The sequence below is a fragment of the Mus musculus genome, chromosome 7 (genome assembly GCF_000001635.26).
Source record: "Mus musculus strain C57BL/6J chromosome 7, GRCm38.p6 C57BL/6J".
NCBI lineage: Eukaryota > Metazoa > Chordata > Mammalia > Rodentia > Muridae > Mus > Mus musculus.
Window position 1 is genome coordinate 10540283 of NC_000073.6, and position 72089 is coordinate 10612371.

The 72089-nt window shown below is 36.1% G+C and overlaps 1 protein-coding gene and 2 pseudogenes across 1 annotated transcript; all 3 read right to left on the minus strand.

Moving 5' to 3' along the window:
• Positions 9257–10153, minus strand: Vmn1r-ps49 (vomeronasal 1 receptor, pseudogene 49; annotated as a pseudogene).
• On the minus strand, positions 39474–41205 carry Vmn1r69 (vomeronasal 1 receptor 69). The gene has a single exon (NM_145842.3). It carries the CDS (start codon positions 40518–40520, stop codon positions 39561–39563), a length of 960 nt encoding a protein of 319 aa, NP_665841.1. The 5' UTR covers positions 40521–41205; the 3' UTR covers positions 39474–39560.
• On the minus strand, positions 64461–64926 carry Vmn1r-ps50 (vomeronasal 1 receptor, pseudogene 50; annotated as a pseudogene).

The following is a 72089-nucleotide window of genomic DNA, read 5'->3' on the forward strand; positions in this document are numbered from 1 at the left end:
TTCAGGATGATATATTCTATCTCCATTCATTTGCCTGCAAAGTGATGTCTTCCTTTTTAATACCTGAATGCCATTTCATTGTGTAAAGGTAAATTTCTGTATCTGTTCTTTGGTTTATGGATAGCTGGGTTGTTTACAGCTTTTGGCTATTACAAAAAAGTTTACTCACATGTCCTTCTAGTAGTATTGGATATTTTGGGGGTATATGCCCAGGAGTGGTATAGCTGAGTCTTCAGGTAGAACTATTTCCAATTTCCTGAGGAATATACAGCATGATTTTCAGAGTGTTTGTAACAAATTTCAATTCCACCAGGACCATTCCTTTCTCTACATCCTCACCAACATGTACTGTTGGTTGAGATTTTGATCTTAGCCACTGTGATTTGTTTAATGTGAAATCTCAGGATCATTTTGATTTTCATTTCCCTGATGACTAAGGATGTTGAATATTTCTTAAAGTGTTTCCTGGCCATTCTGAATTTCTCTGTTTAGAATTCTCTGTTTAGCTCTTTTAAATTAGGTTAATTGATTTTTTGACGTCTAACTTCTTGAGTTCTTTATATATTTTGAATATTAGCATTCTATCAGATGTAGAGTTAGTGAAGATCTTTCCCAATCTGTAGGTTGCTGTTTTGTCTTATTGATAGCATTCTTTGCTTTATATAATCTTTTCAGGTTCATGATGCTCCATTTGCCAATTGTTGATCTTAGAGCCTGAGCTATTGTTATTATGTTCAAGAAATTTTCCCCTGTACCATTTTTTCGAGGATGTTTCCTACTTTATCTTCTATTTAATTCAGTATATTTGATTTTATATGAAGGTCCTTGAACCCCTTGGACTTGTGCTTTGTACAAGGATATAAAATGGATCAATTTGCATTGTTCCAAACACTGCTAGTTAGATCAGTACCATTTGCTGAAGATGCTTTCTCTTTCCCACTGTATGTATGTTTGTTTGTTTGTTTGTTTTTTTCTTTCTTTCTTTCTTTCTTTCTTTCTTTATTTATTTTTGCTTCTTTGTAGATCAAGTTTCATACTTGTGTGGGTTTATTTCTGGGTCTTCCATTCTATTCCATTCATTGATCTTTTGGTTTTTGTATCAATACCATGTGTTTTTTAAACACTATTGTAGTACAGCTTGAGGTTAGGGACAATAATTCTCTCAGAAGTTCTTTTAATATTGAGAATTGTTTTCAATGCCCTGGCTTTTTTTTCCATATAAAGTTAAGAATTGCTCTTTCGATGTCTTTGAAAAATTATGTTGGAATTTTGATGAGGCTTTGTATGGAATTTCTAGATTTATTTTAGTAAGATGACTAATTTTACTATGTTCATTCTAATGGCCATCTTCTGAGGAATTCTTCAATTTCTTTCTTTAGGGATTTGAAGTTCTTGTCATATAGACCTTTCACTAGCTTGATTAGACTTACACAAAGATATTTGATATTATTTGTGGCTATTGTGATAAGACCCTGCAGTGTATACTAGAAGGAAAACCCCAACAAAAAAGGGTAATTACAGCTAAGACAACACAAGGAATTGATCATTTCACAATGAACTCAATAGCAGAGAATCATGCATAAGTAATACCAGCTTCAACAACAAAAATAACAGGAACTAACAATAATTGGTCATTAATATCTCTCACCATCAGTGGACTCAATTCCCCAATTAAAAAAAGACATATGCTAACTGACTTGGACAGAATCCAGCATTTAGCTTCTTTCAAGAGATATACCTCAGTGACAAAGACAGATACTACTTCAGAGTAGTATGTCTTGTAAAAATTTTTCCAAGCAAATATTCCCTCACAAAAAACAATCTGTGGTAGTCATTGTAATATCCAATAAAATAGATTTTCAATCAAAACTTATCAAAAGAGATGAGAAAAATCTAATAAGATCAATTCTCAATTCTAACCATCTATGCCCCAAATGCAAAGGTATCCACATTCATAAAAATGGTTGCTAAAACTCAAAACACACATTGGACCTTACAAAATAATAGTGGGAGGTTTCAATATGCCACTCCCACCAATGGACTAGTCATTAAATTGGAAATTAAATAGAGACACAGTGAAACTAACAGAAGTTATGAACCAAATACTTTTAACGAATATCTACAGAACATTTCACTCCAAAACAAAAGAATATGCCTTCTTCTCAGCACCACATAGAACTTCTCCAAAACTGACCATATAATCAGACACAAAACAAGCCTCAACAGACACAAGAAGATTGAAATCATCCCATGCATTCTATCAGATCACCATGGACTAAGGCTGGACTTCAATAACTACTGAAACAACAGAAAGCACACATTCTCATGGAAACTGAATAGCTTTCTACACAATGAAAAATTTTCAGTTTATAGAGTATCATTGGTTGATATCTTAGGATATTTCCTGTTTCTGTGTCTTTGAAGTATTGTTTAGAAAGTTATACACTACCTCAATAACTTTAAGAGTATTCCATATAGTCTCATTTCATTGTTTCAGTATTTATTTATTTGTTTACTTTCTTGTTTATTTATTTATGATGGTTTATTACTATGTGGATCAGGAAAGCCTGGAGTTCACAAAGATCCCTGTCCCTACCTCCAATGTAATGGTACTAAATATGAATGCTACCACATCCAGGTTTGTTTCAAATTTTAAATTAGGGTGTTTTGTCCATTTAAACCAAAAGTGTAGCTATAGAAAGTAGAAAAGAAAACCACATAAAATGGTTAAAATAAGGATAAAAAATCTAGCTGTTTTCATTTTTGCATAAAAAATTCTATGTGCAGTACATACAGTCTACTATAACTCCCACATGTAATAAATAGTCAGTGTGTGTGCCTTAAGACACACCCAAACTGTAGTCTCAGTGTAAGAATTTAGAAAACTATTCCCATTTTTGTAGCTCCAAATAAATGAGTACATAAGAATACACAAAGAGAAAAATATCACCACAATGAAGATTTCAAAGCACTAAGAAGTCGGAGAATATTATAGGTGACAATTTTTTTTTATTTTTGTTTTGACGGAATTAATAACATGAATATACTATCAATATTAAACAACATTTCTTGGGCACTCAAAGGCCATTACAGTCAGCAAAGCAGACAGGCTTACTGAAGCTCCTCACTTTCATCTTCTCCAAATCCAATCCTCAAACATATGCTTACCTCTGCAGCCTATCAGCTCAGGTCTCCCTTTCCCCTTTCCTCATTTACAATAGAATGCATCACACTCCAACTCATTGCAGTATAATAGGCCTAACTTTAACTGGCATTTCCTGGAAACCCACAGGCCAGGCCAGCCAAGGAAGAAGGGTGGATAAATGCAGATCTTCAACTCTCACTTCCTTTCTCCAAATCAAATTCCCTAGTCTCATATCCAGCCCTGTAGCAGACCACATGCTGCTGTCTCTCCGCAGTCTCTGCCCTAATTTAGAGGGGATTAAGAAACATTTGTAAAATACCTGCTTTTTTATTTCTCAGAACTTCTTCTCTCTTAGTCCATTCCCATTGCTAAGTTTCAAATCCCAGTACTTTGGTAGATATTTTATCTTGTATCAACATGGCAACACCTAATAATATTCCACAAGAATACTACTACAAGGCAATACACAACTAGCACACTCTCCCAAGAGTTAGAGTAGATATAGAGTCCAAGGAAAAACACATCTACTCAACAAAGATTAGACCAGATATCATCACCTAAATAAATAATTTTCAAAATACAGATAAAAAATGTCAGTGTAAGAATATAACCAATATTATATAATAATATAATATAACCAGTATAAAAATATAACCAGGACAATATGTCACCACTAGTGCTCAGCAACCCTACCATAGTTGCTCCTGAGTGTTCCAACATAGCTAAAGCACAGGATGCACCATAAAATAGCCTTCATAAATATGATAGAGGTCCTTAAAGAAGAAATGAATAAATCTCTTAAAGAAATCTATGAATGTACAAGCATTAGATGGAAATGATCAAAAGAGTTCAAGACCTCTGAATGGAAATGGTGTCAGTAAATAAGTCCAAACTGAGTGAAATCTGGAAATGAAAAATTTAAAAATTCAAACAGAAACCTCAGAAGTCACCTCACAAACAAGATTAAAAAATATGTAGGAGATAATTTCAGGCAATGAAGACACTACACAAAAAATGAATTCATAAGCTAAAGAAAAAGATATATAGTTTTGATAATGTTGGAAGAAAAACATCTAGAAAATCTGGCATACTATGAGAAGATAAAATATAAGAATAATAGGCATAGTAGAAAGAGAAGAAACACAGGTAAAAGGTACAGAGCATATTAAAAAATATATATAATATCCATCAAGGTAAAAGAAGCATAAAGAATACCAGAGAGACTGAACAAGGAAAGAAAGTCCACTGGGTACATAATATTCAAAACAGTAAGCATATAAAACAAAGGAGGAATATTAAAAGCACCAAGTAAAACTTTAAGTAAAGTAAAATGACAAGACTATTATAATGAGACTGAGTTTCTCAGTGGAGTCTCTAAAAGCTGAAAGGGAATGGACAAATGTGCTACAAAAGTAAGAAGTGCTACAAACTCTTAAGAACCATAAATAACTGCCCAGAACACTAAACCTATGAAGAACTTTAATTACTATAGATGGAGAAAATAAGAACTTCTATAATACAACCAAATTTAAGTGATTTCTCCTTATAAATCCTACCCTACAGCAAATGATAGAAGAAAACCTCCAATCATAGAAGGATAATTACACCCAGGAAAAGTAATAAATAATACCATAAAGATAAATCAAAAAGAGAAATAATTCATACCAAAACAAATAACAATGGACACTGATTTATCTCAACATCAACAATGTCAATGCCCCAGTATAAAGACAAGTAATAAAATAAATGCAAAACCAAGAGCCATCCTTCTGACAAATACAAAAAAAATCGTGTTAATTTCAAGGACAGATACCCCTTTAGTATAAATGAATGGAAAATATAAGAAAATGGACATAAAAGGAACCTGGTGTAGCCATTTCAATATCTGACGAAAGAGAATTCGAACTGAAATTAATCATAAGAGGTAGAGATGAACAGTACATAAACATCAAAAAATTCACCAAGATGACACCTCAATTTATATTACCTACGAATCAATATTAAGGGAACCCAAGGTTGTAAAGTCAATGGTACTACAGCATAAATCATGTACTAATCTCCACAGAACTGTAGTGATGCATTTCAGTCCTGTGAGAGATAAGCCATCCAGACAGAATCTAGAGACAGATGAGATAGTGAAAACTGACATAAATCAAATTGACATAACAGATACTGGCAAAACATTTCATTTGAAGACATAATAAATATTCTTCTTGGCATATCATGGAACTTCATGCATAATTGAAGACATAATCAGAAACAAAGAAAATCTCAACAGAAAGCAACTATAACAACAAAACAAATGAACACAGAAACAAACAAAAAAGACCCATACATTTAATAGCATCCTGTAGTTTCTTTGACCACCATAGACCAAACCTTGATATCAACGGCAACAGAAATCTTATGAATTCACAGAAACTGAACAACTTAGTATTGAATGAAGACTGCTTAAAAAAATACTAATAAATAAATTAGAAACATTCATCATTTACTGAAAATCTATATAAACCATATCCAAACTTATGAGGCACAATGATGGTAGTTTTGAGAGGCACGTCTCCAGCACTAAGTGCCAATGTTAAAGAAAAAATAACAAAACAAATGAGACCATCTTGTATTAGTAACTTAATAGGACGCATGGAAGACCTAGAACAATATGGAGAAATCACAGTCAAAATGAGTAGAAAGTAAGAAATATTCACTCTCAGTTCTGATAGTAATAAAAAAGAACAATAAATCAACAATAAAAGATACACCAAATCAATGAGACAAAATATTGGTTCCTTAAGAAAAATTAATAAAATTAACAAACCTTTAACCAATGAAATAAAGGGCAGAGAGAGAAGAGTATCCAAATTTACAGAATTAGAACTAAATGGTACATAACAGCAGAACCATGGTAAATCAGAGAGTCTTAGGGATATACCTTAAGAGATATAAGGGAAACAAGCCTTTCACAGGATTTTCAAATAATACAAAATATCTTAACTCTAACAAAACAGGTAAAAGTCTTCTGTGATAAAAGAAGGAGAAGAAAATATCAGAAGATGTCAAGATCTATGTTTGTGGATCAGTAGGAATAACACAGTATAAATGCTCATCCTACCAAAAGAAATGTAAGAATCAACACAACCCCCACCAAATCTAACACTTTTCTTCACAGATGAGGAAAGGACACTTTTCAGCTCTATATGGAAAAAGGAAAAAAATCTGAATAGTAAAAGAACTGATGAAAGTATAAACATATCCAATTTCAGGCTGTATTACAGAAGAATAGTGACAGAAACAGCAAAGTATTGACACAAAAACAGAGACACTAATCAAAATAATTAAATTGAAAACTCATATATACACATAAATCACCACCCTTCTGAATACTTACTCTTTGAATAAAGAGAAAGAGGGAGGAGGGAGGGAGAGAGAGAGAGAGAGAGAGAGAGAGAGAGAGAGAGAGAGAGAGAGAGAGAGAGAGAGAGAGAGAGAGAAACACCCTGGATGAAAGACAGAATCTTCTATAAATGGTCCTGGTCAAACTATATGGATACATTTAAAGTATGCAAATAGGTTAGAGAAAAAGTTCTTCATTATCTCTTGAGGATGTGATAATAGAGGACACTGAGTCTATAACGTGTTTCCTGCAATAGACAGATGATTCTGAGATAATTCAATCTCTGGAGCAGTAGGTGAGGTGTGGGTCTGTCTTCAACATACTTGATGCTTCAGCTGAATAGCTCTCATCTTTGAAAGGGGTGCCTGCTTGGGTTATGATAAAAGCCACAAGTTTAGGAGGATGTTAGAAGGGGAAGATCCATGATATACAAATAAGATTTGAGCAGGGAGACAGGGAAGACTGCTTCAGGTACTTTGCTACAGGGCTTATGACCAGACTGAGGTGTATCATGGGGAAAAGAGGAAGTAGAGAAGGTTCACTGGTAACAAACCTGGTTTTCTGGTAGGAGTGAACTGTGGGTTAGCAAGGGTTGCCTGCTTCAATTGTGGGTTGGGATAAAGTGATAAATTGGGCATTGAAGTTAGCAGTAGATGTTATAAACTAGATATCCAGACAATATGGAAGAGGAGAGAGGAAGACAGCTGGATCTGGTGTCCTGTTGGAGTATTAAGGTCAGAGTGAGGGACTGGATTTAGAGGGTGAGGAGAGGGAACGGCATGGTGAACATATGCTTAAAAAATAAGCTTTATTTTTTTCTCCTATTTCTGTTTAGTTGTGTTTCCAATGAATATCTGCTGTTGTTGAGGGCTTGGAAATTGGCACACTTTGTGGGAAATAAGATGGAGAAAAAGATCTTTAAGAATTATTGAGAATGGAAATAGAGATGAAAGGGAGATCCCAGCGACTGGGTAGATTAGCTCTCAGGAGCTATAGAAGAGAGTGTTTGAGGTTTACCCCTTCTCCTGGTCTATTTTTCTTCTATTTCTTTGCCTTCTAAACAACTCTGATGTGTTAACTTTTTTTTTTTTTTGATGTGTTAACTTTTAATTTATCTGATTTTATTTTATTATTATCCCTTAGAAACCTGTTTATTTTCAGGAAAGAGACATAAATAATAAAAGTCCAGATTGAAGGAGACAGGAGCCGAATTGTAAGAATATCAGGATGGAAAACAACATTCAAATTACATTATAAGAAAAAAAGAAATCTCCTTTCAATAAAAGGGAAAGTTTTTTTTTCTTTCTCAAAATTATGGTAGAAATTTAATCCATTGCTTATCAAAATTCTGGTGTCATAATTTACAAGTGAATTAAAACACAACTATAATTAATATGAAAAAACACTACAATTAGCTAAGAGAATCCTAAGTATTAAGAACAAACCTGGAAGATCATAACACATGACCTCAAAATCCACTAAAACGCTAATGTTAAAGAGGACTTGGCATTGTTGATAAAAACAAACAGTAAATCCCATGAAAAAATAAACAGAGACCTGGAGAGAAACTGACAAAACTATGGCAACCTAAGTTTTGAGAAAGATTGAAGCAATATTTTTTAAACATTTTATCAACTAAACAGAACTCATGTCCAGATGAATTTCCAGAAAAATTCTACTGGGCATTCTAATAACCAGTATCAATACTACTTAAATCAGTGGGACAGGGGAAGGAGAGAAAAGTAAAGATATCTTTAAATTCTTTCCATGAAATCAGGAGTACCCAGATATTAAAATCAGGAAAATATACAACAAAAAGAGAATATTACAAACCAAACACCTTGCAGAATATAAATGTAGAAGTTCTCCATAAGTACTATCAAGCCAAACTCAATACAATATCAAATCAAGTTTTGATTGCCAATGGTTTTGTACAAAGTACAAAATATAAGTCTGGTTTTTTTGGTTTTGGTTTTTGGTTTTTTGTTTGTTTGTTTGTTTGTTTGTTTGTTGCAAAGGCCTGAGAGGTATTCCAATTGTTATGTGTATTGAGAGAGGATACAAAATTTATCAACATGTAGAAGACCCATAGAATGATAATGGAGCAGCAGCCAATATACTTCCCAGCTTTATTGTTTTTTGTTTTTTGTTTTTCCTGGCAAATGATGGTGGTAACTGCTGCTAAATGTTCGTAACAACCCATAAAGGATTGCATCAACAATAAATAGTTTAGTGTAGAAATTATGGCCAAGAAGTTTTCTGATACTTGTGCAGGGGGAAGCAGTTGTGATTTGACAAGGGTTCCCAGAAGCACAAGTTCATGGGCAGCCACATATACCTGCTTCTTTGCAGTAAGATTTAGGAAATTCAAGGCATCTATGAAATCACCCATTCATATCCAATGCTGTGACAGAATGAAAGCCAAAAGAAGGGTATTTTTATTAACATCTTCTTTGATAGATCCTTTGCACATGACATGGGCAAGAGAAGACTCTAATAGCTATAATTTGAGAGTATAGTACCAAGCAGCATATGTTCAGTTCCTGTAGACTGCTAATTAACCAGCTGACAAATCTCCTCCTCTCATTTATGTTACCCTTAGAAAGACAAGGTGCTATATCTACTTAAAATTCTGAGTTGAACTTTAAGGTAATGAAAGAGTAAAAACCTGGATACCACCCAAAACATGTCATTGAAAAACTTGACATAAGACTACATTTTTATTTCTGATGCAGACTGGACAAAATGGAAGAAGGTTTCATAGGACAAAGGGCACAAAAGATGGAAAACACAGAGAAATGAAGAGATTGATGTTTACCAGTCACCAGTTATAACTTATAAAATGCAATGCAGCCTCATAAGATAGTAGAGAGATTATAAAAAGATGGAAGGGCCAGGATATTCTGGGTGGTTCTGGACTCACAGGAGTTTCTACTAGAACCATAAGAGCTACAGATGTGTGAACACTCTGATTGTGTCAGAGCAGAAGGACAATCATGAACCCTCTGGAATAGGATATCAGGACAGAAAATAAGACTTCAGGGCATACTACCAATGCTGCATAGAGAAACTCACTAATTTCATTGTGCCCTACAATAGAACAGTATCCAAAATCTTGTTCTCTTGTCACATGTTTGCTTTTCCAATTGTTAAGTGTGTTGAGAGAGGATATGAAATTTATCAACATGTAGAAGACCCATAGAATGATAATGGGGCAGCCAATATACTTCCCAGCTTTGTCATTTTGATTCTTCCAACAGGATTCCCTGGGGCTGATTGTCATGGTCTGGAAAACACTCAAAAAGCAGCTGGTGCCAATGGATATACTCCTCCTAAAACCATGAATATACAATAGGAGCTTGCATACAAAAGAATTCAAGAACTGTTTCCTCCCAAAAGCTGACATTGTGTGGGGCACTCCTGAAGAGAGAATAATCACAGCATTGGCTGCATAAGTATGTGCATTATTATGTACATGGGAATCAAATCTGTGGGTTTTATCGTGCATTGTCTGTAGTAAAGGATTAGATAGAAGAAATAAGAGTGACATTTCCCAGAGTTCCAATTGTAGTTTCTGGTAAACAAATGATTCTGATGGCCAGATTCAAAAAGTCCATTGTGTGATTCTATACACATTCCTTGAGAATATGCCCATGGCTATTTTTCTGGTCTAATTTTTTTATGAATAAAAACAAATACTTGTAGCTTGTGAAGAAAGACAGAACCCTTATTTCATGTAGCTATTGAAAAGGTGAATTCAAGCCCTTCTACAGCACATAAAAAGAGCTCTTTGAAAAAAATTTGATAGGACTAGTTAATTTCCATTCATGTTCTGGCTTAATATTTTTGCATAGGAATTTTAATCCAGCAACATGGATATTCGGGTAGGAGATCACATCAAAAAACCATCTGGGTCTGTGTGATCCAGCTGGAATGACACACCTTTAATTCCTCTGACTGGAATACCAACATGCCCTGAAAATATATCTTTAATCTCAAACACTATCGGTCAAGTTAATTTGTATAAGGAAGCAGCCATGTTCTAAAGTGACATCAAGTTCGGAGATAGACAAAGTGTCGAACCAGTGAAAGATTTGACAGAGTGAGTAAGAGATGAGATGCACTGAATGTGCCTGAGAATGGCACAGGAAAGTGAGAATTTTAGGGAGAAGGGCAAACACATGCACAAATGATTTAGAGAGGGAGAGATCTTTCACTAGGACAGTTTCACAGAGACAGGTGTAGGCCAAGACAGAATGTTACAGAGAATAAGAAAGAGTCAGAAGATTAGAAGAGATTGCAAAAGTTAGTATGAGATCAGGCAGAACAACTCAGTGAGAAGGCATGAGGAGTCAGACTGAGTCAGCTTTGAGAGAAGTTGGGACCAGAATAGCTGAGTTGAAGCATTCTGTCAGAGTTCAGAATGAGCTAGATAGGGTCAGTTTATTCAGCTGTAAGTCTATGAGATGACAATTACATCTGACAAATAAAAGTAACATTTATATACCACAGCTTGATACTGAAGAAAAAAAGCCATGAAGTTTCATAGAAAATGCAATATTCTAGAAAATGTAATGTTGGCCTGTGAAAACAGTAACAAAGTGGCATGGCATAGAAACAAAAATAATTCCAGTACATATTTATATTTTCCAGTTATGATGTAAAACAGAACAAATTCAACAATAACAAAAAATCTTAATTTTATAGATTATTAATATATAAATTTTTAAAAATTAAGACATAAGGAATGGGAAAGTTAATATAATACTCAGAATATATCTATGGTCTCATGACAGGGCAAAGCTAATTTATCTTGTGTCAGTCAGAGCCATCTTTGGTTTAACCTGAAGTTGACACTTTCCCACCTCCATCCCTTCTTTTATCTCCCTTCATGAAAAGTTCCATGAAACAGTACCCAAATATGTTCTAGAAACAGAGTCAAATTGAATTCTGTTCAACTTCTTCTTGCCTTACCTTACTTTCCCCTGTATCTGTAAACAGCATGTGGGTCTTCTGGTTTTGTTTTTGTTTTTACACAATATGTTTACTGATTTTTATTTAATCTCACATCATGAAGCCCTACTACACTCACTTCTCAATCCTCCCATTCCTCACAGTGCCACTGTCCTGTGCTGTCTTTCTCTCAGCAGGCAAGCAATAGAGTCAGCCCCATCAGTGCTCCATGGGGGGGACAGCAAGTGTAGTTTAAGATGAGACATATTCAGCATTAACTTATTTTTGTGTGAGCATAAAGCCTGTGCTTGTCTCACTGTTGTCAGTGTAGGCAGCCCCATAACCAATCAGGAAAGACCTTTGTGCTTGAGGCCTATTGACTGAGCAGTGTGAAGGATGTAGATTCATTTTCAGCTGCATTCCTGTGTGCTTGGTGATCTTACATTCCAGTGTCCTGAGTTCAGTTTTGAAATGCATCTACTGATAAGACATATTTTTTCCTAGTTGTTACAGAAATATGGTGGGCTCACCAAGTCCTTTTCTTCTAATGTGCCACCCTTCATGGAACTTTTAGACTACTAGGAGCTCCAAAGTGCTATACTGTCTGCTACCGGCTCTTCTCTTGCTTCTTTGCCTTTAAAGCTCCCCCATGAAATGCTTTCTAGGCAGCTCTGCTCAGTCTGTATATTGCCCTCTGTATGTATATTATTTCATTTGATATTGGATATTAATTTCAAAAATGGACATTATTAGTACCTGAGTAAAGTATTAATGCCTAAATGAAATGTTATGGCCTAGGTAAAATGTTAAGGCCTAAGAGCCTCTTTTCTGGTTACCTTTGCATAATAAGGAAACTTTCTCATATGTTTTTGCTGTTACTAGGAAACTTTCCAATGTCAAGATTGATTACATATTCTGTTATATTCTGTGCCCTTGAGAACCCGTTATAATAGATTTCAGTACAACTATTTTGGGCAGTTATCCACAATATGCTTAGAACCAAACCAAACACCCAACAGCTCTTCCTTCACCTATGTATATGGTTTTATGGTATTTTCCTTTTTAAACGGTTCCTGTGATGGATGCTAACATAAGAGAAACACCAGAACCAATTTATGTAACTATTTTGTTTCTTCCATTTTGGGTAGTGGTCAAATAAAGCATAAGTTCCCCAAACCATCATGGGAACTAATATCCTTCTTGGCAGGAAAAGACACGTAAGTGGGAAACTAACATCCTGGTTGGCAAGTTAAGAGATGAACATTAGACAAGTCCCATCCTGGTAGACAAATTAAGACATGAGTATTAGATTAGGCAAGTCCTCTGGCATAGTTGAATTCCGCAACCAATGGAAACAGGATACATGTACAACCAAGGCATGTTCCATAGGAAATTCCCTATGCCTAAATCCTGATTGGTGCAATAACTTGGTATAGATGTTTGTGGATTTTGTTCTTAAATAGCATGTAAAAAAAAATCTTAGCTCAAATTCATGGTTCAGTTCAAGAACCTGGACCATAGCCCAGGTTGAATAGACCTGAGGTGTATAATCAATAAATTATTCCTGCTGACTGAGATCAGTATTTGTATACTTTGTGAGGTGATTCCTGGACCCCAAGAGATATCATCACTTGATACTGGATAATGAATTGAGGCCTTTTTCCTGAGTAAGACTATATTCCCCTCTGCTCGTCAATCCTTCCTTGCTGCAATTCTAAACCTTCCATTAAAACATCTCTTTGAAAAATAACTTCATTAGAAAAAAGTCACAGCTGATTAAAATTCAGAAATCAAGTGATTACTTTGGGGCCGAGATCCTGATGCCCTCTTTACAATACAACTCATGCACATAAGACTCAAGGAACATTTTGTTAGAGGGGACAAAAAAAATTTTTTTAAAGCCCAAGGAACGGATATTTTCTGTGTGATTCCATCTTCTAGAAATGCCTGGGAAGTTACTCCCTTAAACTTGTAATATGGCTCCCTAAACAAACCTAAAGAAGGATATCCACAGACATGCTAAAATGTAAGGGAGAAATCTCACTGGGACCCTGCAATTACAATTTTAAGAATAATCATAATTATACAAATGACTTTACATTTTGTATCATCTAGTAAGAGCAGTGTTTTACCTGCAAGTCACCTACATGTGCCAATTAGCAGCTTATAATCAATTAATTGCTACACAAAAGATAGATTGTATATATAAATTACAGTCTGGGAAGTTCCTTGATCTCATGGCTCAGGTTTATGCATGGGGGAAACAGGGAGAAGCACATTTCAGAGTTCTGTGGAGTCAATTACTATGGAGAAATGGAGTAATATAACCAAGAGTGACAAAGGAAGCAGTCTCTATTCCAGCCACACGGTTCAGGAGTGGTATGATGCTAAAATTGTCCAAATATTGCAAGAAAAGCTTTTGAAAGTTTGCTGAATAACAAATGATTGAAGATAACCAAGTTTATAAAAGTGCAAAACAGTGAAAAATCATTATTGGGCAAAGAAAAACATGACACTGAATGCAAGCAAAATCAGCTAAGTCAATGTACTCAAAGTCAAGAGACTGATGAGCAAAATATTCTAAGATTGACAGGCCGTCTCAAACACCAGTTCCCACAGTGATGGATCTATAGGTTCTGAATTATAACAACTTTACAAATCAGCACATGCTATTTGTCCCTTCTCTAAATCAGATAGGTTTATGAGGTTTTTCTCATAAAGGTTTCTATAACATGAAGCAAAACAAACAATAAGAATTTAAAAATTAAAATTGTCTCTTGAAAATCTTTCTGTAGGAAATATTAGTGAATGGTACAAAATGCATTCCAAATTGGTTGTTTTCCCTCTAGCATTCTGGAAAGTTACTCACAAGTATTTTCCTAACTATTGAATTTAGATCATTTTTTAAAATGAGATTTCCAAATACCAGTGCTGAGGAAGAAAATAATGCATCCACACAATCATAGTAACTAATTAAAATATCCATATTCATACTAGTCACTGATGTACTTATAAATTTATAAATGCCCTCTGAAATGTGGTCTAACTAACCTCTTCAACAATGTAGCAGGGATCTGTTTTTGTTTACTTAGTTAGAGGGAACTTTTGAGAATATTTTTAGTACTGTTTTTATTCTATTCACTGTTACAAATTGAATTTTACTTGTGAAATTCCTTTGAAGTGTATGGTAATGATTTTTACTTTATTAATTCAAAAAGTACATGTCACCAACAAAAGGAAGGAAAGGAGTGAAGGAAAGAAGGAATGAAGGAAGAAAGGAAATGAGGTTGGTTTTAGGTTTGTTGTTAAACGGCAACTGATGTCTATACATAACCTTCATAGAATCGCAATTTGAGGCCACCATGCCATCAAATATATTCCAATAATCCTGAACTCTGATGCTGAATAAGGTGTGAATTCACTGAAATTCAGTCAGAACAAAAACCAAAAGATGTTCCTAATTTAGGTTTTTGACGCTCTATCAAATGGTCATACATGTAGTAAGTATGCCATTATTGGTAAAGAGGTGTCAAATGAAAAACCAACATCCCTCAAAGCTTTTAATGCTCTACACACCTGGAGTTGTATTTACAGGGAGTCCACATGCACATTCCAGAGTGATGATGCTAGTGGCCGTATCCCAGCAGATCTGTGAATGTGCAAAAAATTGTAATTATTGCCAAGATGCTTCAACCTAAGTGATGCTATGACATTTGATTCTGCTTGTATGACAATGATTAAGAACTATCTGTACCATGTGTTTATGAATTGAGTGTTTGGGTAATCACATACATTCAGTGTAGTAAGGTAAGAAGAAATGATAAAGAAAAGAAACTGACCGACATCTACAAAAGGGCACCATCTTTCCTGTGTTTAGATTTGAGAGGTTATTCTGATCAATTCTGGAAATGGCCATGTCTTCACAGCCACTGATTTCTGCACATGAGGAAGCAGTGTGGTTGAAGTAGTCATATCTATTGAAACCCACTATTTTCCTTGCAAATATTCACTTTATTTTATTTTCTGAAGAGTTAAATATGTATTGGCAAATATAATTTTAAAGGAGATTGGCTTAATTTTATTTTATATTTATAAAACAAACTGTATCATTCAAACTCTACACTACAACCTTTTTATCTAATCAAGTCTCATGTTGTGGTTTAACACAGTACCTAAAGGTCAATTCCAGGGCTGATATCCCACTGATTTTATGCCTTTCTTCACAGGGAACAGGGAACACAAATCTTGTCCCCTTCAGGGAACTAGAGAACAGAAGCTCCCCCTTCTCCTGAGATTAGTTACCTCAACCCGGCCTGATTGTCTTCTTTTATCTTTAAGTCTTCTATATTAATAGAAATATCAGCCAGAAACAAGTTTGTAGTAACTAAAAAGAGGCAGTTAATCAGGGACTTATTATTTGCTATTGATTATTATGTATACCTGTTATCTCATGAGAAAGTCGTAAGTTGCTTCTAATTTCTCTGCTTCCAAAGTTCTCATACAAATTTCAGGAACCTCATGAGTCAGTTTTTGAAAGTCACTTTCATTCCTTGTTCTAAAGACCCCCAAACATAGACAGTTCTTGTACAGAGTATTCCCTAATTTTCATAGACTCCTGTTTGGAGCCATGATTAAGAGCCTATCTCCATACTCAGTCTTAGATATTTCTCTTTCTACATGTTAGAGTTTATGGTTGTTTTAGACTTCTGTATTCTTTCTTCTTGAATCCTGTATCTTATAAGGAATGGCAGATGTAATTATTTTATTTTTATTTTATAAATGGTAATCAGTGATAACCATTACAAATCACTAGTATCCACTCTGACACCTTCTTTGATTTTCAGAATTGTCTGATGTTGAAAGTAAATGTATTTCCAATGTCAAGACAAGAGTTGAAGAACACAAAGGATTAGTGACTGTTTAAACCCAAAAGTTCTTTGTGTTAAAGAACTTTTGCTACTCGAAGGTCTTAAACATATGGCTATTGTGGTTCAAATAGAGTCATGTAAGACCCTCATCACAAAGCCATGAGATACATTTTCAAACCCACTCCAGTCTTAAATGCACTTTGCATCCCCCACTTGACAATCTGTTCACTTTGTATTATGGTATGATTTTGGTTGTAAAAATTTTTATTAGAGGGTTCAGTAGTAAGCAATATAACACTCTCTTTTGTTGGAGAGGATCACGAGGAGGCTCAAAACTGCAGGTCTACCCTTTATTTCTAAAGGCTCTGACATACTCTTCTGTCCTCTACAGGCACAACATTTTCATATGGATCACATAAATACATTCAGGCTTCAGCCAAAACATAAATAGATTAAAATGATAAGTTTTTTAAAAAATAAATTCTCATTTGAAATAAAGGGTTATTTCCTAGGTAAATGCAATTACCAATGAAGCTTCTGAGATTTTACTAAAACGTAGTATTCTAAATATTATATATCACGACAAAAGACTATCCTATCTCCAAGTTTCATTTTTACAAGCACAAGATACACCTGATGTTTATAATACCACAGGAAATATGCAGCATTTTCATTGCCAGGGTAAAGTTTATATTGGTAATTACATTTAAATTAGTGATGCTGTTACTCTGTAAAATATGCAACATGAAATAATAATGTATGCTGAAATAGCATGAGAAGAAAAAAGTTACTTATATATTCACTTAACATTCTGCACATATTTATAGATTTTTATGTTGATGAACATATCATAATAAAATTTATAATACATTCAAATAAATGAGATACATGCAAAAATATATAAAAAGTAATCAGAAAATTGTGAATATTTTGCATTGTACAGATTGAAATAAAGTACTACATGTGATACAAGTGTAGATGAGGTGTAGAGCCCTGCCCTGGCTAGCACAAAGCCCTCTGTTTCATTAGCAACAGGCATAAAAAGCGAGGGGCAGCAAGGCATCAGTTAGAACTTAATAGCAGGCTATGGTTAAACCAGCAGAGATGACTCAAGACATATTTGGTCCTGGTTGTGGCTCTCATCACTGAAACTCATACTGTAATTTTCCTTTTATGTTGCCTTCCCAACTACAATAGGGGAATTTCAGCCCAGTCATTTTACCACTGGTCAATAAGTACATGGTCAGGTATTGCATCCTTTAACTCATAAATGTAGGAATACATAAGAATATTTTTCACTCCAAAAAGAGATTCAAATCCTATATTTTCCAGGGTTGTGTACCTCCTATATTTTCATTCAAATATTTACTATAGATATGGACTATGGTAATTTCCTACTGAAAAGTTAGTCTACATGTTATGTTGCATAACATAAATTATCAAGTTGACTAATTACCGCAGTTCTTCTTCACCTTCACAGATGGACTTTTTCTTCAAGATAAGCCCAATCACCCTCAGTCAAGGACTTAAATTATTGGAAGTACCAGCAGGTACACAAAGGTTAGGTGTACCTGTATTTTTTTTTTTTTTTTTTGCTAACACATTACCCTTGTAATTCTTCTGCCTTCTCTCTCTGTTTCACAGATCTGTTTCTACACCAGCTTCCCATTACTAGATATGAGCACCTAAGAAGATCTCTTCTTCGTGGGCGTTTCAGCTCACACTGAAATACAACCTACTCACCTAGGTTCTTACCAGTTCAGAATGGTCAGGCCATTGGGCAGATCCAGGCTCATTAATAGGCAATGCAGTAAGGGAGTTGGCTCAAGCCTGATATATAGCTTTGTGACTGTGTGACCTCGTCTCCCTCTAGAACTACAATTTTCATTTTAACTGCAGTATAATTGCAGGGCTTGTTTGGGAGACAAAATTATGTATGAGACATTTCACAGTTTCTAATTTTCAAACACACTTACGAGTTACTGGTGAATATCTCTTAAGGGACAATATGTTTTGAAGAGGTGTTAAGTTTTTAATGATCCCTGAAGATAGACCAGGTATCATATGGAAAGTGCTAGAAACTTTGGGGTCAGATTCATGAGAAATTTACAGATCTCTCTCTCTCTCTCTCTCTCCCTCCCTCTCTCTCTCTCTCTCTCTCTCTCTCTCTCTCTCTCTCTCATTGCCTTCAGATTTCTTCAGACAAAATTTAATTTCACTCTTAAAAACATTTAGAATATTTATTACTTAAACGTGCATTATATAAATGTATATATATATTTGCTAAGTCCACTCTGCATTGTTCACTTATCAAGTCCTTTTTTATTCCCCCACAACTATTCTCTCCAATTTTCATATGTTTCTTAAAATAAAAATGCCACAGTTTATTTAGCATGATTTTATGTCAGTACTGCACAGCATCTCCATATATAGTTAGCCTCTGAACTTTTGAATTCTTTTTTTTATTATTATTAATTAGGTATTTTCTTTATTTACATTTCCAATGCTACCCCATAAGTCCCCTCTCCTGGGCATATATCCAGAAGATGTTCCAACCGACAAGAAGGACACATGCTCCACTATGTTCATAGCAGCCTTATGTGTAATAGCCAGAAGCTGGAAAGAACCCAGATGCCCCTCAACAGAGGAATGGATACAGAAAATGTGGTACATTTACACAATGGAGTACTACTCAGCTATTAAAAAGAATAAATTTATGAAACTCCTAGGCAAATGGATGGACTGGAGGGCATCATCCTGAGTGAGGTAACCCAATCACAAAAGAACTCACATGATATATACTCACTGATAAGTGGATATTAGCCCAGAAACTTAGAATACCGAAGATACAAGATACAATTTGAAAACACATGAAACTAAAACAGAACGAAGATGAAAGTGTAGACACTTTGCTTCTTAGAATTGGGAACTTTTGAATTCTTAAAGAAATCTTTTTCTGCCAATCCATGAGCATGGGAGATCTTTCCATCTTCTGAGATCTTCTTTAATTTCTTTCTTCAGAGACTTGAAGTTTTTATCATACAGATCTTTCACTTCCTTAGTTAGAGTCACGCCGAGATATTTTATAATATTTGTGACTATTGAAAAGGGTGTTGTTTCCCTAATTTCTTTCTCAGACTGTTTATTCTTTGTGTAGAGAAAGGCCATTGACTTGTTTGAGTTAATTTTATATCCAGCTACTTCACCGAAGCTGTTTATCAGGTTTAGGAGTTCTCTGTTGGAATTTTTAGGGTCACTTATATATACTATCATATCATCTGCAAAAAGTGATATTTTGACTTCCTCTTTTCCATTTTGTATCCCCTTGATCTCCTTTTGTTGTCGAATTGCTCTGGCTAATACTTCAAGTACTATGTTGAAAAGGTAGGGAGAAAGTGGGCAGCCTTGTCTAGTCCCTGATTTTAGTGGGATTGCTTCCAGCTTCTCTCCATTTACTTTGATGTTGGCTACTGGTTTGCTGTAGATTGCTTTTATCATGTTTAGGTATTGGCCTTGAATTCCTGATCTTTCCAGAACTTTTATCATGAATGGGTGTTGGATCTTGTCAAATGCTTTTTCTGCATCTAACGAGATGATCATGTGGTTTTTGTCTTTGAGTTTGTTTATATAATGGATTACATTGATGGATTTTCGTATATTAAACCATCCCTGCATCCCTGGAATAAAACCTACTTGGTCAGGATGGATGATTGCTTTAATGTGTTCTTGGATTCGGCTAGCGAGAATTTTATTAAGGATTTTTGCATCGATATTCATAAGAGAAATTGGTCTGAAGTTCTCTATCTTTGTTGGATCTTTCTGTGGTTTAGGTATCAGAGTAATAGTGGCTTCATAAAATGAGTTGGGTAGAGTACCTTCTACTTCTATCTTGTGAAATAGTTTGTGCAGAACTGGAATTAGATCTTCTTTGAAGGTCTGATAGAACTCTGCACTAAACCCATCTGGTCCTGGGCTTTTTTTGGCTGGGAGACTATTAATAACTACTTCTATTTCTTTAGGGAATATGGGACTGTTTAGAAGGTCAACTTGATCCTGATTCAACTTTGGTACCTGGTATCTTTCCAGAAATTTGTCCATTTCGTCCAGGTTTTCCAGTTTTGTTGAGTATAGCCTTTTGTAGAAGGATCTGATGGTGTTTTGGATTTCTTCAGGATCTGTTGTTATGTCTCCCTTTTCATTTCTGATTTTGTTGATTAGGATTTTGTCCCTTTGCCCTTTAGTGAGTCTAGTGGCTATCTTGCCAAAAGCAATCTACAGATTCATGCAATCCCCATCAAAATTCCAACACAATTCTTCAACGAATTAGAAGGAGCAATTTGCAAATTCATCTGGAATAACAAAAAACCTAGGATAGCAAAAACTCTTCTCAAGGATAAAAGAACCTCTGGTGGAATCACCATGCCTGACCTAAAGCTTTACTACAGAGCAATTGTGATAAAAACTGCATGGCACTGGTATAGAGACAGACAAGTAGACCAATGGAATAGAATTGAAGACCCAGAAATGAACCCACACACCTATGGTCACTTGATCTTCGACAAGGGAGCTAAAACCATCCAGTGGAAGAAAGACAGCATTTTCAACAATTGGTGCTGGCACAACTGGTTGTTATCGTGTAGAAGAATGCGAATTGATCCATACTTATCTCCTTGTACTAAGGTCAAATCTAAGTGGATCAAGGAACTTCACATAAAACCAGAGACACTGAAACTTATAGAGGAGAAAGTGGGGAAAAGCCTTGAAGATATGGGCACAGGGGAAAAATTCCTGAACAGAACAGCAATGGCTTGTGCTCTAAGATCTAGAATTGACAAATGGGACCTAATGAAACTCCAAAGTTTCTCCAAGGCAAAAGACACAGTCAATAAGACAAAAAGACCACCAACAGATTGGGAAAGAATCTTTACCTATCCTAAATCAGATAGGGGACTAATTTCCAACATATATAAAGAACTCAAGAAGGTGGATTTCAGAAAATCAAATAACCCCATTAAAAAATGGGGCTCAGAACTGAACAAAGAATTCTCACCTGAGGAATACCGAATGGCAGAGGAGCACCTGAAAAAATGTTCAACATCCTTAATCATCAGGGAAATGCAAATCAAAACAACCCTGAGATTCCACCTCACACCAGTCAGAATGGCTAAGATCAAAAATTCAGGTGACAGCAGATGCTGGCATGGATGTAGAGAAAGAGGAACACTCCTCCATTGTTGGTGGGATTGCAGGCTTGTACAACCACTCTGGAAATCAGTCTGGCGGTTCCTCAGAAAACTGGATATAGTACTACCGGAGGATCCAGCAATACCTCTCCTGGGCATATATCGAGAAGATGCCCCAACTGGTAAGAAGGACACATGCTCCACTATGTTCATAGCAGCCTTATTTATAACAGCCAGAAGCTGGAAGGAACCCAGATGCCCCTCAACAGAGGAATGGATACAGAAAATGTGGTACATCTACACAATGGAGTACTACTTAGCTATTAAAAAGAATGAATTTATGAAATTCCTAGCCAAATGGATGGACCTGGAGGGCATCATTCTGAGTGAGGTAACACATTCACAAAGGAACTCACACAATATGTACTCACTGATAAGTGGATATTAGCCCAAAACCTAGGATATCCAAGATATAAGATACAATTTCCTAAACACATGAAACTCAAGAAAAATGAAGACTGAAGTGTGGACACTATGCCCCTCCTTAGAAGTGGGAACAAAACACCCTTGGAAGGAGGTACAGAGACAAAGTTTGGAGCTGAGATAAAAAGATGGACCATGTAGAGACTGCCATATCCGGGGATCCATTCCATATCAGCTTCCAAATGCTGACACCATTGCATACACTAGCAAGATTATGCTGAAAGGACCCTGATATAGCTGTCTCTTGTCAGAGTATGCCTGGGCCTAGCAAACATAGAAGTGGATGATCACAGTCAGCTATTGGATGGATCACATGGCCCCCAATGAAGGAGCTAGAGAAAGTACCCAAGAAGCTAAAGGGATCTGCAACCCTATAGGTGGAACAACATTATGAACTAACCAGTACCCCGGAGCTCTTGACTCTGGCTGCATATGTATCAAAAGATGGCCTAGGCGGCCATCACTGGAAAGAGAGGCCCATTGGACATGCAAACTTTATATGCCCCAGTACAGGGGAACGCCAGGGCCAAAAAAGGGGAGTGGGTGGGTAGGGGAGTGGGGGTGGGTGGCTATGGGGGACTTTTGGTATAGCATTGGAAATGTAAATGAGCTAAATACCTAATAAAAATGGAAAAAAAATAAAAAATAAAAAAAAAGAAATAAAAAAAAATTAAAAAAAAAAACGAAATCTTTTTCTGTAATTGGATATTTACTTTATTTACATTTCACATATTATCCCCTTTCTAGGTCTCCTCCCCCATGGAAATCCCCTAACCCATCCTCACTCCCCTGCTTCTACAGGGATGTTCCCCCATCTAACTTTCACTCCCACTTCTGAACCCTTGTATTCCTCTGCCCTGGGGCATGGAGCCTTCACAGGAACCAGGGCCTTCACTCCCAATGATTCTTGACAAGGCCATCCTCTGCTACATATCTAGTTGGAGCCATGGGTCCTACCGTGTGTACTCTTCGGTTGGTGGTTTATTCCCTGGGAACTATGGGGTGGCCGTCTGGTTGGTTGATATTGTTGTTCTTCCTATGGAGTTATAAAACCCTTCAGCTCCTTTATTTTTTTTTCTCTACTTCCTTTGTTGGGGACACCATTGTGAGCATCCACCTCTGGACTGGTCAGGCTCTGGCAGATCTTACTTTCTCCCATGAGTATTTAAGCATCCACACTTTGGTTTTCCTTCTTCTCTCTCCCTCTCTTTTACTTTTTTATGCAGTTCTTTTTTTTTTTTTTTGTAGAACATGATTTTAATATTTTCAACTGTTAATATTCAATGAACAGAATAATTATTTTAAAATATATTTCATTGTTACTTCTTTCTTTTCATTTCTGATTTTACTAATTTGGATACTGTCTCTGTGCCCTCTGGTTAGTTTGGTTAGTCTGGTTATGTTTGTTTGTTTGTTTTGTTTTTAATTTATTTTTTCATTTCATTTTTTTAACTAGGTAATTTCTTCATTTACATTTCAAATGCTATCCCGAAAGTCCCTTATACCCTCCCCCTGCCCTGCTCCCCAACCCACCTACTCCTGCTTCCTGGCACTGCCATCCCCCTGTAGTAGGGCATATGATCTTCACAAGACCAAGGGCCTCTCCTCCCATTGATGGCCAACTAGCCCATGCTCTGCTACATATTCAACTAAAGACACAGTTAGTGGGGGGGGGGGTACTGGTTAGTTCATATTGTTGATCCTCCTATAGTGTTGCCAACCCCTTTAGCTCCTTGGGTATCTTCTCTAGCTCCTTCTTTCCCATAAACAACCACAAAACCCAGACACTATTGCATATGCCAGCAAGATTTTGCTGATTTTGCTGATAGGACTCTGATATAGCTAGCTCTTGTGAGGCTATGTCAGTGCCTGGCAAATACAGAAGTGGATGCTCACAGTCATCTGTTAGATGGTTTTTCTGGTGTATCTATCTTTTGCTATATCTTTTTTTTTTCCTGAAACAGGGTTTCTCTGTATAGCACTGACTGTCCTGGAACTCACTTTGTAGACCAGGCTGGCCTCGAACTCAGAAATCCACCTGCCTCTGCCTCCCGAGTGCTGGGATTAAAGGTGTGCACCACCATGCCTGGCTTTATTGCTATATCTTATTGGAGCCTCTCCTTTCTGTGATTCTGGTTTTGTCAGAACTCCTCTGAGTTCAGCTGTCTCTCTGATCCTGTGATTCTGTGATCCTGTGATCCAGAGATCCTGGGTATGTCAGAGCTCTTGGGAGTCAAGCTGCCACTGGGACCCTGAGATCCTGGTGTTTTCAAAGAAATCTAAGAGATCTGACCAATGGCTCTTCAGCCAGAAGTGGGCCATCCTGACAGCCTCTAATCTTTTGGAATTAGTTCAGCTTTAACTTTTGCAGATTTTGTGCATATTGCCATAAGGAGAGAATTTACATATATATACAAAAAACAAAAAACAACAACAACAAAAAACAAACAAACAAACAGGTTCCGTGGAATCATCTACCACCTCTGGTTCCTTATACACTTTCTGTCTCCTATTTCATGATGATTTCTGAGTCACTGGAGGAAAAGGTGTGATATAGATGCCCCATTTTAGACGGACCATCCAGCATCTCTTACTCTTAGCATTGTGAACAATAGTGGGTCTTTGTGTTAATCATCATACACTGAAAATGAAGCTTCTTTGAAAACATTTAAGAGATAGTCTAACTCCTTAGTATAAAGATAGGAGCTTGGGGGTAAGTTGTTTGTTTGTTTGTTTGTTTGTTTGTTTTGTTGTTTTCTTTCTGTTTATCTAGTAGAATAATAATAACTTCTTCCCCTAGGTCTTTGTACTGTTCAGCTAAATATTTTTGTTCTTACATTGGTGCCAGGTATGGGTCCCATCTTTTGCATTGGTTCTTCAATTCAATCATAAACTGGTTGTTTACTCCCATGATTTTCATGGCACTATTTCACTTGGCATTTTTATGTTATGACTCCCAGGGTCCACAGCTGGATAAGATTTATGATTGCTTCCACAGCTATGGAAACTATCCAGTAGGGATGAACCGCCATTGTAACCACCATTTTATTTCTTCATGCTCAAGTATATGGTATCTTCAGGGCTAGTGTCTTAGTTTGAGTTTCCATGGCTCTAAAGAGACATTATGACCAAAGCCACTCTTTTAAAGGCAGACATTTAATTGGGGCTAGTTACCAGTTTCAGAGGGTTAGTTGAATATTACCATGGTGGTTTGCATGGCAGCATACTACCAGATATGGTACTATAATTGTCAAGATTTCTATACCCTGATCCAAATGCAGTCATGAGATTGGCTTTCTACAGTGAGAAGAGCTTGATTATAGGAGACCTCAAAGCCCACACCCATCTTTACACACTTCTTTGAACAACACCACACCTACTCTAATAAGGCAATACCTCTTAGTATTGCACTCTCTATATAAAAAGCATTCAAACACATGAATCTGTGAGAGACAAAAATACAGTCTTATACTCTCGAGATTATTGACCCTTAAACATTATCAGCTAATGACTTTGCTTTTACTTTCTCCAAATCATTTCCTTTAAAAATGTTTGGTAATTTCTTTGTGAATTTAACATTATTCTCCCAAATCCCAGTCATTTCCTTATCCCTCCATATCTGAGCTCTCTCTTGCAACACCCCCCAAAAAAGAAAACAGACAAACAAACAAACATTTCTAAGTGAAGGTATGATGTGTCAAGGTCTGTCACAGAGTATACCTTTTTGCACAAACAGCTCTTTTTGCAAATGTTCATTGAAATTAGTCATTGGTGTGGTTAGAGACTTTTTGCTCCACTATCAATACTGGATCTCCCTGGGATTCTTCTTAGATATCCTGTTGTTGCTCTGTGTCAAGGAGATTCTGTAGCTATGATTATTGAGGACCAAACACTTAATGCACTCCAGCATTTCGTAGGTGGGTAGATGTTGACAATTAGGCTGCATCATCAGCTTGATGGGCTTAAGATTCAATAAAATGTAATATCATGTAATGCCATATAAAATAATGTAATATATGTATCAGTTGTTATTTATTAGATTACACAGTATAGGATCTGTCCACCTACCAAGGTTTTCAGGACACTGGACAGAATGAGGAACCAGAAAGTACTCATTGCCTTTGGATGGATACATCAGAAATTCCAGACTGACATGAAAATGCTGAAGGATTTTTGGTGAGGTGCTTGTCTCTAAATGACTCAACTGAAGAACTGTTCTTTAATGAATGTTTTGGTTTATGAAGGTATCAGGACATCTATGAGCGCAGTAAGTAAACAAACAATATAAATACATGCATATAATGTCTGTAAATATATGAAATTTTGAAACAAATACTAGCCAAAAATAAAGCACTGTTCTCTTCAATTCTTGAGCAAATATACTTCAGATCAAAATATCCCTTTACACACCTATATTTCACGGGGGCATTGCCTACATTTTCTTCTAAAAGTCCTAGTGTCTTAGATTTCATGTTTCAGGTTTGTATCTTTGACATATCTGGATTTTGTTTTTGTGCAAAGTGAAATATACATGTCTTATTTCATCCTTCTACATGTAGACTTCAGTTTTCTTGTGTCATTCACTCAAAATTCTTTCTGTGCTCCAGTGAAGATTTTTTGCTCATTTGTCAAATATTAAATGGCCAAAGACACATGTCTTCTTGTTTGGGTCTTTAACTTTGTCCCATTGGGTTACGTGTATGTTTTTTATCAATACCATAATATTTTTGGATTTTCATATACTGAACAAACCTTGCATACCTGGGATAAAGCCTATTTGATCATAGCAAATGGTGGAGTTGATGTATTCTTGGATTTGGTTTGCAAGAATTTTATTGAGTATGTTTGCATCAATATTCAAAAGCAAGATGGGTCAGAAGTTCTCTTTTTGGTTGGTTCCCTTGTGTTATTTAGGTATCAGAGTCATTTCAGCTTCATAGAATTAATTGGGTAGTGTCCCTTCAGTTTCAATTTTATGAAATAGTTTGAGGAATATTGTTATCAGCTCTTCTTTGAAGGTCTCGTAGAATTCTGCACTAAATTCATCTGGCCCTAGGCTTTTTTGGTTGGGAGAATTTTAATGACTTCGTCTATCTCCTTATGGTGTATGGGCCTGTTTAGATAGTTTACCTGCTTTTGATTTAACTTTGGTATGTAGTATCTGTCTAGAAAACCATCCATTTCATCCTGATTTTTCCAGTTTTGCTGAGTATAGGCTTTTGTAGTAGGATCTGATGATTATTTCGAATTCCCACCTTTTCTGTTATATCTTCCTTTTCATTTCTGATTTTGTTAATTTGGATACTGCATCTGGGCTCTTTAGTTAGTATGGCTAGGTGTTTATCTATCTTATTGAATGAATTTATGAAATTCCTAGGCAACTGGATGGACCTGGAGGGCATCATCCTGAGTGAGGTAACCCAATCACAAAAGAAGTCACACAATATGTACTCACTGACAAGTGGATATTAGCCCAGAAACTTAGAAGATATAAGATACAATTTTCTAAACATATTAAACTCAAGAATGAAGAACAAAATATGGACACTTTGCCCCTTCTTAAAATTGGAATTAAAATACTCATGGAATAAGTTACAGAGACACAGTTTGGAGCTGAGACGAAAGGATGGACCATCTAGAGACTGCCATATCTGGGGATCCATCCCATAATCAGCTTCCAAATGCTGACACCATTGCATACACTAGTAAGATTTTGCTGAAAGGACCCAGATATAGCTGTCTCTTCTGAGACTATGCCGGGGCCTAGCAAACAAAGAAGTGGATACTCACAGTCAGCTATTGGATGGATCACAGGGCCCCAATGGAGGAACTAGAGAAAGTAACCAAGGAGTCAAAGGGATCTGCAACCCTATAGGTGGAATAACAATATGAACTACCCAGTACCCGCCAGAGCTCATGTCTCTAGCTGCCTATGTAGCAGAAGATGGCCTAGTCGTCCATCAGTGGAAAGAGAGGCCCATTGGTCATACAAACTTTATATGCCTCAGTACAGGGGAACACCAGGGCCAAGACATGGGAGTGGGTGGGTAGGGGTATGAGGGGGGAGGGTATGGGGGACTTTTGGGATAGCATTGGAAATGTAAATCAAGAAAATAACTAATTAAAATTAAAAAATGAAAATTTCCTTTATGAATATTGATGCAAAAATACTCAATAAAATCTTCACAAACTGAATCCAAGAACACATCAAAACTATCATCCATCATGACCAAGAATGCTTCATTCCAGGGATGCAGGGATGGTTTAATATATGGAAATCCATCAACATAATCCACTATATAAAGAAAGTCAAAAATAAAAACTACCTGATCATCTTGTTAGATGCTAAGAAAGCATTTGACAAATCCAACACCCCTTCATGATAAAAGTCTTGGAAAAAACAGGAATTCAAGGCCCATACCTAAACATAAGAAAAGCAATCTACAGCAAACCAGTAGCCAACATCAAAGTAAATGGAGAGAAGCTGGATGCAATCCCCATAAAATCAGGGACTAGATAAGGCTGCCCAATTTTTCCCTACCTATAAAATATAGTACTCGAATTCCTAGCCAGAGCAATTTGACAACAAAAGGAGATTATGGGGATACAAATTGGAAAGGAAGAAGTCAAAATATCACTATTTGCAGATGATATGATAGTAAATATAAGTGACCCTAAAAATTCTACCAGAAAACTTCTAAACTTAATAAACACCTTCAGTGCAGTAGTAGGATATAAAATTAACTCAAACAATTCAATGGCCTTTCTCTATACAAAGGATAAACGGGCTGAGGAAGAAATTAGGGAAACAACACCCTTCTCAATAGTCACAAATAATATAAAATACCTTGGTGTGACTCTAATTAAGGAAGTGAAAGATCTGTATGATAAGAACTTCAAGTTTCTGAAGAAAGAAATTGAAGAAGATCTGAGAAGATGGATATATCTCCCATGCTCATGGATTGGCAGCATTAATATAGTAAAAGTGGCTATTCTGTCAAAAGCAATCTACATGTTCAATGCAATCCCCATCAAAATTCCAACGCAATTCTTCAACGATTTAGAAAGGGCAGTCTGCAAATTCTCTGGAATAACAAAAAACCTAGGATAGCAAAATTATTCGCAACAATAAAACAAAAAACAAAAAATAAAAAAAACAAAAAAGAACGCAGATGGAATCACCATGCCTGACATTAAGCTGTACTACAGAGCAATTGTGATAAAAACTGCATGGTACTGGTACAGCAACAGACAAGTAGATCAATTCAATAGAACTGAAGACTCAGAAATGAACCCACACATCTATGGTCACTTGATCTTTGACAAGGGAGCTAAAACCATCCAGTGGAAAAAAGGCAGCGTTTTCAATAAATGGTGCTGGCACAACTTGCAGTTATCATGTAGAAGAATGCGAATTGATCCATTCTTATCTCCTTGGATAAAGATCAAGCCTAAGTGGATCAAAGACCTCCACATAAAACCAGAGACACTGAAAATAATAGGGAAGAAAGTGGGGGAAAGCCTCGAAGATATGGGCACAGGGGGAAAATTACTAAACAGAACAGCAATGGCTTGTGCTGTAAGATCAAGAATGGACAAATGGGACCTCATAAAATTGCAAAGCTTCTGTAATGCAAAAGACACTGTCAGTAAGACAAAAAGGCCACCAACAGATTAGTAAAGAATTTTTACCAATCCTAAATCTGATAGGGGACTAATATTCAATATATACAAAGAGCTCAAGAAGCTGGACTACAGAAATTCAAACAACCCCATTAAAAAATGGGGTACAGTGCTAAACAAAGAATTCTCAATTGAGGAATACCAAAGGGCTGAGAAGCATCTGAAAAAATATTCAGCATCCTTAAATATCAGGGAAATGCAAATCAAAATAACCCTGAGATTCTACCTGATACCAGTCAGAATTGATAAGATCAAAAATTCAGGTGACAGCAGATGCTGGCAAGGATGTGGAGAAAGAGGAACACTCCTCCACTGATGGTGGGATTGCAAGCTTGTACAACCACTCTGGAAGTCAGACTGTCGGTTCCTCAGAAAATTGAATATAGTACTACTCGTAGATCCACCAATACCTCTCCTGGGTATATACTCAGAAGATGTTCCAACTGGTAATAAAAACACATGCTCCACTATGTTCATAGCAGCCTTATTTATAATAGCCAGAAGCTGGAAAGAACCCAGATATCCCTTAACAGAAGAATGGATACAGAAAATATGGTACGTTTACACAATGGAGTACTACTTAGCTATTAAAAATAATGGATTTATGAAATTCTTAGGCAAATGGATGTATCTGGAGGATATCATGCTGACTGAGGTAACCCAATCACAAAAGAAGTCATTAGATATGCACTCACTGATAAGTGGATATTAGGCCAGAAACTTAGAATAGCCAAGATATCATTTGTAAAACACAAGAAAATCAGGAAGGAAGAGCAAGGTGTAGATAACTCATTCCTCCTTAGAATGGGGAACAAAATACCAATGAAAGTAGTTACAGAGACAAAGTTTGGAGCTAAGATGAAAGGATGGACTATGCAGAGACTACCCCACCCAGGGATCCATCCCATAATCAACCACCAAACCCACACACTATTACATATGCCAACAAGATTTTACTGAAGGGACTCTGATATAGCTGTCTCGTATGAGGCTGTGCCAATGCCTGGCAAATACAGAAGTGGATGCTCACAGTCATCTATAGCATGGAACTCAGGGCCCCCAACGGAGAAGCTAGAGAAAGCGCCCAAGGAGCTGAAGGAGTCTGCAACCTTATAGGTGGAAAAACAATATGAACTAAACACTACTGCCAGAGCTTGTGTCTCTAGCTGCATATGTAGCAGAAGATGGCCTAGTCAACCAACACTGGGAAGAGAGTACCCTTGGTTTTGAAAACTTTATATGCCCCAGTACATGGGAATGCCAAGGCCAAGAATTGGGAGTGAGTTGTTAGGGGAGCAGGGCAGGGGGAGGATATAGGGAACTTTCTGGATAGCATTTGTAATGTAAATAAAGAAAATATCTAATAAAAAAAAGAAAAAAGAAATGTTTAAAATACCTGTGCTCAGGGCCCTCAATGGAGGAACTAAAGATAGGACCCAGGAAATGAAAGGGTTTGCAGCCCCATAGGAGGAACAAAATTAACCAACCACTACCAACAGAGCTCCCAAGGACTAAACCACTAACCAAAGAGTATACAAGGGACTCAAGGGTTCAGCTACATATGTAGCAGAGGATGGCCCTGTGGGACATCAATGGGAGGAGAGGCTCTTGGTCCTGTGAAGGTTCTATGCCCCAGAAATGCCAGGGTCAGGAAACAGGAGTGGGTGTGTTGGTGAGCGGGGGATGTGGAGTGGGGAAAGCAGGTTTTCAGAGGGGAAACCAGAAAAGGAAATAATACTTGAAATGTAAATAAAAAAATATCTAATAAAAAATAAATTAAATACCTGTGCTCAAGATGCATAAAAAGGCAATGGGTTCTCCACAAATTTAAATTTTAGTCAAAACTGCCTAATGACTCTGAGGACATGCCTTTTATGATAATAAGAGAAAGACTTTCTCAAAAAACTAAAAGTAAAAATTAATAAAATCAATATTTTTAAGAAAAACACTCAAATCAGAGCAAATAGATGTCTTGTTGTCAGAAGTTTCTTTCCACAGGAATTCTGCACCATTTCCTGTGTGCACATATACTTGAATACAATTGAGGGAGTGATACAGCCCCACAAGGACAAAAGAAGGGGTTTGTGCACCCTGATTGGTAGTGACTCACATGTGAGTTCAGTAGATTTACCAATTTAAAACAAAGTGATCTATAAAGATCCTTTTTCAAGTAATGCTCGCTTGGATTTAATTTTATTTGCCCAACATCAAAATAACAATATTACTGCAAATAATCCCAATATAATAAAGAAATTATCATTGATGATTCAAGTTCTTGCCGTTTTTATCATAGGGAGGACTTAATATGCTGAACTAAAAGTTTTTGGTCAGAGTTGTGTATTTATACCTTATTTGTAAATCTGAATTCTGTCAAATAATGTACTCCCTTGTGTAACAAAGGGACTAGGTTAGGTTCAGCTGGGTAGAAATTTTCCATTGGCAGACCTTCATACTACTGGAAATGCAGTTCAAGATGCTGGGGGAAAAGCTCACATCAATGATTGAGTGGAAACTGATCCTGTTTGCTAAAGTATGAGTATACTGTGCATTAGTTTTCTGCTGGTCCAATTCTGTGATAGAGTGTTGTTGCATATAAGCACCCATCAAAGGTGCATCTACACTGAACACTCATATCATTGAAGAGATGAGGAGAAGAGAAGATAGTAGAAGAATGGGGGAAAGAAAAGTGTGAAGTTGACTGGAAGTGAGGAGGTATAGAGGTAGAATGGAAGAAGAGAAGAGGGGAAATTAAAAGGTAGTGAAGGGAAGGGATAAGAGTAGAGAGCAGAAATGAGGTCAATGAAAGAGAAGTGAGGAGAAAAAAATATATATGGAGGTGTGAGAACAGTAGTATAACCTATATGGAGTACTGCATCCATCTTTGAGTTCTAAACTTTGGAACTTCTGCACTTGATTTTCTTATAAAAAGCCAGTAATAGGAACACACTGGTATGACAATTTGGCTCCTGAGTCCACTTTTTTGGTCCTTATTGATCAGCCTTGGGGTGTTTGTTCAATTAACTATTCTTTTTTAACTGGGATCACTGTTTATGGGGTTTGTGTGGTGATTTTTGAACACCAACAGTTCTATTCTTTTAGCATGCCTATAACATAACAGTCCTATAATTCCATCTTTTACCAGTATAATACCTAATAATAAATGGAAACTTTAAAACTATAATCAAGTCGTTATAATGAATTAATTTTCAAATGAGAAATATTAACATTAGTACTGTATTCATCACAGAAACTAAAAGCTTTCATTAGATTACATATCTTAATCCATGCTACATCATATACATATGTATCTGCATATATTTTATATACATGTGTATTTTATCCAGCTGTGATAAAATATTAAACATGCAAAAATAATTGTTGAGTTCCTGGTAAATGGCAGTTATATGTGGATATAAATGTGTGAGTAAATAAAGAATATATGAAGAAAGGTGGAAAGTGGCACATATGTACTGCTCCAATGTTATATATAGAGGAACTATTGCAGTAGTGCAGTAGACTATGATAAATAATATGTAAGGGATGTGCAGATTCATCTTTAGTTAAGAGCACTTGCTGCTTTTGCAGAGGACCAAGGTTTCATTTAGCACATAATGGCTGGCATTCACACATAACTCTTATTCCACCTAATCCAATGCCTTCTTCTAGATTCAGTGGGAATTACATGTACATGACACAGATTGTAAGTACTTACACAACAGGTAAAGTAAATGTAGATTTTTCTGAAACAGTTCTATGTTCATATGAGGGAGATACTCTCAAGATCCATCCATTCAAATAGCTGATAAGCTATTTGCAATTTTTAGCTGCTTGTGGAGGGGGCATCATTTTCTTTGGACTTTGTAGCAACCAGTAGGTTCCACACTATAGAGGATTATCCTACAGTCTTGGCTTTATGGACAGCACTATTGAGACTTAGTGGGTTATCTAAAAGAAAAATGAAAGGATATGAAATAAAGAAGGGAATATGCTAAGGGGAATCCAAGGTAGGAGTTGGAGTGAACAAATTGGACATCCCATATATATGTGCTAATATTTAAGAATATACATAAGTGAAGTATCAAAAGAATTTTACCAAATTAGAAAAATACAAATATGGATAAAGATATAAACAATTTTCATGGTTTAAAAATGATGTGATATTTCTTTTTATTTCTTGTTTGCATTTGTTTTTGTATATATGCGCATTCTCTTGTGTGTGCCTAAGTGAACTGAACCAGCAGAATGCTTCAGTGTCAAGCTCATGAAAGAGAGAGAACAAAGACATGAGACAATAGGGAATTAAAATATGGGATCAGAATGTCTTGTACAAAGTGTTTCTCACAACAAACAAGCATATTAAAATGTATCACATCTTATTTACAATTTTCCTGAAAGGAGAAATGAAGATATTGATGATGATAATAATAAATAGACTCTCATCAAATGAGAAAACGTCATTAGGAGGCTGAATCACACAATGCTGCACAAGAAGAAAACAGGATATCTCAAAGACATCAAAGAGATCATCAGAGATCAAGACCACAGCAGTCTTAAGACTTAATCGTAGGCCCTTAGACTTTGGTTCTCAGTATCAGAAACTTCAGCTCCTCTATGGCCTGTCCTAATCAACTACAGCCTCTGCCAAGCTTACTCCTGACTGTAGAGAAGAAGCTATGTCCCCTCTCTATAAATTAGGTCCTTTGCAGAAAGCCTGGTGAATAGGGATTCCCACACTTGTCCACATAGACACGTGGACATGCATGTAAAACTATCACTGTGATTAAAACCTTAAAGTTTAACAGTTTTGACCATCAACTAAATGGGCTTTATACAAATTGTAATATGGATATTACAGTTGTTATTTATTAGATTGCTTTACCCAATGTGGGCTATACAATCTATTTTTTTCTCATACTATGCAACATGAAAAACTAGTACCTACTTATTCTTTGAGAAATCTCCTGGGAGGAAAATCCTGAAGAATTCTTGATGCAATAATTGTCTGCCAATGGCATTTAATTAAAACCAATAGTTAGTGAAGAACCTTTTAGTGTTTGAAGGTATCAGGTTAGCAGGGAATTTTATATATATATATATATATATATATATATATATATATATATACACACACACAAACACACGTTTGTGTGTTTTTGTGCCAATTCCATACTGTTGCTTTTTAGGCTCTTTTGTGATGCCATATAAATTTTACAGTATTTTCATTGATTTCTTTATGTATTATAGGCATTTTTACTGGGATTTTATTAAATATGGAAATGGCATTTGGCAAAAATTACAGATTTTGGGAAAAGTCTACAGCCTCAGATCATGCAAAGATTCATGGACTGTTGCCTTGAAAAGGAGAACTTAGCATAGCATGGTATCCATCTGATGTTAGGCCTTTATCATTATGAAACATTAACTACACAAAATAATGAGCCTTATGATGTAGGGCCAAGAAAAGGCTCAGACATTATAACACTCATCTCTAAATCTAACATCTAAACATCAAGAAGATCACTAGGCATGTTGATCGTATTATGGTGCATAAAAGTGGGTGGGGTAGGACTTTCAAAGATACTAGTATTTGTGTAATATCCTCCCTAAGGCCTTGAAAAATGCTTTTATTAAAAATATCTAGGGTCAGAAAAGATTTCAGAGACTGCACATATTATAAAAGCATTGTCTATATCCATGATAATTCTATATCTCTGACATTTAGAAGTCCATCATATTTCTGTAATCTCTATTGCATCCATTTCTTACCTCAGTTCAGTCTCCTTAGCAGCAACCTTCCTATCCTTCAGGCCATTGTCAACTATCTGTGTCTTTCATCTTGTGCCTCTTCCCAAATCAATTATCTTTGATAATTCCCTTGTACTCTGTATTCTACACTGAATTCTTCGCTCCTAATGTCTTGGACTCTTTTTTTTTTTCTGGTTTGCTTTGTCCAACTTTGATGTGATTTTTTTTAACCTGTTGTATCTAATTTTGTTTTGTTTGGTGTTATGTCTTTGAAACATGTTCTTCACTGATGACAAAAAGGGAGTGGATCTGCAACAAAACTGAGGAATTGGGAGGAAAAGAAAGAAGGGAAGCTGTAATCAGTACATATTTTATGAGAATAGAATCTCTTTTCAATAAAATTTTACAAAAAGAAAAATATCACATCAAATATGATAATCAATAAATTCCTGTCGGATTCCATCTGTGTGGTTCATTTCATTTACTGATGAGTTTAGGTGGAACCGTCTCTAAATTTTTGGAAATATTATGATCCAACTCTTTTAAACTGAAATAAGTTTCTTTCTTTCTTTCTTTCTTTCTTTCTTTCTTTCTTTCTTTCTTTCTTTCTTCCTTTCTTTCTTTCTTTATTTATTGAGACAGTGCTTCTCTGTATAATCCTGGCTGTCCTGGAACTCACTTTGTAGACCAGGCTGGCCTCGAACTCAGAAATCTGCCTTCCTCTGCCTCCCGAGTGCTGGGATTAATGGTGTGCACCACCACGCCCAGCGTCTGAAATAAGTTTTAACTGGCTGTCTGTACGTAGAAAAATGGAATAGACCCATATTTGTCACCTTGCACAAATCTCAAGTCCAAGTGAATCAAGGACCTCAACATAAAACCTGATACGCTCAATCTAACTGAAGAGGAAGTAGGAAAGAGCCTTGAGCTCATTGGCACAGGGGGAAATTTCCTAAACAGAACTCCAATGACTCACCCTCTAAGATCAAGAATTGATAAATGGGACCTCATGAAACTGGAAAGCTTCTGTAAGACAAAGGACATAGTCAGTAAGACAAATCAGCAACCTACAGATTTGGAGAAAAATCTTCACTAACTCCACATCTGATAGAGGGCTAATATCCAAAATATACAAAGAACTAAAACAGCTAACCACCAAAAATCCAAACAGTCCAATGAAAAATTGGGTATAGAACTAAAACGAGATTTCACAGCAGAGGAATCTCGAACAGCTAAGAAGCACCCAAAGAAATGTTCAGATTCCTTGGTGATCAGAGAAATGCAAATCAAAATGATCCTGAGATTCCACCTTATACCAACAAGAATGGCTAAGATCAAAACCTCAGGTGAGACCAAATGTTGGCAAGGATGTGGAGAAAGAGGAAAATTCCACCATTGCTGGTGGGATTGCAAACTGGTACAACCTCTTTATAAATCAATCTGGAGGTTCTTCAGAAAATCAGAAAAATAGATCTACCTGAAGATCCAGTAATATCCCTCTTGGGAATTTATCCCAAAATATGCTGCACCATGTCACAGGGGCACATTTACCACTAAGTTCATAGTGGCCTTGTTTGTGATAGCCAGAAGCTGAAAACAACCCAGATGTCCCACCACAGAAGAATGGATACTGAAAATGTGGTTCATTTACACAATGGAATACTTCTCAACTATTAAGAGTGAGAACATTCTGAGTTTTGCAGGCAAATGGATGGAACTAGAAAATATTTTCCTGAATCAGGTAAGTCAGACCCAAAAAGACATGTATGGTATGTACACACTAATAAGTGGATATTAGCCAGAAAAGTATGGAATACCCAAGATGTAGTCCACAGAAGTCAAAATGATCAACAAACTGAAGGGCCCAACTGACAATGCCTCAATCTGACATGGTAGGGAGGACAAAGCAAATGCTAGGTGGAAGGGAGGATGGGACCTAGCTGGGAAAGGGGACAAATTCTGAAAGAGGGAAACATGATCTGGTATTGAGTTGGAGGAAAGACACAAGCAACATTGGGAGGTAGGAGTGGGGAATCCTCCAGAATGTACCAGAGACTTGGGAGGTGAGAGGCTCTCAGAACTCAAAGGGAGGGGCCCTTCATGAAATGTTTTACAGTGGGGATAGGGAACTTGTAGAGCCCTCCTCCAGCTGAAAGACAGGGTATCGAGTGAGTGATGGGGTAGTTATCCCACATTTAAAACTTTGATCCATAATTTTTGCTGTTTGAAAGAACTGCAGGGATAGAAATGGAGAGGGGCCTGAGGAAAAGAAGGTCCAGCAACAGGTCCAAAGTTGTATCCAGCTCGAGGGGAGGCCCCAAGGTCTGACACTATTACTGAGGGTATGGAATGCTCACAAAAAGGGCCCTATCATGACTGCCCCCGAAAGCCCCAACAAGCAGCTGAAAGAGTCAGATTCAGATAATTGCACCAAACCAATGGACAGAAGCTGTTGTTCCCTATGACTAGGAAAAAGCTGGAAGAAGCTGAGGAGGGCGATCCTGTAGGAGGGCCAATTTCAATTAACCTGGACCCTGGAGATCTCTCAAACACTGGATCACCAACCAGCCAGCATACAACAGCTGACATGAGGCCTCTAACATATATAGAACAGAGGACTGCTGGGTCTGAGTTCAGTCACAGAAGATGCACATAACCTTTAAGAGGCTGGAGGCCCCAGGGAGTTTACAGGTCTGGTGGGATGGTGGGGAGTTGGCTATATTTTCATGGAGACAGGGTGGTGGGGAAGAGGTATGGGATGTGGAACAGTCAAAGGGTAGACGGGGAGGGAATAAAATCTGGAGTAATAAAAAAAGAAAAAATTAATAAAAAAAGAGAAATCACAAAAGAAAACAAAACAAAATAGACACTTAAAGGAAGGAATAGTCTAGACCAAAAATATGTACATCACTAGCTACTACATTTTTATGGCTGTATACTCCAGAAAAATAGAAAAATGATCTCAAGGAGTTTAAAATAGAAAATAAATTAATATCCTCTTTCATAACTCATAGATTCTTTTACCTGCCCATCACCTAATATTAATTCTCTTGTTCTCATTTCTAAAAGCTAAACTGAAGTTATACTTATCGCCATAGCATATATATATATATATATATATATATATATATATATATATATATACATTATATGGTAGATAAGCATATGAACATGTGTATATGTAATTATTTCATTCTTAGTTTGTGTGTCATGACAATATTATTCATAATAAGTCCATCAAATTTCCCACACAGTTTGTGATTTCATCTTTCACTATATATTAATTATGGTCCAGTCTACATATGAACACACATTTTATATTTTAATAATCTATGATTATGTAGGTGTATTCCATTTCATTGCTATAGTAAACAGAGCAACAATGATCACTGATGTACAAATATCTCAGTGGTATGATGTAGAGTTCTCTGGGCATATGTGCAGAAGTGTAATGCCTGATTCAAATAGTAGTTGTATTTCTAATGTTCTGAGAAAAAAACAAAGTTGATATTTATAATGGTTTACAAGTTTTTTCAAAGATTTTTTTTGATGAAGCTATTATAGCCATGATTCCAAACCAGATAAAGACAATACAACAGAAATGGAAATGTACTATCCAATATCTCTGATGATGGAAAGTTCTTAGTAAAATAGTAGACACAATATCCTTCATCTTAAATTAATTTTGTTCAGATGAAAGGAATTACTCTTTTTTTTTTCTGGAACTGGAGCAGTTGTGATGAGACCAGGGCTTCATGAACAAAAAGTTCACAACCACCCATATTGTCAGTTTCTTTATAGTTAGAAGGTAGGTCCCAGCAACTGTGAAACCACTCATCAGCCAAAATGTGCTGAAGAGATTAATCCCAGAAGAAGGTTTTATTGACAGTTTGGTTCTTTTCTGCCTCCTTTGCAAATCAGGTGGTCAAAAGGATGAGGTCATGTAGGCTGCTGACTCAACCAGGCAACAAGCTCCCATAATCATTTCGGCTAATACAAAAAGGAAACGGTTTTATTAATTTAATTCTCTTTATTAAATTTGTTAGGAAGAATGTGAGTAAACAACTGAATACAAAGTGAAATGTATCATTCAAATCCTTAAAATAAGATTAAGAGGTCTTATTCCTTATCCAGGTCAAACTGAGTTTGGGCATAAAAGAGTAATGGCTCATCAAAACAAAGGGAGCAAATGTGGGAAAACACATAGAAGTGAGTCGATTGATGTTTAGGAGCCACCAATTGGGATTATTCTGAAGAGCAATGCAGCCTTGTAAGATGGAAGAGAGAGTATAAAAACCCAGAAATGTAGACACGAGGACCAGAATGTTCTGGGTAGCTCTCCACTCAGGGGAGTTCCTGCTGGAAACATGAAAGCTGCGGATATGTTGAACCCTCTGCTTGTGTCTGTACAGGATGCCAATCATGGAGCCACTGGAATAGGTGATGAGCACAGAAGATAAGATTTCAGGGCATACCACTAATGCTACATAGAGTAAGTCACTGAATTCATTTTGCCCTACAATGTAGCAGTATTTAAAATCACGGTCTCTTGTCATGTTATTCCTGTTCCTTTTGATAAATATGTCCACAAAGAGAATGAAATTTATAAAAATGTGCAGGACCCAGAGAAGGGACAAGGAGTAGCCAACGTACTTTGCAGATTTGACTTTTTGACCCTTATAACAAGATTCCCTGTGACTGATGATGATAGCCTGGAAGATACTCAAGAGACAGGTACTGCCAATGGATATACTCCGGCCAACTCTTTGAATGTACAAAATTAGTCTGCATCCCAAATCATTTAATAAGTGTGTCAAGCCAAAAGCTGCCATTGTGTGAGGCACTCCTGTAGAGAGAACCATCAAGGCATTCGATGTCACTAGGTGCATGAGAATCAAATCTGTTGGCTTTAATGTATATACTATATAGTAGACTACATAGTAGATTATAAGAGAGAAATTTCCCAGAATTCCAATTGTAGTTTGTGATAAGAAAATTATTTTGATTGCCAGATTCCGGAAATCCATCTTCGATTGGGCTTGATTCTCTTTAATTGTGGCTACACCCATTTTTCTAATCCAAATGAATGAAAAATATTAATAATCTGAAGAGTTCCTCATTGGCTAAATCAGATGGTTCCATAGAGGTTAGGAATATAATGTCAGAATAGACTACATAAGGAGAGATTTTTAACATTTCTTACATTAGCACTAATAACTTACAGTATTGTAATATTGGTGAAGGCCCAAGGATACACATAGAGACATGCCTTCATAATCTTAGAATATTCATCATTAAGGGAAATGTTATATGGCCTCTGAGAAGAAATAAAAGTAAAAAGTCAGTACTAACAAGCATAATTCTATTCTATAAGAATATACCAGTAATTCCTACTCAGGATGTATATGATGCAAATTTTAATGACTATAGCAAAACTCAAAAATATCAATTCTCATCTAATAGTAAGTGGAGGGGATTGAAAAATTAATAATACCATTTAGAATATATCTATGGGGATATATAAAACAATTTGATAAAAAGCATAAGAGAAATTCAAATGATGGTTTGAGTGACAATTTGTATCTTATTAAGATAAAAACTAGGGCTTATGCAAAATCTTATAACATAGACATACATATATGTGTGCACACTCAGGTCTGTTCTGTTAGAGAGCTGGGGACATCCAATGTGATGAAATCTCACAGAATTCTCATCCCAATAAGAACATGCCAAAAAGTTCCGCTGAACATTTAAAGAAAAGGACAAAAATCTGATGAATGATAGCTACTGTGGAAATATTGACTGTCTATATTAAAATTGTGTGTGCAATAATCATGAACCGCTGAAAAGACTACAGTAGAAATGGTAGGCAAAAACACAGTAAGTTACTCAGCCCATCCATGCAGATCACTGGGAAGATATTCTCAAACATCATACTTTATTCCTGCATGTCAAAGTTGTAAGAAAATTCTTTTTAAATCAGGAGAGAACCAATCGCAGAAACTGGCAGTAGCAGATGTGAATCAGCACCATTCTGAATCAAGAAGTCCCAGGGAGAAATGTTTCTTTACACTCTCATCAGCTATGCAGGGAGAATTAGTTACACAATCAATAAGAGAATCAGAATTGGCAGTGAAGCCTGGAACCTGAAGAAGTTAAAACAAAGTAAGCAAATGAACTGAGACCTTAGGAATTACCAGATACTTACTGTCTTCCTGTCCCCATGCACTGACACTGTAGAACACCCTAGGGAGTGGATACAACGTAGAATAGAAAGCATTGTATTACATGTCTTAATAGCTTCAGAAATATCAATAGTGTCCTTTCTGTCTCAATTATGTTCCTTACTAAATAATTTTCAAAATGTAGGATTACATGTGAGTGAGTGTATATTGATCTAACAGAACCAGAAAGGGGCCCATAAGAAGGTTAAGAATTCTCTCTGTGAGAGAATTTGTGAAGATAAGGAAACTCATTTATAAGAGAAGGAAAAATGTAGATAGATCATATAAGGTGGTGATGGGAAAGACACCTTGGACAAAAAAAGATTGATTCAACCAAAGCATTAAATAGAAAAACAAACAAACAAACAAACAAAACAAAAACTAAAGCCTGCTCCATTGAAGCTAATTAAAACTAGTAACAAAAAAAAAAAATCCTGAACAAAAATCAAAATGAACAAAAAATGTAGGAAAAAATAATTGACAATACCGAATGTAGGTATAGTTCTGAAAATCCAAGAATATCATGCCCTTACAATGACTTTGCACGTACCTAAACATATGGTAGAAAACTGGTTATATGTTTTTACATGAAACAAATACAAACATAATGCTAATAACCTCAGACCTTAGAATAACACTAAAAATTAATTTTGTTGTATCATAAAAGAAAAGTAGAATTTGTAACCTAGTATTTGTCTTGCCAGTTTCCAACTGCATATCACCCGTATATTCTCATTGGAAACCTAGTATGAATTAATCAATATAGACATGGAATACATAGGATTTTTATACCCATAGACCCTTAAAAATGTTACAATATTTATTCATGCTTTATATACTGGCTTCCAAGTCATGTTTCACTTGTGAAATTCCTATGAGATGCACGATTATAAGTTTTGTTTCCTTAATTGAATATGAAGAAATCAGAAACAATAAAGAAATTGTGTTTGATTTGAGGTTTTGAAGGAATGGCAAGAGGTATCTGTATATAAACTCAAGGAATCACAATTTGAGACCTATATTTAAAGACATATTATTCAATATTGTGAACAATGCTACCTTGGTGTTCATCAAAACAGTGTCACACATGTCCTTTATTTGTGCTATTGCAGCTTTATCTGACGGTCATAAGTGCAGGAACTATGATGTAGTTTATGATGAACATTGTGCAGCAGGGGACAAGTGAAACCCCAACATCCTTGGAAGCTTTTTCAGTTTTACTTACCTGGAGATGGTGGCTTGCTGAGAAGCTATGCCCATTTTTAGAAAACCGATCACATCTGTGAGGATGGAAAAAACCAACAGTGACAATTTATGAGTTGCTTTCCTCTCAACTTGACATTTTTTCTGATATTTATATCTGTAGGATGTGGACAGTAGCATTATTTCCATAGCCAAGACATGAACTTAGAAAAAAAAAAAGCCAAAGAGTAAGAGGCACTTTAACTGCAACAAGTGCTTAAAGACAGAGTAGATACTTGAAGGACTTAGACATGGATGGTGTGTCACAAACAGTGTCACCTCAGTCTGTGCTCACAATGCCATGAGAGATGTTCTCAAAGACACTCCAGCCTTCCATGGAGTTTGTTTTCTTTGGTTGACATTTTTTCACTTTGTTGAGATTTTATTATTTACTTTTTGAAGCAGAAAGTTTTCATTGGGGCACTAGAAAGATGGCTCAGTTGTAAGGAACATTACTGCTGTTGATAGGAGCAGGTTATGGTTCCCAGCACCAACATGGTAGCTCACAACTGATTATAACTCCAGTTCCATGGGTTTTGACAGTCTACTCGCCTCTACAGTCACTTCATTCACAAAGAGCACACATATAATTCCAGGGAAAGCATACACACAGAGAAAATAAAAATCAATACATAAACCATTTAAAAAAACTTGAAACTTTAATATAAAATTATATTTCATATGATAATAACAAATGCTTATGCTTTTGAACTTTTAATAAAATGCAGTGTTCTTAGTGTGGTCTGCCCTGACTGAAAGATGATCCATGTCCAAGGCTGATTTCAGAAACACAAAATGGGCGTGATATTTAATATATCAGAAGAAATATAGGTTTCTGTCGCTACCAAGGCTATAGGAGGAAGTACAGATGAATTACTAACACTATTGCCCTCTATAAAACATAACATGAAATATGAACATGTATTTAACAAATAATACCATGCAATGAAATTTAATTACTAAATTATTTCCTTTAAAATTCAGCATGTATTTACATTTAAAATGCATTTTAATCATGATGGAGACTCACTGTGTAGCTCTTGCTGTCCCTGAACTCAGTATGTAGACAATGTTGGTGTCAAAATAAAAAAATATAACTGCCCCTGCCTCCCAAATGCTGGGATTAAAGGTTTTCAACACAGACCTTGTTACATGCTAACTCCTATATTGATGACTCTATTATAGTAATATTTATGATGCATTCAATTGAGGGGATGCATGCAATGTAAGAGAATACAATCTGAAGATTGGGGAAACTTAAACATTTTCCAGTGAAATGCGAAAATAAGTGTGATTCAAAATTTATCTGAGCAATAGTACCTGGGATATCATGCCCAAGGTCCTTTGTTCCATGAACAACAACAATAAACAAGAGTGTAAAGTTTGCCATGGGTTTGTGTTTAATATGAGGGTATGATTAATCCAGGTAAAATAACTCAAGACACAATTGTGGCTGTCATTTCTGAACACAAATATTAAACCTTTCTTTCTTTGCTCTCTTCCTATGATCAACATGAAGCGGCTTCTAAAGTCAGTATGCCAATAACCATTCAATTACAGACTCATTCACTGCCTCTGTAACTGGATTATAGTGTCACATATGAATAGTGTCCAGTCCACAAAAATATTAACGCCCATCATTTTCCAGGACTCTGAGCTACTTATATTTCCAATCTAATGTTTTCTATGAATCCATTATAAGTTAAATAACTTTTCTTCAAAGATAGTCAACACATCATGTAAAGTAAAGTAATTATTACCTTGAGTTATTATACAATCCTTCAGCATATTGAAGGATAGGCCACATTACCCTGGTGTCACCCACTGTTTTCCTTAATGGAGGAATTAGTTATAGTAGGAAATGACAGGTACTGGCCTCTGATTAGAAACACGTGTAACCTCTCCATGACCTTTTAGTTATGGAATTATTCTTGGGTGTTCACTGTCTGTTCCATGGATCTGTTTCTATATCAGCTTCTTATAAGCATACCTGAGTATTTATGCAGGATTCTTTTCATTGCTTGCTCTGCCACTCTGACAGAAGTACAACGTATCAACCTGGCTTCTGGCCTCTGCAGAACAGTGAAGTTCACTGAGGACATCCAGATTCATTAATAATCAGAGATGGAAGAAAGTCCGCTCAAGCCTGAGTTAGAGGTTTGTGACTCTGTGACCTTTCCTCCCTCCAGAAATGCAATTTTCGTTTTTCCTGCAATGGCAATGACAGCACTGACTTTGGAAGGCAAAATCATCTATAAACGTTTTCCAGCTGTTAATAAAGACACATTAGCTGTCTGGGCCAGAGCTATGAGCAGACCTTCGGCGCAAACTCTGCAACCAGCCCTATTACACTCAAACACAGTTCCACTCCTAGGTGCTCCAACATGCACAGGATCAGAGGATCAGAGGTGAGGAGGACACAACATCTGTCCCCGACACTGGGAGTAACTGGGACCTGTGGACCCAGGCACGTAGGAATGCCACCAGAGGAGTGGCATGTGTTACTTCCACTCTGTCTGGGCTCGCGCCCTGAGCAGACCTTGGGCACAAACTCTGCAGTGAGCTCCACCACACCCAGAGACAGCTCCATTCCCAGGAGTAGCTCTAACATGCCCAAGATCAGAGGATCCCAGGATCCCAGGAGCTTGGTCACACCAGGATCTCAAGGTCCCAAAGGCAGCCCGACTCTCAGGAGCTCAGAAACACCCAGGATCCCAGAATCACAGGATCACAGAAATAGCTTGACTAGAAGGAGTTCTGACATAATGAGGATCAGGAATGACAGGCTCCAGTCAGACATGGCCAGGGCAGGTAGCACTAGATATAACCAGATGGCAGGAGGCAAGGGTAAGAACATAAGCAATAGAACCTAAGATTGCTTGGCATCATCAGAACGCAATTCTCCCACCATAGCAAGTCCTGGATACCCCAACACACCAGAAAAGCAAGATTCAGATCTAAATTCACCTCTCATGATGATGATAGAGGGCATTAAGAAGGACATAAATAACTCCTTTAATCATCTATTGGATGGAGCACAAGGTCCCCAATGAAGGAAAAGGAACTAGAGAAAATACCCGAGGAGCTGAAGGGGTCTGAAGCCCCATAGGAGGAACATCAATATCAACTAACCAGTACCCCCAGAGCTCCTTGGAACTAAACCACTAATCAACGAAAACACATGGTGGAACTTGTGGTTCTAGCCTTATATAGAGCAGAGGATGGCCTAGTCGGTCATCAGTGAAAGGAAAGGCCCTAGGTCCTGTGAAGGTTCTATGCCCCAGTATAGGGGAATGCCAAGTCTGGGAATGGGTGTGGGTAGGTTGGAGAGCAGGGGGAGGGGGAGAGGATAGGGGATTTTTGGAGGGGAAACTAGGAAAGGTGATAACATTTGAGATGTAAATAAAGAAAATATCTAATAATAATAAAAAAGAAATGAAAAAGAAAAGAAAAGAAAAGAAAAGAAAAGAAAGAGAAACACAGGAGAACACAGCTAAACAGCTAGAAGCCCTTAAAGAAGAAACACAAAATTCCTTAAAGATTTACAGGAAAACACAACCAAACAGATGAAGGAAAGGAACAAAACCATCCAGGATTTAAAAATGGAACTAGAAACAATAAAGAAATCACAAAGGGAGACAAACCTGGAGTTAGAAAACCAAGGAAAGAGGTCAGAAGTCATAGATGCAAGCATCACCAACAGAATACAAGAGATAGAAGAAAGAATCTCAGGTGCAGAAGATACCATAGAAAACATTGACACAACAGTGAAAGAAAATGCAAAAAGCAAAAAACCTCCTAACCCCAAACATCCAGGATATCCAGGACACAATGAGAAGATCAAACCTAAGGATCATAGGTATAGAAGAAAGTGAAGATTCCCAACTTAAAGGGCCAGTAAATATCTTCAACAAAATTATAGACTAAAACTTCCCTAACCTAAAGAAAGAGATGCCCATGAATATATAAGAAGCCTATAGAACTCAAAATAGACTGGACCAGAAAAGAAATTCCTCCTGACACATAATAATAAAAACACCAAATGCACAAATGGCAGCCCAGGCTACTATACTCAACAAAACTCTCAATCGCCATAGATGGAGAAAACCAGATATTCCATGACAAAACCAAATTGCCACAATATCTTTCCACAAATCCAGCCCTACAAAGGATAATAGATGGAAAACACCAAAGCAAGGAGTGAAACTACACACTAGAGGAAGCAAGAAAGTAATCTTTCAACAAACCCACACAAACATAATTCCCCTTCTAACAAGAAAATTAACAGAAAATAACAATCACTTCTCCTTAATAACTCTCAATATGAAAATTAATATTACCAACATACCATAACCAATTAAAATTCAAAAATATGGTGAATTAGAAATTTGTTGGCTGTCATCCCATGGTCTCTCTAACTTGTAATAGGTCCAATAATGTATAATCCATATATACTTTCTGCTTGTTTGTACATGACCAGGTCTTCCTGTGTGCCACATAATGGTCTTGAAATCATTCTTCTCCTAGCTCAGCCTCTCTACTAGTAAAACTGTTTATGATATTTTTACATAATACTACAGTTTTTGGAACAGCTTACATATTTCAAAATTATTTATACAATCAAAACAAATGTAAACAATTAATTTGGGAGTTGGCTTGTAAGAGAACAGCAAAGAGTGAGACTGAAGGCTTTGCTTGATACTTATAATTATTGTATCAATTTTGAAGAAGAGGACTTTATAAGTTACTCTTATTTTGAGGTGAATGCTTTTCAAAATCATCACAGCCAATGAACCAGAATCTTATCCTCACCTAATGTCCGTGCCACCCTCCAAGCAGAACCATTGTTCATTGAAACAGTTGATCAACGACTTCATGGATAGACCATCTTAATAGATACATCATTTCTTAAATGAATATAACCTGTACCCTAAGGGCTGAGAAAGGCAACATTCACTCAAGTCAAATAGCTTTGACCATAGTAGGAACTCTGTATCCAAAATTCATGCCAACAATTCATTCCTTGGTGCAGCAGAACTGTCAACTCTTACCTTATCTACTATGGAGGTAAAATCCTTTGGTGATGTGAGGAACATTCAAGTACAGCCTTATTACAATGAACTCTAATATCCAAATATTATTTTATTTTGTGTTTGTACCACAGTAAGAGCCAAGATTTTAAGCTTTACTAAAAGTAACAAACAAACAAACAAACTAACTAAAAGACTTTGTCTATTTATGTTCATTAAAAAATTAATAGTGGTATATTATTTTAAAATATCGCAAAGTTAATATATTATGAGTTATTTAAAATTTATATTGAGAAAAATGTATGTATTTTCAATATTGCTCTAGACGAACATCTACATAAGACTATTCAATTGATTGTTGTTTTATACCACACAACTTTTATAATACTCATTTTTATTGTTACAATATTTTATAAATTATAAATAATATGATAAAAAACAAAAGGTATTGCAGGTTTTGAAAGGGGCACTCTCCAGGAGGAGTTAAGGTACAAAAGGAAAAGAAGAATGTGATGTAAGTCTATTTACTCAAGATATGTTTTAAAATATTAACAAATTCAGATAAATTGAAATTATATATCTTTTCTAATCATAATGCAATAAAACTTAAATAAAAAAGGCACATTAGGAAAGTTTCTTGTGAATTTTTCCAAAGGGATGGGGTGTTTTAAGGAATGATTCTATTATCCTGATCTCCGAAGGCTGACTGTGTGTCCTGTGGAAAGTGCTATAAACTTTGAGGCAGATTCATATGAAGGTTGTCTCTTTGTAGATTCCAGTCTTCACTGACTTCTAGCACCAATCAAAATAGTATCCTTTTAGGAGATAATAATAATACAAATGTTTGAGTGTCTGAGGCATATGTGTTATATTCAAGTCTATAAAAGGTTATTTCCTTCCAATTCATGTCTTAACTATCAACCAGAACTTGCTCCAAATTTTTTGTGTTTCTTAAAACAATAATACAAACAAATCATTGTGTCTACTTAGTGATGCTAGTATGTGTTTAGTACAGGGGAATTTATGGAAGCTTAATTAGTCTCTAAGAGACTGGCATCTTAAAGATACTGACACTTCATGTGGTGGAAACCATTTGTGGCCATTAGTTCATCAGCTCAACATGGCACATCCTGACACTCTCCACTCAGCTGGGAGGTTTTCAAGGTTGATCTCGTGTAGATTTTGAACATACAGTCACACGTGAATTTACATGTGTAAGACCTCTGCTCAGTCTGGACAAAACCTGTTTACTAGAAATCATCTCCCACCAGAAAGTTTCCAGTATTCTTGTTCCTCTACATCCACAATGACCCCTGAGTTTTGTAAGAAAGAGGTTTGATATAGATGTTCCATATTTTATCTGGGCATTCCATAGTCTCTTACTCTCAGTACCCTGAACAAATGTGGACCTTCTTGTTAATCACAATAGAATGCCAGCTAAGCTTCTGCACTAATGGTGGAGTGATATACTAAACTTTGGGTATAAATACACAAGTGTATGGGCCAGTTTGTTACTGTGCCCTTTTGCTAGAATAGCACTTTTAGCTTGTTCTCAAGCGATTAACCAACCTGACTACTCTGAAGTCATCCTGTTATCAATTCAAAATAATTTCATTTAGATTAATTATAAAATTCATCTCTGTTTCCTAGAACATAACTTGTTCCTTATCCTGACTATATCTTGACCTACATGCTTCTCCAAACCACAAGATCTGCCTGATAAACTTAAATTGTTATCTGATTCTGTACTTATGATGACAAGTTCCTGTGTTGCCAGATTCATTCTGGAAACCTCCAGTTTGTGGTTTTGCCCTATAAAAGGAGCCTAGAAAGTTAACTCATGTCTGTACTCCTGAGTCTCATGTTTTTGAAGACAGACTTTTGATCAGCTTTTCTGTGGAAAGTGGTGAAGCTTACTTATTCAGTCAATAATTGGGTTGTTGGACTTTACTATCATTCCCTGGGATTAACACAGGGTCTATATACACTCCAGCCACATATTCTTTACTCTAAATATAGGGCAAGGCAAGTGTTCCGTCTTGTGAAGTGTGTCTTCAAATCTTCAAAAAACTGTTAGTTAATCACAGGATGGTCATGGCAGTATTATAGCAGGGTAATTATTTTTTTAGCTCTCAGGGTTCACACCTGGGTAAGATGTACAATTACTTGTAGCACTGTGGACAGTACTGAGAATGGATGAAGCTTCTATGTGTACATCGCCTTGATTTTTTTTCTGCTGTTCTATGATTCAGTTATAATAACTTACAGAATATTAGCATTGTTCTTAGTTGTCTTCAACTTTTTCCTTGTGATTCAAACTCATAGCCAGTCCCATTTTAATGTACTAAGCAGAGTAGTAGTAGAGACTGGCAAATCTGAAAAGTATATCTATCTATTGATGTCAAAGTAAAAGGAAAAACATGATATCAGAATTAGCATTGGAATTCATTAGAACATTTAATATAATGTAATAAAAATTAATTTTAGAGTGATGAAATAAAAATATTCTCAGGAAAATAATATATCTACTGTGTACCAAAAGAAACATTTTAAGATTTTAAAAATATTTTTAGTTTAGTTATTATTACATTAACTGCCCCTTCCTCTTTCTTCCCTGTATTCCTTTTAATGTACATTGCTCAATCTCTCTCAAATTCATCGTTTCTCCACCCTCTATATATGTTTATGTCTATACTATGTGTGTGTATATTTATGTATATACTATATGTATGTGTGTGTGTGTAAATACACTTGTTTGGTCCATAAAGTGTTACTTTGTATGTATTAATCAGGAATAACCAGTTGATATTATTTGACCAACTGAGAGTCTCATCTCTGGCAAAAGCTATTTCTCCCAATAGCTGTCTCTCTTTCCTTGTCTATATTTGGGTCTCATGATATTTACCCTGTCTAAGTTACCTTATCTGTCAGTATCATCCTTGTTCAGTTTTATAAAGAAGCCACACTGATAAGACTTCATGTATGTAGCCTCTGTAACATTTCTAGGAGATGTGTTCTCATAACAACCCCTCCTGTTCTGTCACTTGCAGTGTTTACAACTTCTCTTTCACTATGTTATCTGCACCTATGTGTAGTTGTCATATTATAGCTGTATCAGGTGGGGATGAAAACACATGGCTTCTTGTTCTCGGCATTTTGATCTGTTGTAATTTTCAGTACTGCTCTACCAGTATTGGAAGTTGCATTTTTTGTGGATATATATATATAATATTTATATATATATTATATTTATATATATTATATTTATATATATATATATATAATAAGGGTAAACATTTGCAAAATAGTTAGCAATCATGCTGGTTTAGTCAGGTTGTAGTAGAAGATTCTCCTTTATATTCTATGACCTCAGTGTTTCTAAGTACTTGCTAGGGTTCTAGCAACAAAAGCATAATTTTTCTGCCTAGAGTAAAAACATTAAAAAAATATGTAGCTGTTATTAGCCTTATAGCAGACAAACTTATTTTGACATGTACATGACCAGTGACATTTTTTTTTTTAAAATCAGTTGTACCATGGTAAAGAAGCAAAGCCAAAACCCATATTGGAAAGATACAAGAGGAATGGTAAAGGTTTCTTTGGGAAACTGAGTATGAGTTTTTAATGAATGTCTGATTATTGTCTTAAAGGGCTGCTAATTAGGGAGTCTTCAACCTAGATGTTAACAGCCTGAGACTGCTCACCTACACAAAGCTACTCTGCACAAAAGCTACTATAATGTTCTGTGTTGGACCTAATTAATATGATGAGTTCCAGCTTTCAGTGCCAGCAGTAATAGAGAACATCCCTAATCCTAAATGCCATGTGTTTTTGGTTTTTGTGAGTCTGTCTTATTGTTTTTTATCCCTTCACCCCATAATCCAGCCACGGGTTTAGGACTCAAGCTGCATAAGACATTAAAGTGACATATAACCAGGCTGAAGAGCAGGAATATATTCCAAACTAAATTTTCCATCAAGTTGTTCTTTCTGGCATTTTGGACAAAGGTATAAAAAATTAACTACTATGTATTTAGTACATTAATATTAAGATTTATAATGCAAAAAAACTTAAGGTGTGTTAAGCATAATTAAGAAAAGTAGAATTATTCTAGACACTAAATATTGATCAAGAAATTTCAATTGATTGACAAACAGTGGAAAATAAACTTTATTTTAAATATTGTATAAGAGTGGTAGTAAGAAGGGTGTGTCACAACCTATTTAGGGGTGAGCACTCACAGTCTCTGATTCTCAGCACTGATTGGTAATGCATTGCTACCTTATGGCTGTAACTGTCCAAGCCATGGGATTTTACCCAAGATTCCAGGAACAGGCATGAAATTCACTCCCATGGAACTGGACTAAACTATAATCAGGAAGCACTTAGCTTCCCCAGAGCAATGACGTCAACATTGTACCAGCAGATACATCTTTCCTGACAGATTAATATTGAATGCCAATCTAGCATCAAGAAAGACCACTCATGCCTTTTCTGCCTATTCAGCCTACATACCATGTTCTGCCACTATGAAATCTAACCAGCAGAGATGCTTCCATGCTCAGGAGATTATGAGAATCTGTGTTTTGGAAAATTCAGATAGAATACTGACCATTATAGTCATCTTTGAGGGATCTGTACAGATGGAGCCACTAACATTACCACTGCAAAAGTATATGAGTACCTGCTTTGTCAGCATAAACATGTACATGTATGGATGTTGTGATCTGAGTCTGAGATGTCCATGATGGGCATACAGTGTTTGCTGTCTACCCATCTGGGTAGTTCTACACTGTGTCTCAGGAGAGTTTTGCACATAGCACAACATGACTTTTCTTAAATCGTCTATATTGCTGGATAATAAATATGTAAAATAATGGGTCTTGCCCCACGACGCCTTCCAAAGTTAGGTTCAGACATATCACATATCCCTGCATTCTCAGCCATGGCCTCCACCACGTCAAGCCAGTTGAGCAAGCCAAAGTCTCTTACTAGAACCAGCAGGAGCACTCTCCTCCTGCCCTTTTCCCTCAGGCCCTGGGTGAGAACCAGCCCTCATACTCTGTTCACAGCTCTTCTGCAGCATCCAGCAAAATCTGTAGTTCCCAAGAGTTTGAGAATCAGTCATCCTAAGCTTTCTTGCAGGCCCAGATACCCCAGAGCCAGCACTTCCTCAGCACCCAGTGCCATCGGTGGTGCCTGAGATCTTTGGAACTCTTCCAGTAATTGTAATGGCACACTGTACTGTGCAGTTTGACTCTGGTCTCTTATCTCCCATGATTTTCTTTCTGAGATTCAATCCCATTCTCTGAACTTTTTATAAACTCCTAGCTTTTTTTCCTTTACTTTCTTTAATCTTTCCCCTAACTCCTCTATGGGGGTATTTGAACTCAGTACAATGGTTTCCTGTAAGTACCTACATCTCTGTCAGGCAGCTGCTCGTAGAGCCTCTCTGAAGATAGCTATGCCATGTTCCTGTCTGTAAGCACAACATGGCACTGGTAAGAGTGTGAGATTTTGGTGCCTATTCATGGAATGGATGCCAAGTTTTTCAGATCACTGGATGGGTTTTCCTTCAGTCTCTGCTTCATTTTTGTCATTGCAATACCTTTAGACAGGAACAAGTTGGGGTCAAAAATTTTGAAAATAGTTGGGTGGCACCATGTCTCTACTGGGAACAATTCCTATCTACTAGTGGTTGTTTCTTTGAGTTTTATCTCCCCACTCACTGTTAGGCATTTTTGCTAAGGTCATTCTCACAGAGTCCTGGGAGCTTCTCACATCTCAGGTCTCTGGGACTATATAGAGGTTACCTCCACTTCCATCCATGCTGCTGCATATTTCCATTCTTTCTCCTGGCCATTCTCTTTCTTGCCTTTCTCCACATACCTGGTCCTGTCTTTCCCTTTTCCCTCCTCCTCCCTTCTACCAACCATGTCCCTCCTTCCTCTGCCTCCTGCAATTATTTTTTTCTCCATCTAAGTGGGATTTAAGATGCACACGTGGGCATTCCTTCTTGTTAAGTTTCATAAAGTCTGTGAGTTGTATCCTGGGTATTTTATAATTTTTGGCTAAGATTCACTTATCAGGGAGAACATACAATGCATGTCCATTTGGTCTGGGTTACCTCATTCAGGATGATATATTCTAGCTACATTCATTTGCCTGCAAAGTGATGTCTTCCTTTTTAATACCTGAATGCCATTTCATTGTGTAAAGGTACATTTCTGTATCTATTCTTTGGTTTATGGATATCTGGGTTGTTTCCAGCTTTTGGCTATTACAAAAAAGTTTACTCACATGTCCTTCTAGTAGGATTGGATATTTTGGGGGTATATGCCCAGGAGTAGTATAGCTGGGTCTTCAGGTAGAACTATTTTCAATTTCCTGAGAAATATCCAGAATGATTTCCAGAGTGGTTGTAACAATTTTCAATTCCACCAGGAATGGAGGAGTATTCTTTCTCTACATCCTCACCAGTATGTACTGTTGGTTGAGATTTTGATCTTAGCCACTGTGATATGTTTAATGTGAAATCCCAGGATCATTTTGATTTTCCCTGATGACTAAGGATGTTGAATATGTCTTAAAGGGTTTCTTGGCCATTCCAGATTTTTCTGTTTAGAATTCTCTGTTTATCTCTTTTAAAATTAGGTTAATTGGTTTTTTGAAGTATAACTTCTTGATTTCTTTGTATATTTTGAATATTAGCATTCTATCAGATGTAGAGTTAGTGAAGATCTCTTCCAATCTGTATCTGTAGGTTGCTGTTTTTTTTTTTTTTCTTATTGATAGTATTCTTTGCCTTATAGAAGCTTTTCAGGTTCATGATGCTCAATTTGCCAATTGTTCATCTTAAAGCCTGAGCTATTGTCGTTCTGTTCAGGAAAATTTCCTCTGTACCAATTTTTCGAGGATGTTTCCCACTTTCTCTTCTATTAGATTCAGTGTATCTGGTTTTATGTGGAGGTCCTTGATCCCCTTGGACTTGTGCTTTGTACAAGGATATAAAATGGATCAATTTGTATTGTTCCAAATGCAGTCTGCTAGTTAGACCAGTACCATTTGCTGTGGATGCTTTCTTTTTTTCCACTGTATGTTTTTGTTTTTGTTTTTGTCTCTTTATAGATCAAGTATTTATACTTGTGTGGGTTTATTTCTGAGTTTTGATTCTATTCCATTGATTGATCTTTTGGTTTCTGTATCAATACCATGTGTTTTTTAAACACTATTTTAGTACAGCTTGAGGTTAGGGATGATAATTCTCTCAGAAGTTCTTTTAATGTTGAGAATTGTTTTCATTACCCTGGCCTTTTTTTTCCATATGAAGTTGAGAATTGCTCTTTCTGTGTTTTCAAGAATTGTATTGGAATTTTGATGAGGCTTTGCATTGAATTTCTAGATTTATTTTAGTAAGATGACTAATTTTACTATGTTTGTCTTGCTGGCCATTGAGTATGGATATCTTTCCATCTTCTGAGGTCTTCTTCAAATTCTTTCTTTAGGGATTTGAAGTTCTTGTCATATAGATCTTTCACTAGCTTGATTAGAGTTAAATGAAGATATGTGATATTATTTGTGGCTATTGTGATAAGACCAGCCATGCAGTGTATACTAGAAAGAAAACCTCAACAGAAAAGGGTAATTACAGCCAAGAAAACACAGAATTGAACTCAATGAACTATTTCACCATGAAATCAATAGCAGAGAATCATGCATAAGTAATACCAGCTTCGACAACAAAAATAACAGGTACTAACAATAATTGGTCATTAATATCTCTCACCATCAATGGACTCAATTCCCCCCCAAAAAAGACATGCTGACAGACTCAATACTTGGACAGAATCCAGCATTTAGCTTATTTAAAAAGACATACCTCAGTGACAGATAGATATTACTTCAAAGTAGTATTGTCTTGTAAAAATTTTTCCAAACAAATTTTCCCTCACAAAAGAACAATCTGTGGTAGCCATTCTAATATCCAATAAAATAGATTTTCAATCAAAAGTTATCAAAAGAGACGAGGAAGAACACTTCATACTCATCAAAGGAAAAATCCAATAAGATGAATTCTCAATTCTAACCATCTATGCTCCAAATGCAAAGGTATCCATATTCATACAAATTGTTGCTAAAGCTCAAAACACACATTAGATCTCACAAAATAATAGTGGGAAACTTCAATATGCCACTCTCACCAATGGACTAGTCATTGAATTAGAAATTAAATAGAGACATAGTTAAACTAACAGAAGTTATGAACCAAATGCTTTTAACAAATATCTACAGAACATTTCACTCCAAAATAAAAGAATATGCCTTCTTCTCAACACCACATGGAATTTCTCCAAAACTGACCATATAATCAGATACAAAACAAGCCTCAACTGATACAAGGAGGTGGAAATCATCCCATGAAATTCTATCAGCTCACCACGGACTATGGCTGGACTTCAATAACTACTGAAACAACAGAAAGTCCACATTCTCATGGAAACTGAACAACTTTCTACAGAATGAAAACATTTTAGTTTAAATAGTATCATTGGTTGATATCTTAGGATAATTTCTGTTTCTGTGTTTTTGAAGTATTCTTTAGAAAGTTGTAGACTATCTCAATAAATTACAGTATTCCATATATTTTTATTTCATTGTTTCATTATTTATATATTTATGTATTTATGTATTTATTTATTTACGTGGATCAGGAAAGTCTGGAGTTCACAAAGATCTCCCTGTCTCTACCTCCAATGTAATAGTATTGAATATAAATACTACCACATCCAGGTTTGTTTCAAATTTTAAATTAGGGTGTTTTGTCCATTTTAAACCAAAAGCATAGCTCTAGAAATTAGACAAGAAAACCACATAAAATGGTTAAAATAAGGGTGAAAAAAATCTAGCAATTTTCATTTTTGCATAACACAATTCTATGTACAGTAGAGTACATATAGTCTACTGTAATACTCTCATGTAATAAACAGTTAAATATCTCAATATATGTCTGTGTTTGTTTGTATCTGTGTGCCTTAAGACACACCCAAACTGTAGTCTCAGTGAAAAAATTTAGAAAAATATTTCATCTTTTGTAGCTCCAACAAAATGAGTGCCTAAGAATACACAAAGAGAAAAACATCACCACAATGAAGATTTCAAAACCCCATGAAATCAGATAATATAGGTGATCAAAAGTTTCTAATTTTGGTTTGACAGAATTAATAAAGTGAAAGGGATGTGCTATCAATATTAAACAACATTCCTTGGGAACTCAAAGGGCATTACAGTCAGCGAAGCAGACAGGCTTACTGAACCTCTTTATCTTCAGCTCCTTCAAATCCAATCCTCAATCATATGCTTACCTCTGCAGCCTACAAGCTGAGTCCTCCCTTTTCCCTTGCCTACAGTAGAACACATCATTCCAAATTCATTGCAGTATACTAGTCCTAACTTCAACTGGCATTTCCTGGGAACCCACAGACCAGACCAGCCAAAGAAAAAGGTTGGATAAATGCAGATTTTCAACTCTCACTTCCTTTCTCCAAATCAAATTCCCTAGTCTCATATCCAGCCCTGAAGCAGACCACATGCTGCTGTCTCTCCCCAGTCTCTGCTCTCATTTCCAGTGGATAAAGAAATCATTTTAAAACACCTGCCTTTTTATTTCTCAGAACGCCCTCTCTCTTAGTTCATTCGCATATGCTAAGTTTCAAATCCCAGTACTTTGGAAGATATTTTATCTTGTATCCACAAGGCAACATCTAATAATGCCCCACAAGTATATTACTAAAGGCACAACTAGCACACTCTCCCAAGAGTTAGAGAGGATATAGAAACCAAGAAAAACACATCCAGTCAACAAAGATTAGACCAGATATCAGCACCTAGATTAATAATTTTCAAAATGCGTATAAACAAATGTCAGTGTAAAAGTCCAACCAATAATAACCAGGACAATATGTCATCATTAGCGCTCAGCAACCCTACCACAGTTGCTCCTGAGTGTTCCAACATAGCTAAAGCACAGGATGCACCATAAAATAGCCTTCATAAATATGAAAGAGGTAAATATTAAAGAAGAAATGAATAAATCTCTTTTAAAAATCTATGAATGTACAAGCATTAGATGGAAATGAACAAAGGAGTTCAAGACCTGAGAATGACATAATACTACCAAAAGATCCAGCAATACCTCTCCCAGGCATATACCCAGAAGATGTTCCAACTGGTAATAAGAACACATGCTCCACTATGTTCATAGCAGCCTTATTTATAATAGCCAGAAGCTGGAAAGAACCCAGATGCCCCTCAACAGAGGAATGGATGCAGAGAATGTGGTACATTTACACAATGGAGTACTACTCAGCTGTTAAAAACAATGAATTTATGAAATTCTAGGGCAAATGGGTGTATCTAGAGGATATCATCCTGAGTGAGGTAACCTAGTCACAAAAGAAGTCACTTGATATGCAAACACTGATAAGTGGATATTAGCCCAGAAACTTAGAATACTGAAGATACAATATGCAAAACACAAGAAAATCAAGAAGGAAGACCAACGTGTGGATAATTCATTCCTCCATAGAAGAGGGAATAAAATACCCATGGAAGGAGTTACAGAGACAAAGCTTAGAGCTAAGATGAAAGAATGGACCATTCAGAGACTACCCCATCTGGGGATCCATCCCATAATTAACCACCAAATGCAGACCCTATTGCACATGCCAGCAAGATTTTGCTGAAAGGACCCTGTTATAGCTGTCTCTTCTGAGGCTATGCCAGTGCCTGGCAAATACAGAAGTGGATGCTCACAGTCATCTATTGGATGGAACACAGGGCCCCCAATGTAGGAGCTAGAGAAAGTACCCAAGGAGCTAAAGGGGTCTGCAACCCTATAGGTGGAACAACAATACGAACTAACCAGTACCTCCAGAGCTCATGTCTCTAACTGCATACGTAGCAGAAGATGGCCTAGTTGGCCATCATTGGGAAGAGAGGCCCCTAGGTCTTGCAAACTTTATATGCACCAGGAACACCAGGGCCAAGAAATGGGAATGGGTGGGTAGAGGAGCAGGGAGGGGGAAGGGTATAGGGAACTTTCGGGATAGCATTTGAAATGTAATTAAAGAAAATATCTAATAAAATATTTTTAAAAATCTCAAACAGAAACCTCAAAATGCACATCTCCAACAAGATTAAAAAATATGTAGGAGGTAATATCAGGCATTGAAGACACTACACAAGAACTAAATTCGTACGATAAATAAAAAGAAATATGGTTTTGTAAATATTGGAATAAAAACATCTAGAAAATGTGGCATACTATGAGAAGATAAAATCTAAGAATAATAGGCCTAATAGAAAGAGAAGAAACACAGGTAAAAGGTATAGAGTACATTAAAAAAAATAAAACCATAAAAGAAAACTTTTGTAGCCTAAAGTATATAATATCCATCAAGGTAAAAGAAGCATAAAGAATACCAGAGTGACTGAACAAGGAAAGAAAGTCCATTGGGTACATAATATTCAAAACAATAAGCATATAAAACAAAGGAGGGATATTAAAAGCACCAAGTAAAACTTTAAGTAAAGTAAAATGACAATACTATTATAATGAGACTGAATTTCTCAGTGGAGTCTCTAAAAGCTGAAAGGGAATGAACAAATGAGCTACAAAAGTAAGAAGTGCTACAAACTCTTAAGAACCATAGATAACTGCCCAGAACACTAAACCTATGAAGAATTTTAATTACTATAGATGGAGAATATAAGAACTTCCATAATACAACCAAATTTAAGTGATTTCGCATTATAAATCCTACCCTACAGCAAATGATAGAAGAAAACCTCCAATCATAGAAGGATAATTACACCCAGAAAAGGTAATAAATAATACCAGAAAGATAAATCAAAAAAAGAAATAATTCATACCAAAACAAATAACAATGAACAGTGATTTATCTCAACATCAACAATGTCAATGCCCCAGTACAAAAACAAGAAATAAAATAAATGAAAAACCAAGAGCCATCCTTCTGCTAAATACAAGAAAATCATGTTAATTTCAAAGACAGATATCCCTTTAGTATAAATGAATGGAAAAGATATTATAAGAAAATGGACATGAAAGGAACCTGGTGTAGCCATTTCAATATCTGACGAAAGAGAATTAGAACTGAAATTTTCATAAGAGGTAGAGAGGAACAGTACATAAACATCAAAAAATTCACCAAGATGACACCTCAATTTATATTACCTATGAATCAATTTTAAGGGAACCCAAGTTTGTAAAGAAAATAGTACTACAGCATAAATCATGTACTAATCTCCACAGAACTGTAGTGATGCATTTCAGTCCTGTGAGAGACAGGTCATCCATACAGAATCTAGAGATAGATGAGACAGCGATAACTGACATAAATCAAATTGACATAACAGATACTGGCAAAAAAATTCATTTGAAGACATAATAAATATTCTTCTTGGCATATCTTGGAACTTTGTGCATAATTGAAGACATAATCAGAAACAAAGAAAATCTCAACAGAAAACAACAATAACAACAAAACAAATGAACAAAGAAACAAACAAAAAAGACCCATAAATTTAATAGCATCCTGTAGTATCTCTGACCACCATAGAACAAACCTTGATATCAATGACAACAGAAATCTTATGAGTTCATGGAAACTGAACAAATTAGAATTGAATGAAGACTGCTTCAAGAAAATACTAAGAAATAAATTAGAAACATTCATCATTTACTGAAAATCGATATAAGCCATATCCAAATTCATGAGGCACAATGATGGTAGTTTTGAGAGGCAAGTTCCAAGCACTAAGTGCCAATGTTAAAGAAAAAATAACAAAACAAATGAGACCATCTTGCATTAGTAACTTAATAGGATGCATGGAAGACCTAGTACAGTATGAAGAAATCACAATCAAAATGAGTAGAAATCAAGAAATAGTCAAAATCAGTTCTGATAGCAATAAAAACAACAATAAAAGATACACAGAATTAATGAGAAAAAATTTTGGTTCCTTAAGAAAAATCAATAAAATTAACAAACCCTTACCCAATGAAATATAGGGCAGAGAGAGGAGTATCCAAATTTACAGAATTAGAACTAAATGGTACACAACAGCAGAACCATGGTAAATCAGAGAGTCTTAGGTATACAACTTAAGAGGTATAAGGCAAACAGGACTTTCACAGGATCTTCAAATAATACAAAATATCTTAACTCTAACAAAACAGGTTAAAGTCTTGTGTGATAAAAGAAGTAGAAGGAAATATCAGAAAATCTCAAGATCTATGTTTGTAGATCAGTAGAAATAACACAGTATAAATGTTCAGCCTATCAAAAGAAATGTAAGAATCAAGGCAATCTCAACCAAATTGGAACACATTTCTTCACAGATGAGGAAAGGATAGTTTTCAGCTCTATATGGAAAAAGGAAACAAATTTCTGAATAGTAAAAGAACTGATGAAAGTACAAACATACCCAATTTCATGTTTTACTACAGAAGAATAGTAACAGAAACAGCAAAGTATTGGTACAAAAACAGAGACAATAATCAATATAATTAAATTGAAAACTCATACATAAACATATATCATCACCCTCCTGGATACTTACTCTTTAATTAAAAAAAGAAAGAGAGAGAAACACCCTAGATGAAAGACAGAATCTTCTACAAATGGTCTTGGTCAAACTCTATGGAGGCATTTAAAGTATGCAAATAGGTTGGAGAAAAAGTTCTTTGTGATCTGTTGAGGATGTGTTAACAGAGGAAAGAGAGTCTGTAACGTGTTTCCTGCATTAGACAGATGATTCTGAGATCATTCAATCTTTGGAGCAGTAGGTGAGGTGTGGGTTTGCCTTCAACATACTTACTGCTTTAGGAGAATAGCTCTCATCTTTGAAAGGGGTACATGTTTGGGTTATGGGTTAGGATAAAAGCTACAAGTTTAATAGGATATTAAAAGGGGAAGATCATGATGTCCAAATAAGTTTTGAGCCGGGAGACAGGAAAGACTGCTGCAGGTGCTTTGCTGCAGGGTTTATGACCAAACTGGGGGTGTATCATGGGGAATAGAGGAAGTAGAGAAGGCTCATTAGTAACAAACCTGGTTTTCTGGTAGGAATGACCTGTAGGTTAGCAAGGGTTGCCTGCTTCAATTGCGGGTTGGTATAAAGTGATAAATTGGGCATTGATGTTAGGAGTAGATTTTCTAAACAAATGGGATGTTCTAAACTAGATGATCCAAACCAGATGGGAGAGGAGGGAGGAAGACAGCTTGATCTGTTGTCCTGTTGGAATATTAAGGTCAGAGTGAGGGATTGGATTTAGGGGTTGAGGGGAGGAAAAGGTATAGTGAACATTTTCAGTAAGTTTAATTTTTTCCCCTTATTTCTGTTTAGTTGTTGTGTTCCCAAGATATATCTGCTGGTGTTGGAGGCTTGGAAATTGGCATACTTTGTGGGAAGTAGGATGGGAGAAAATGTCTTTAAGAATGATTGAGGATGGAAATAGAGATGCAAGGGAGATAGCAGCAGATTTCTTGCTACAGAGCTGAGTATGAGACTGGATAGATTAGCTCTCAGGAGCTATAGAAGAGAGTGTCTGAATTTTATCCCTTCCCCTGATCTATTTTTCTCTTATTTCGTTGCCTTCTACAAGTCTGATGGGTTAGCTTTTAATTTATCTGATTTTATTTTATTATTATCCCCTAGAAACCTGTTTATTTTCAGGAAAGAGATATAAATAATAAAAGTCCAGATTGCAGGAGACTGGAACTGAATTGTAAGGAATATCAGGATGGAAAACAACATTCAAAATACATTATGAGAAACAACTAATCTCCTTTCAGTAAAAAGGAAAGGTTTTTTTGAAATTATGGTAAAAATTTAATGCATTGCCTATCAAAATTCTGGTGTCATAATTTACAAGTGAATTAAAACACAACTATAATTAATAAGAAAAAACCCACTACAATTAGCTAAGACAAACCTAAGTGTTAAGAACAAACCTGGAAGATCATAACACATGACCTCAAAATCCACTAAAAAGCTAATGTTAAAAAGGACTTGGCATTGTTGATAAAAACAAACAGTAAATCCCATGGCACAGAGAGGGGGTGGGGGTGGGGCAGAGAAACTGGAGAGAAACTGACAATATGATGACAATCTAATTTTTGAGAAATATTGAAGCAATATCTTTTAAACAATCTATCAATTAAAAAGAACTCATGTCAAGATGAATTTCCAGAAGAATTCTGATGGGCATTCTAATAACTAATATCAATGCTACTTAAATCAGGGGAGAGGAGAAGAAAAGTAAAGACATCGTTACATTCTTTTCATGAAACCAGGAGTACCCAGATATTACAATCTGGAAAATATACAACAAGAAGAAAATCGCACACCAAACACCCTTCAGAATACAGATGTAAAAGTTCTCCATAAATTACTATCAAGCCAAACTCAAGACGATCTCAGAAGAAGTTTTGATTTACAATGGTTTTATACAAAGTACAAAATATAAGTCTGTTTTTTAAATTTATTTTTTATTTTTTTGGCAAAGACCCTAAGAGAATTCCTTTTTTTTTTTCCTGTCAAATGATCGTGGTAACTGCTGCTAAATGTTCATAGCAACCCATAAGGATTTCTGTGCAACAACTATAAATAGTGTAGTGTAGAAATTATGACCTAGAAGTTTTCTTATACTTGTGCAGGGGGAAGCAGTTGTGATTTGACAAGGGTTCCCAGAAGCACAAGTTCAGAGCCACATTTTTCTGCTTCTTTGCAGTAAGAGTTTAGGAAATTCAAGGCATCTATGAATCACAGGGCTCCCAATGGAGGAGCTAGAGAAAGTACCCAAGGAGCTAAAGGGATCTGCAACCCTATAGGTGGAACAACATTATGAACTAACCAGTACCCCGGAGCTCTTGACTCTAGCTGCATATGTATCAAAAGATGGCCTAGTCGGCCATCACTGGAAAGAGAGGCCCATTGGACACGCAAAATTTATATGTCCCAGTACAGGGGAACGCCAGGGCCAAAAAGGGGGAGTGGGTGGGTAGGGGAGTGGGGGTGGGTGGGTATGGGGGACTTTTGGTATAGCATTGGAAATGTAAATGAGCTAAATACCTAATAAAAAATTAAAAAAAAAAAGAAATCAACCATTCATGTCAAATTCTGTGACAGAATGAAACACAAAAGGGCATTTTTATTAATTCTTTGATAGATGCTTTGCACATGACATGGTCAAGAGGAACCCTCTCAGTAGCTATAAGTTGAGAGTATAATAAGTAAGCAGAGTATGTTCAGTTCACGTTAGACTGTTAACTTAACCAGCTGACAAAACTCCCCTTCTCATTTATGTTAATCTTACAAAGATAAGGTGCTATATCTAACTTAAAATTCTGTATTGAACTTTAAGATAATGGATAAGTAAAAACCTGTACACCACCCAAAACGTGTCATCGCAAAACTTGACATAAGACTAACGGATTTCTATTTGTAATGCAGACCATTTCAACCTGAACAAAATGGAAGAAGGTTTTATACGGACAAAGGGCGCAAAAGATGGAAAATACAGAGAAATGAAGAGATTGATGTTTACCAGCAACCAGTTATAACTATATAACATGCAATGCAGCCTTATAAGATAATAGAGTGATTAGATAAAGATGGGAAGGTAGAAACCAGGGCCAGGATATTCTGGGTGGTTCTGCACTCACAAAAGTTTCTGCTAGAACCATAAGAGCTACAGATGTGTGAACGCTCTGATTGTGTCTGCGCAAAATGACAATTATGAACCCTCTGGCATAGGATATCAGCTCAGAAAGAAAGACTTCAAGGCATACTACCAATGCAGCATAGAGTAACTCACTAATTTCATTGTGCCCTACAATAGAACAGTATCCAAAATCTTGTTCTTTATACAAATTCCTTGAGATTATGGTCATGGCTATTTCTCTGGTCAAAATGAGTAAAAAGAAATACTTGTAGCTTGTGAATGAGGACAGAACCCTTATTACATGTAGCCATGGAAAGGGCGATTTCAAGGCCATCATACAGCACATAAAAAGTGCTCTTTGAAATAATTTTGATAGGACTAGTTAATTTCCATTTATGTTCTGGTGATATTGCTTAATATTTTTGCACAGGAATTTTAATTGTGCAACATGAATGCTCGGGTAGGAGACCACATCAAAAAAGCGTCTGGGTCTGTGTGATCCTGCTGGAATGATACATCTTTAATTTCTCTGGCTGGAATACAAACATGCCCTGAAAATATACCTTTAGTCTCAAACATTGTAGGTCAAGTTAATTTGTATAAAGAATCAGCCATGTTCTAAATTGACATCAAATTCGACAAAGTGTCGAACCAGTGAAAGATTTGACAAAATGAGTAAGAGATAAGATGCACTAAATGTGCATGAGAATGGCACAACAAAGTGAGAGTTTTAGAGAGTAGAGCAAATACATGAACAAATGTTTGAGAGAGAGAGAGAGACAGAGAGGGAGAGAGGGAGAGAGAGATCTTTCACTAGGACAGTTTTACAGAGACAGGTGTAGGCCAAGACAGAATGTTACAATGACTAAGAAAGAGTCAGAAGAGTAGAAGAGATTGCAAAAGTTAGTATGAGATCAGGCAGAACAACTCAGTGAGAAGACGTGAGGAGTCAGACTGAGTCAGCTTTGAGAGAAGTTGGGACCAGAATAGCTGAGTTTAAGCATTCTGTCAGAGTTCAGAATGAGCTAGATAGGGTGAGTTTATTCAGCTGTAAGTCTATGCGATGACAATTACATCTGACAAATAAAAGTAGCATTTATATACTACAGTATGATACTGAAGGAAAAAAGCCATGAAGTTTCACAGAAAATGCAACATTCAAGAGAATATAATGTTGGCCTGTGAAAACTTTAATATGCCTCAGTACAGGGGAACGCCAGGGCCAAGAAGTGGCAGTGGGTGGGTAGGGGAGTGGGGGGGGTATGGGGGACTTTTGGGATAGCATTGGAATATAAATGAAGAAAATACCTAAAAAATAAAAAAAAAGAAAAAAAATCAGAAATGCTCAAAAAAAAAAAAAGTAACAAAGTGACATGGTATATAAACAAATATAATTCCAGAACATACTCATATTTTCTAGTTATGTTGTAAAACAAAACAAGTTCAACAATAACAACAAATCTTAATTTTATAGATTATTAGTACATATATGTATGAATATACATATATATATACATATATATCTTTTTAAAAATTAAAACAAAGAAATAGGAAAGTTAATATATTACTCAGAATATATCTATGGTCTCATGACAGGGAAAAGCTACTTTATCTTGTCTCAGTCTGAGCCATCATTGGTATAACCTGAAACTGATACTCCCCCATCTCCATCCCTTCGTTCATCTCCCTTCATGAAAAGTTCCATGAGACAGTATCCATTCATGTTCTAAACATGAATTCTTTTCAACTTCTTGCCTTAGCTTATTTCCCCCCCTGCATCTGTCAAAGAGCATGTGGTTCTTCTGTTTTTGTTTTTGTCTTTACACAATATGTTTACTGATTTTTATTTAATCTCACACCATGAAGCCCTATTACACTCACTTCTCAATCCTCCCATTCCTCACAGTGCCACTGTCCTGTGCTGTGTTTCTCGAGCAGGCAAGCAATAGAGTCAGCCCCATCAGTGCTCCATGGTGGGGGACAGCAAGTGTAGTTTAAGATGAGACATATTCAGCATTAACTTATTTTTATGTGAGCATAAAGCCTGTGCTTGTCTCACTGTTGTCAGTGTAGGCAGCCCCATAACCAATCAGGTAAGACCTTTAGGGCTATTGACTGAGAAGCTGTGTAAAGGATGTAGATTCATAATCTTCAGCTGCATGCATCTCTGTTTGGTGATCTTACATTCCAGTGTCCTGAGTTCAGTTTTGAAATGCATCTACTGATAAGACATATAATTTTCCGTGTTGTTACAAAAATATGGTTGGCTCTCCAAGTTTCTTTTCTTCTAATGTGCCACCCTTCATGGAATTTTCAGACTACTAGGAGCTCTGAGCTGCTATACTGTCTGCTACCGGCTCTTCTCTTGCTTCTTTGCCTTTAAAGCTCCCTGTAAAATGCTTTCTAGGCAGCTCTGCTCAGTCTGTGTAATGCCTTCTGTATGTATATTATTTCATTTGATACTGGATATTAATTTGAAAAATGGACATTGTTAATGCCTGGGTAATATTTTAATGCCTAAATGAAATGTTATGACTTAGTTAAAATATTAAGGCCTAAGAGACTCTTTTCTGGTTACCTTGGCATTATAAGAAAACTTTCTCATATGTTTCTGCTGTTCCTAGGTACCTTTCAAATGTCAAGATGATTACATATTCTGTTACATTCTGTGCCCTTGGGAACCAGTTATTATAGATTTCAGTAAAACTATTTTGGGTAGTTATCCACAATATGCTCAGACTCAAACCAAACATCCAAAAGCTCTTCCTTCACCTATGTATATGGTTTTATGGTATCTTCCTTCCTTATTTATTTATTTATTTATTTATTTGTTTGTTTGTTTGTTTATTTATTTATTTATTTATTTTGGTTTTTAGAGACGGGGTTTCTTTGTATAGCCATGGCTGTCTTGGAACTCACTTTGTAGACCAGGCTGGCCTTGAAATGAGAAATCTACCTGCCTAGGCCTCCAAAGTGCTGGGAGCTGTCCTGTGATGGATGCTAACATAGTAGAAACACCAGAAACAATATATGAAACTATTTTGTTTCTTCCATTTTGGGTAGTGGTCAAATAAAGCATAAGTTCCCCAAACCATCATGGGAACTAATATCCTTCTTGGCAGGAAGAGACATGTAAGTGGGAAACTGACATCCTTGTTTGCAAGTTAAGAGATGAACATTAGCCAAGTCCCAGCCTCGTAGACAAATTAAGACATGTATATTACATTAGGCAAGTCCTCTTGCATAGTTGAATACTGCAACCAATGGAAACCGGATACATGTACAACCAAGGCATGTTCCTAAGGAAATTCCCTATGTCTAAATCCTGATTGATGAAATAACTTGGTATAGATGTTTGTGGATTTTGTTCTTAAATAGCATGTAAAAAAAAAAATCTTAGCTCAAATTCATGGTTCAGTTCAGGAACCTGGACCATGGCCCAGGTTGAATAGACCTGGGGTGTATAATCAAAAAATTACCCCTGCTGACTGAGATCAGTATTTGTGTACTTTGTGAGGTGATTCCTGGACCCCAAGAGATATCATCACTTGATACTGGATAATGAATTGAGGCCTTTTTCCTGAGTAAGACTATATTCCCCTCTTCTCGTCAATCCGTCCTTGCTGCAATTCTAAACCTTCCATTAAAACATCGCTTTGAAAAATAACTTCATTAGAAAAAAGTCACAGCTGATTAAAATTCAGAAATCAAGTGATTACTTTGGGGCCGAGATCCTGATGCCCTCTTTACAATACAACTCATGCACATAAGACTCAAGGAACGTTTTGTTAGAGGGGACAAAATAATTTTTTTAAAGCCCAAGGAACGGATATTTTCTGTGTGATTCCATCCTCTAGAAATGTCTGGGAAGTTACTCCCTTAAACTTGTAATATGGCTCCCTAAACAAACCTAAAGGAGGATATCCACAGACATGCTAAATTGTAAGGGAGAAATCTCACTGGGACCCTGCAATTACAATTTTAAGAATAATCATAATTATACAAATGACTTTACTTTTTGTATCATCTAGTAACAGCAGTGTTTTACCTGCAAGTCACCTACATGTACCAATTAGCAGCCTATAATCAATTAATTGCTACACAAAAGATAGAGTGTATATATAAATTACAGTCTGGGAAGTTCCTTGATCTCATGGCTCAGGTTTATGCATGGGGAGAACAGGAAGAAGCACATTTCAGAGTTCTGTGGAGTCAATTACTATGGAGAAATGGAGTAGTACAACCAAGAGTGACAAAGGAAGCTGCCTCTACTACAACCACAGGGTTCAGGAGTGGTATGATGCTAAAATTGCATAAATATTGCAAGAAAAACTTTTGAAAGTTTGCTGAATAACAGGTGACTGAAGAAAACCAAGTTTACAAAAGTGCAAAACAGTGAAAAATCATTATTAGGAAAGAAAAACATGACCCTGAATGGAAGCAAAATCAGCTAAGTCAATGTACTCAAAGTCAAGAGACTGATGAGCAAAATATTCTAAGATTGACAGGCCATCTCAAACACCAGTTCCCACAGTGATGGATCCATAGGTTCTGAATTATAACAACTTTACAAATCAGCACATGCTATTTGTCCCTTCTCTAAATCAGATAGGTTTATGAGGTTTCTCTCATAAAGTTTTCTATAACATGAAACAAAACAAACAATAAGATAGAATTTAAAAATTAAAATTGTCTCTTGAAAATCTTTATGTAGGAAATATTAGTGAGTGGTACAAAATGCATTCCAAATTGGTTGTTTTCCCTCTAGCATTCTGGCAAGTTACTCACAAGCATTTTTCTAACTATTGAATATAGATCATTTTTTAAAATGATATTTCCAAATACCAGTGCTGAGGAAGAAAATAATGCATCCACACAATCATAGTGACTAATTAAAACATCCAAATTCATACTAGTCACTGATATACTTATAAATTTATAAATGCTCTTCACAAGTAAGATATGGTCTAACCTCTGAAATGTTTACCAATAGGTCTAATCTTTTCAACAATGAAGCAGGGATCTGTTTTGTTTACTTAGAGGGAACTTTTGAGATTTTTTTTAGTACTGTTTTTACTCTATTCACTGTTACAAATTGAACTTTATTTGTGAAATTCCCTTGAAGTGTATGGTTTTAATTTTTGTTTCATTAATTGAAAAAGTAGATGTCACGAACAAAAGGAAGGAATGAAGGAGTGAAGGAAAAACAGAATGAAGGAAGAAAGGAAATGAGTTTGGTTTTATTTTTCTTGTTAAATGGCAGCTGATGTCCATATGTAACCCTCATAGAATCACAATTTGAGGCCATCATGCCATCAAATATATTCCAATATTTCTGAACTCTGACCCTGACTAAGGTATGAATTCAGTCAGAACAAAAACCAAAAGATGTTACTAATTCATGTTTTTTGATGTGCTATGATCATACATATATTAAATATGCCATCATTTAGTTAACACATTGGTAAAGAGGTGTCAAATGAAAAACCAACATCCCTCAAAGCTTTTAATTCTCTACATACCTGGAGCTGTATTTACAGAAAGGCCATGCGCACATGCCAGAGAGGTGATGCTAGTGGCCGTATCGCAGCAGATCTGTGAATGTACAGAAAAATTATAATGTTTGGCAAGATGCTTCAACCTAAGAGATGCTATGACATTTAATTCTTCTTGAATGTTGATAATTAAGAACTATCTGTACTATGTTTTTTAAGATTTGGGTATTTGGGTATTCACCTACATTCAGTGTAGTGAAGTAAGAAGAAATGTTAAAGAAAAGAAACCGGCATCTACCACAGTGCAACAACCGTCCTATGTTTAGATCTGAGAGGTTATTCTGCTCTATTTTGAAAATGGGCAAGTCTTCACAGTCACTGGATTCTGCACATGAAGAAGCAGTGTGGTTGAAATAGTCATATCTACTGAAATCAGGTATTTTCCTTGTAAATATTCATTTCATTTTATTTTCTGAAGAGTTAAATATATATGGGCAAATATATTTTAAAAGAAATTGGCTTAATGTTATTATATATATCAAACTTTATCATTCAAAATCTATACTAAAACCTTTCTATCTAATCATGTCTCATGTTGTGGTTCAACACAGTGCATAAAGATCAATACCAGTGCTGATATCCCACTGATTTTATGCCTTTCTTCACAGGGAACACAAATCTTGTCGCCTTCGGTGAATTAGAGAACAGAACTCCTCCTTCTCATTGGGATTAGTTACCTCAACCACGCCTGATTGTCTTCTTTTATCTTTAAGTCCTCTATATTAATAGAAATATCGGCCAGAAACAACAAGTTTGTAGTAACTGAAAAGAGGCAGCTAGTCAGGGACTTATTTATTTGCTGTCAATTATTATGTACACCCTTTGTCTCAAGGGAAATTTGTAAGTTGCTTCTAATTTCTCTGCTTCCATAGTTCTCATACAATTTTCAGGAACCTCATGAGTCAGGCTTTGGAAGACACTCTTATTCCTTGTTCTAAAGACCCCCAAACACAGACAGTTCTGGTACAGAGTATTCCCTAATTTTCATAGACTCCTGTATGGAGCCATGATTAAGATCCTATCTCCATACTTAGTCTTAGATATTTCCCTTTCTATAAGTTAGACATGGTTGTTTAAGACTTCTGCATTCTTTCTTCTTGAATTTTGTATCTTAAAGGAAATTGCAGATGTAATTATTTTTATTAATTGTACATATAAATGGTAATCAGTGATAACCATTATGAATCACTAGTATCCAGTCTGACACCTTATTTGATTTTCATAACTGTCTAACGTTGAAAGTAAATATATTTCCTTTGCCAAGACAAGAATTTAGGAAAACAAAGGGTTATGACTGTTTAAACCCAAAGCTCTTTGTGATAGAGTTGCTACTCGAAGGTCTCAAATATATGGCTAATGTGGTTCAAATAGAGTCATGTAACACCCTGATCAAAAAACCATGAGATGCATTTTCAAACCCACTCCAGTCTTAAATGCACTTTCTATCCCCCCACTTGACAATCTGTTCTCTTTGCATTTTTGTATGATTTTGGTTGTAAAAATTTTTATTAGATGGTTCAGTAGTAAGAAACAGAAAACTTCCTGTTGTTGAACAGGATCACAAGAAGGCTCAAAACTGCCTGTCTAATCTTTATTTCTAAAGGTTCTGACATACTCTTATGTTTCTGCAGGCACAGCATTTCCATGGTGCATGTAAATACATTTAGGCTTCAGCCGAAACATGAATAGATTAAAATAATAAATCTTTTTAAAAATGAATTCTCATTTGAAATAAAGGGTTATTTCCTAGGTAAATGCAATTACCAATGAAGCTTCTAAGATTTTACTAAAATGTAGTGTTCTAAATATTGTGTATCATGACACAACATTATCCTAT

Coding starts and splice junctions, on each gene's coding strand:
- Vmn1r69 (NM_145842.3), bottom strand. CDS start 40,520: ATGGGTGTAGCCACAATTAAAGAGAATCAAGCCCAATCGAAGATGGAT.